Below are 52,585 nucleotides of genomic sequence, written 5' to 3' on the forward strand. Positions count from 1 at the left end.
AATACACAATAAAATACACAAATTCACAATATTTTTGTTTTTATTTTAGATTTATTTTAACCATACCATACAAAACATTAAAACATGATACAATGTTAACAGTATACCACTGCTAAATACTGATAAAGTGCTTTGTTTAGAACCATTTACAAGCCCTTTACACTCAGTTGATCTTTGAATACCACTTTTAAGGTTGAAGATGGTGCCAACTACACAATTGGAACCCCTTGTCTGCTTTAAGTAGATATACCACAGTAGATATGTGCCACACATCAATGCATTATTTAACACAAGGCCACAAAGTCCTGTTTGTAATTACCAGTAAGACTCCCTAATCGGGAGATAAGCGACCGTTGGTCGCTTATCTCCACAAATAGGCCAAAAAAATTTGTTTTACCAATTATCAAGACATACGGGCAGTTATATATTGAAATTCTTTATTTAGGATTAACCCCTTGAGATGAACCATCTCGTTTTCAAGGAGCTCCTTCTACAAAATACACTTTTTTTCACATTTAGACAAGAAGTGTACAGACAATTCGATCAACAAACAAAACAAACAGAACAGTAAACAAAACAGTAAACAAAACAAAACAAAACATACACAACAAACAGCCACAAAAGTACACATATAGCACATATATAATCATTTCGTTATAGATCTATTGTAGTGATGAATGAGCAAAACATGATGATTAGTTAAAACATGAACAGGTGGTCTCAAAGTGAGAGGACAGTGTGGTTTTAAACAGTTTAAAAGATGTTATTGAACGGATATGAACAGGTAGGTTGTTCCAATCTGAAGGAGCTTTGAACATAAATGATTTTTTAGCAACTGATGTTGACACAACCGGAACTTCAAAATAAATCTGTGAACAATGTCTTAGCTGATGTGTGGTAGTCAAACGTTCGAAATATTGTTTTAAGTACTGTGGATAATGAAAGTGATAACATTTAAAAATGAACTGCAGCCAGTGCTGCTGTCTTCTTAATGTGGGAGATGGTATATTGAGAGTTTCATACAGGGTGCAGTGGTGGGTCATATATGGAGAATCAAGAGCAAATCTGCATAAACGGTTATAAACTGAGTTAAGTGGAAGAAGGTTTGTTTTGGGAGCCGTTTGATAGACCACATCAGCATAATCAAGAATTGGAAGTATGAGTTGTTGAACAAGTTTCTTTCTGACTGTATGTGTAAAGCATTTTTTGTTACGGTAGAGGACACCAGTGCTAAAGTTGATTTTCCTAATGATGTGATCGATATGACATTTAAATGATAGACATGAATCAAGCCAGAGTCCAAGATATTTAATTTGATCAACTCTATGCAGTATTGTACCATCAAGACAAGAAATATTGTATGATTGATTTTGAGTTTGTGATTTAATATTCTGAGCCGTCCCAAAGAGCATTGTATTTGTTTTAGTTTTGTTGATTATTAATTTATTATCTGAAAGCCATGATTCAAGAGTATTGAAGTTTAGTTGAAGTGATGACTGAATTTGTAATAAGTTGGTTTTTGATGTGTATATAACTGTGTCGTCTGCATAGAGTTGAACATTACAGTCAGAGAAGATTGAAGGAAGATCATTGATAAAGATGGAGAAGAGAAGTGGACCTAGGGTTGAGCCTTGAGGCACACCACGTTCCTGCACTGCTAAATCTGAAGTACTGCCCTGGATGACAACACATTGTTTTCTATTATGTAAATAGGAGTTGAACCACAGTAGGGCATTACGTGACAGTCCGATAGAATAGAGTTTGTCTAGTAGAAGATAGTGATCAACCAAATCAAATGCTTTGGTAAGGTCTATGAAAATTGCACCTGTGAGTTCGCTATTGCCTGATGAAGAGTAAATATCATTGGTGAGTTTTATTAGAGCAGTAGTTGTAGAATGATTTGAACGAAAACCAGATTGAGAAGGTGATAGAATATTGTGTTTAGAAAGATAATTGGACAGTTGAATATAAATTAATTTTTCAAAAACTTTAGCTATTGAGCAGATAATTGAGATTGGTCTGTAGTTGTTGGGATCCAGTTCATTACCAGCTTTGTGCAGTGGAGTGATACGTGACCACTTCCAGATAGAGGGTATGTCGTGGGTTGAGAGAGATAGATTGAAAAGATCACAGAGAGGGTACATGAGAATGTGTTGAGCAAGTTTAAGGAATTTGCTTTCCACACCATCTAGGCCGGGGCCACTGCTTACTTTAAGGTCTTTGATGGCATTCAGAACCTCAACAGGTGTAATTCTTTTAAAATGAAATGTGCTGTGGCAGGGAGGTGTATTGTTAAACAACATAGGAAGCGGACGTAGTAGGAGTACAGACTGAGGAAAAATGTTGATTGAAAGCTTGAGCTACTAAGAGAGGATTGTGTAGTATTGTGTTGTTGACTTTTAACTTATTATGATGATCAGTTTTTTCGGATGCATTGGTTAATGTTTTTACTTTTTTCCAAAATTGTTTAGGATTGTTAGAATCCTGGGTAAGGGATACGTTGTAATAGTTTGATTTTGAGTTTCTGGTCATGATTTTACTTTTATTTCTAAGCAGTCTGTATTTCTCCCAGTCGGCAGGTTCCCTTGTTCTACGATACACAGCCCATGCCCTATCTCTCTGCTTGAAGGTGCTAATAAGTTCAGATGTTATCCATGGTAGATGGCTACCCTTGACCTTGACAGTTTTGAAGGGGGCATGTTTATCAATAATATTTGTGAGTTCAGAGTGTAAAAATGACCACGCATCATGAACATTAGAAATGATTTGGTACCGGTCCCAATTAACAGAAATAAGATCATTAATGAATGAATCAACATTGATTTTCTTATCTTGCCTAATTCTGATTAATTTTGGGGGGAGTTTGGGTAATTTAATTTTCCAAATGCAAAATACAGCGCAGTGGTCACTGAGGCAGTCAGACATAATCCCTGATTTGATTATTCTGTTTGGATGTGTTACCAGAATCCAATCAAGTAGGGATTGGCTTGTGGGTGTAACCCTAGTGGGTTCATTAATTAGCTGTGTTAGGTTCAGATTTTTAATAATAGTTTTTGCACTATTAGAAGATGTTTCCAACCAGTTTTTGTTAAAGTCACCTAATAGTACAAATTCATTTTTATCTTTAATCGAATTTATGGTGGATACAATACAATTGAAAGATTCAGCAGGAGCTGAAGGGGGTCTATAAATATTTCCAATGGTTATGTATTTACTTTCGTGTAGATTGACTTTAACAAAAATACTTTCAAAATGTAAAGGCTCAACAGCAGGTACAATAAGCTCAGAAGCAAGATTAGATGAGACATAAGTGACTACATAGGTGTCTTCTTATTGAGGTGGGTTTCTGATAATGTAATTATATTAGGTTTGTGTTGTTCCACCCATGTCCGAAGTGAATCCATTTTTGGTCTGAGGCTCCTAACGTTCATATGTATTATTTTAAGTCCTTTCGTACTATCCATTATGACTTTAAGAGAATACCGTTCCTGTCCCAATCACCAGAATAGATCAATAAACAACAGTAAGTTGAGCAAATACATAGATCATACATGTACAGACAGGCCAGGACGAACAGACATGGCACAAACATAGACAACAACATAACAGCAAACAAAAAGCCACCCCTCCCAGTTGACAGTTTGCCATGGTTACTCATTGAAGTTGAATCTCCATATATGGAGATAACCTACGCATCACACTAAGTCTGACCTCACCAGCCCATATTTGGGCATGAGCAACTTATGTCGCCATATATGGAGATATGATGACATCACACAGTCCTCAGCCGATGATGTGGCGTGATGTCATACAATACACAAACGAGCCCTACAGTATAAAGGGGCAATTCTTGCCAGGAAAGAAGCATTTCTTCGACTCAGACCTTATCTTTTTTTTTTAAGGCACAAAGGCCAAATGCCAGGGCAGGAAGGCCATCAAATAAAACAAGATTTTAGTTCATTGAAAGAATTGGTTGAATTTAAGGGTTAGGAATGATAACATAATCTGCAGTGAGATAGATAAATGATGGTATTTACAATCTGATCCATGCTCAGCCCTGCACCAATCAATGCCATTGGATTGGTTTAAAGATGGGGACTCGGGGGAGTTAAGATTTCAGAATCTCAAAAAAAGACACTGGTGTCTACATGACAAGAAAGAGACACTGTCTACTGTCTACATATTAACAAGAAAGAGACAGTGGAGAAAGTGGTACCGTCAGCTAGGGCATTAAGGCCACTGTGGCCTCAGGGCATGCCAGTTTTGGGAGGGGCACAAGGCCAAACTGAGGGGCAACGACGGCCATTGGCCTTTGTGGCCTCCATGAAATTCCTGCCCTGGTGCATACAGTGAATTATTCTGAACCTTTTTTGTTTATATTTTGATTGCATACAGCTCATGAAAATCAAAACATCCACATCTTAAAATATTAGATTACACACGACCACTCAAAAGGATTTATAATACAGAAATGACAAACTTCTGAAAGGTTATGTTAATTTATGTACTTGGTCTGGAATACTTTTGAACAAATGCCTTCATCAATGGGGCGTGGCGTGAAGGTGGTCAGCCTGTGGTACTGAGGTGTTATGATGGTACAAGGTCATCTGTGTGGTTGTGTCTGGTGTGTCTCATCTTCCTCTTGACAACACAACACATTCTCTGTGGGGTTCAGGTCAGGCCAGTTGGCTGGTCAGTTAATTAAGTATTTTTACATTGCAATATTGTTACTTTTACTTATAGGATATATAAAATGTGAGTACTTCTTCCACCAATGGACAGCTCGAAGCATTTCCTGTAGCCTTGATGACCTCGCAGGCAGCATGTAATTTGTATTGCATTTTGTTTTTACTCAATAGGTGTTTGGTCTTTCTAGATTTTTCTTAGATTACTATTTCTATGCATTTGATGTTGATGTATTGATGTAAAAATAACCGTGCTATTGTAAATTGCTCTGGATTAAGAGCGTTTGATAAATGCCTACATTTTAAATTGTAGGATAGGTGGATTGATGAGCTTCACATGACATTTCGGCCAACCACATTAAAAAATAAAATAAATAGGTGATCTCTAGGTCTCCATGATTGGTCAAAGTTCACGTGACAACATAATATCTTACTATAAAATGGGAACGTGGGGGAAAGGCGCAAACCTCTAGTCTAGTATAAATGGTAAGCGGATTCCTCGTGACTCGCGTCATGGCAACCATTCTTGCAATTTCCCAGAATTGCATCTATCTACGGTAGTTACTTGCGCTGCGATCGTCTGGGTATGTATATGTGTGTGTGTGTGCGTGCGTGTGTACAGTATGTATGTCGGTGTCCTCTCTTGTTTAAGACCATAGCCCAATCAGGGACCAGCATCTTTAACAGGCAATGAGGGACCAGTACTCCTGGTGATGCCAGTGGTGATGTCATTGGCATCGCCAGTGGTGATGCCAGTGGTGAGCACACCTCATGACGTCTCTACTTTAATCCCAACAGGGATTTAAACTAGCTGTTGTACCAGGTAATCTTTGTACTAGACGTTAGTCATACATTTTTCTTTTATTTATTTTTTTAAGAGAAAGGTGATGCCAGTGATGAGGGCACCTCATGGTGGGCTCTGCTTGTGCAGAAGTAGTCCATACATGGCCAAAATGGCCTACTTGTGCGCAATGCACAAGTTGGCAGCTCAACAGAGTGCATTTCTAGTTTGTTTTGTTGTTGTCATGGCTTTCAGTTCCCACCTGATGTTGTGTGTGAGTTCTGAATGCTCCTGATCATACTGAATAACTGCTAGCTTGCATAACATCTTGAGACTAGGACTTAAATCTAAGATGAACAGGTGATCAGGTCTGTTGTTTGTTCCAAAGAGTATGATACGATCTCCCACAATGCAACAGCACATAAAACATATCGGAGATGGACCTGTGTTCTTGGTTGTAACCTTCTTCCAGGAGAAGGTCTCTGGGTTGAATTTCCACAGATCATTCCATATTAAAGTATAGAAATCAGTTCTGCCACCAAATATGTACAGCTCTCCATTGTAGGTAAAGGCTGAATGAGCCCAGCGTTCGGCTGGACGAGGCAGCACAGAAGGAGGTCTCAGCCAGCAGTTGGTCTCTGTGTCAAACACTCTGATGCGTTTGTACTCGTAGTAGACACCCTGGTTCCTGTGTCCCCCAAATACAAACATCTTTGTCCCAATGATGGTGGCAGAGTGACCTGATGAAGCAGGAGGTGGAGTGTCTCTGGTGTTAATTAAAGACCAGACCATTGTGGTGGTGTCCAACTTGTACATGTCATTATAGTATCCAGACACCTTATGGTATCCTCCATGGATGTACATGACCTTTCCCAAGACACAAGCTGAGTGTCCGCGCCTCTCCTCTGGAACAGTTCCATAAACCTCGGGCTGGAACCATCTGTGGTTGTCGACATCAAATCCATAAAGAATATTGCAGTACTTCCGTGTGTCATCATTATAACCGCCCCAGATGTAGATGGTATATTCTATCAGCACAGCTGTGTGTTCGTCACGCCTGGAGGGAACCTCAAGGTGACGTTCTCCTCTTCCAGTTGTCTCTGGGGTCAACTTCCTCCAGTGTAAAGACAATGTGTTGAAGACACAAACATGAATCTGATTATCCCTGTTGTTCCTGGGCCCTCCAAATGAGTAGACCTCATCTCCCACAGCAACAGCAGCTTGACTGCCTTTATTAGGTCCTCCGTTCAATTGATGTAACGTCCAATAGAACATTTCTCACAACAGCTCCTCCAGGGCTTAAATGAGATCCTTCGAGTCTTGTTGAGTAACAGAATGGTGTCCTATTGTGTGCTCTACCTAGAGAAATGTCGCAGCTTGTCTCCGTCTGTCTGTCTTTTACAGTCTATGGGTTGGTTCCCTTGTCACTGTGACATCACAGGTGATATCACAAGTGACATCACCTATGTAAAAGTCCATATATGGTTATTCCCCAGAATCAAGTTTTATGCCCAAATATGAAGATCCCTGATGTCATCGAGATATATATATATATATATATATATATATATATATATATATCACTGGCCAGATGGCCAAGACATGGCCCATATATCTGTGTGGCTGGTTCAGATAGGGATCTCCATAAAATATATTGTATGTATATGGATACATATTATTATTAATAAAGGATAACTTTAAATTAAAAGCCCATATATGGTCATTCCAAGAAACAAAATCCCTTTTATGCCCATACAGTATATGGAGATTTCTGATGTCATCAATCCCAGGCCCTAACTGGCACAAGCGCCGGCTTTACTCTGATTTACACCCTACCTTCCCCGGAAACGTTAATATTAAGTCCATATATGTATATGGATATATATTATTAAGTCCATATATGTATATGGATATATATATTAAAGGATAAAATAAATAAAATGTCCATATACAGTATGAGTATTCCCTGATGATTCCCTGTTAGGGTATCCCCTTATGCTCATATATGGAGATCCCCAGGCATCAAACCCAGGCCCTAACTCGCCAAGGCCCTGCTTGGCTTTACTAATTAACATAGGCCTATGTTTTCTGCCCATATATGGAGATCCCTGTCCCAATGTCATCAATATTGAGGACATATCTGGGAATGCCCAAATATATGGTAATGCCCATAGGCATGTTTTGACCTAACATTGTTGACTATCATGCAGGGGTCTCCATATATGGATAACTGGTCCGATATACATCACTGGCTAGATGGCCAAGAATTGGCGTGACCTTACACTAAATGCGAGAAATCTCTGTGAGTATGTGCGCAACGTATCTCGAGAACCACAACAATGCTGCAAATCCTATATTAAAATTGGCTTAAGGGAGGACGCGCGGGCGGACGGACCACATTACGCTCATGTCACCATGACTCAGCCATAATCATAATACAAGGAGTTATCAATGCAGCTACGTCCAAATATGGAGTGTGTTGTCTAATCTCAGTGTGTCGTCATGGCATCAGGCGCAAATAAAGCAACAGCTAAATATATGGACTCAAAAGGGGGAATTCCCATATATGGGCATATACCGATGACATCGGGGATCTCTTTGTATGGGGATTAAAGGGACAATGCCTTACAGACACAGAGATCTCTGACATCAGGGATCTCGATATATGGGCATAAAAGGGAGGGACTGACAGATAGAGATCTCCATCATGGCCTGGGCATGAAAGCAACAAGGACTGACAGATAGAGATCTCTATATATATGAGCATGATATCAATCAGATCGGCAGTGCAGCATAGGTGTGAGAGCTTCGTAAAGGCCTGAACCTCTAGTTATACAAAATACTGTTGTTTACATAATTCAACATCAATTCTAACTTCAACAGCATTGCTTTTTTTTCCTGAAAATATTTGTTTGCTTTTTATGGAGGGGAATCTAGAAAGAAGAATGATGTGATGTGATACTGTACATGAGCAATAATCCTCTTCAACTATACTGTCATTCCAATGAATAATCTATCACTGCCGTCTGAACACGTATCCCCTTGCACTCCCTTATTCCCAGCTTGTCTCAGTACTTGTCACCCATTCAGATGGTTGCTAGTTATGCTAGTTTAATATGTTATCCAGATGTATGTTGGTTACTTGTATGTTTCTTCCATAAACATATCATCGCTGTCAGGTGTAAACCTTGTATGTCCAAAACTGTTACTTTTCAGAAAATGCAAAAAAAAAAAAAAAAGAAAAAAAGAAAAGAACATGTGTATCAATGGATCCAGTGTAGTTATTTAGCTATAAGCTGTGGTTCATATTTTTCATTTGTTCAACATTTAACCATAGACACAAAAAGGAAATTGTCAGTAGGCTACTTACCGATCTATAAGCTCACAGTGCTTCGCATCTTGCCATGTTGTGAGCTTGTAGATCAGCTATTTTTGCAACATTTATGTGACATTGTAATATGACGAACCAACCAGGGCATTGATTTAAAAAGAAACACTCAAAAGTTTAAATGATGGAGATACAAGGTTTCTGCCCGACAGCAATGATCTGCTGTTTATCCACAGATGCTAGGTTTGATGTCTACCTGCTATCCTAGTTAGTTAGCTCTTGAGTCAGATAAACGCCTGAATTGTAAATTCTAGTACTACAGTACTCGCACTACTACTGTATTGTAGTGTAGTAGGTTGTTGTCACGTTTGCTCATTTTTAAGTCACACTACTATTAGTACATAAATGGGCCATACGAGATGTCTGTATTCGAAAAGTGGCTTACCATGCACCAAAGGTTACCATGCATTTTTTAAAAGCTCTATATCTATAGATTATATTTTGGTACGATAACCCTTTCTGAGACACAGCTAAATTGGTGTTATCAGCCGCTAGAGTTGGTGTCCCATTAAAGGAGTAGTTCACCCCCAAAATGAATTTTTTTCTATTGATTAGTCACGCCATGGAGAGTAGAGTTCAATAATATTTTTTGTTTTTTGTCACATTCCTAAAACAAAAATGTGATAACAATAAATGTACCCCCATTGATTCCGGATGGTGACCCGTTTCGAAACGGGTCACCATCCGGAATCAATGGGGGTACATTTACTCAAATAACATTTTTGTCATAGGAATGTGACAAAAAACAAAAAATATTATTGAACTCTACTCTCCATGGCGTGACTAATCAATAGAAGAAAAGTCATTTTGGGGGTGAACTACTCCTTTAACTTAATATACAGGGTGAAAAAAGCAAATAAACCAGTAAGACTCCCTAATCGGGAGATAAGCGACCGTTGGTCGCTTATCTCCACAAATATCACAACCTCCACCTCTCACGTCATACGGGTAGCCATAGTTACACCTGGAATGTTGAATCTCCATATATGGAGATAACCTACGCATCACACAAAGTCTGACCTCACCAGCCCATACTTGGGCATGGACGACTTATATCTCCATATACGGAGATGGCCATATATGGAGATACGATGACATCACAGAGTCCACAGCTGATGATGTGGCGTGATGTCATACAATACACAAACAAGCCCTATATAAAGGGGCAATTCTCACCAGGGAAGAGAGCATTGCCTGGAATGTTGAATCTCCATATATGGAGATAACCTACGCATCACACAAAGTCTGACCTCACCAGCCCATACTTGGGCATGGACGACTTATATCTCCATATACGGAGATGGCCATATATGGAGATACGATGACATCACAGAGTCCACAGCTGATGATGTGGCGTGATGTCATACAATAAACAAACAAGCCCTATATACTGATGCGGAGATATGAGCAGGGCAAAGGTGTGACGTGTGACGTGTGACCGACCGACCGACCGACCGACCGACGGCCGGACGGCCGGTGGAGGTTTTCATAGTAAACTGCTCCCTGACGGTCGCAATGATCTGCTTTAAGTAGCATATGAGGGGTCAAACTAGTTTTTTTTCATGATTCTGAATCCATTGCAAACATTAGTTTTGCACAAAAAACAATCCTTGGTTTAGTGATGAAAAGTGATGAGTCACCACTTTTTACTTTTGTGGGGGCCGTTTTAGCCCAAGGAAAGTTTTTCGTGCAAAACAAATGCTTGAAATGGATTCAGAATCATGAAAAAACCCTAGTTTGACCCCTTATATACTACTTAAAGCAGATACGTCTTTTTGCTTTTCTTTCCTATATAGTAAAGTTAATGGGACACCAACTCTAGCTGCTGATATTTAGCTGTGTCTCAGAAAGGGTTATCATACCAAAATATAATCTACAGATATAGAGCTTTTCAAAAATGCATGGTAACTTTTGCCACCTTTCGGATACCGACATCTCGTATGGCCCATGGACTATATACCAGGAAAGGTTCCACTATCTGGAGGTAAAGTCTTGCCCATGTTGTCTAAGGTTTGAGTTCAAGCACTGGGTGATGCAAAATATAAATGTTAATTCCTACTCACAGGGGTTTTGGAAACCTTTGGAGCATGCTTGAACCTGTCACACACACATTTAGCCAAAATGTCTTTCATGTGTGCACTCAGCACAAACAAGTAACATATTTTGCCCAAAATGTTGGTAAACTTCTGGCAAACTGTTTTCAAGGCACATGAAACTGTACTGTAACTGATATCGGTGCAGATTTATGTAATTAAAAACGTATCTCCTGTGATCCAAGTTTGGGTCCCGACCTACAGTTTTGTGCACGACAGCTCTATTTTCGTTATGTTTCATCTATATTTATCCCATATGGTTTTACATGATTACAGTCATTTACCTTTCCCCCCCTTTTACATATTCCACAATTGAAAATGAGCAGGAAGAAGATACTATGTGGACTAAAGCCCTTTGCACACAGGCACGTTTATCCGCATGGATAAAACGGACAATTTCATTTTTTTTAAAGAAAACAATGATTCTCTACGACCTCATGCACACCGGATCCGAATTAGCCGTGTGACGAGTGGCTGCGGCCGTGCGTTTTTTTCTCGATCGAACCCAGTTCGATTTGTGCGTCTTTGTCGCATGCGGTAAAAACTCATCACTCCTTTTATGACTCCTTTTGGGATCCGCAGCGCCGATTCCACACAGCATTGCACACCAAATCCTATGCATTTTATTCATGCAGCAAACGAAAAAAAACTGTCCTGTATGCAAAGGGCTTTACTCTAGTGTATTCTGAGGTATAGATGCAACTTTGAATTTCTACTCTGGTTTTACACCTATCAAAATGAACAACGATAACCATACACAAAGATGTTTTTTCAGAAATCATTGGATGTTTGGTGTACAGTACCTACCATGTCTTAGATAAATGGACATACTGTATGGAGGGACTGACAGACATGGTACATGGTAATGATTAGTTTGTACTGTAACTGTAATTCCTGAAAAGCTATTGTGGACTGGATGCATCCATTTGTAGGCAACACGCATGTCAGTATTATTTTCCATTATTTATTCTTTTAATTTCAAGTAGATTACAGATTAGATTGGGGAGCCACATGTACCAGTACCCAATTAAATGAAAATGTATGTCAAATATATATTTTTTTAATCTCTGGATGTATTCTTAGAACAAGGAAAGGATATTTGCTTTTTTGGGGAAAAGAAAATCAGACTGCAGGACAAATATGAACTACAATAATACAGAACTTGCGAAGCGGCATTACCTCTGGCAAGGAGGTCTTAGTCCATTTTGTCTGTCTGTTTCTCTGTTCGGATATCTGGAGCAGTAATGAACAAATTTGCACAAACCTTAATTGAAAGGTTGGTCCTAAGTCTGTGCTCTACTGAAAGGCTTCCCAAACTTTTCAGGCGGTGATCCCCCAAAATAATTATATATGAACTGGGGACTGGGAAATTACATTTAGTTTGACTCGGTTCCACAGAAACATATAACCTAAAAATCTGATTACAGTTTGTTTGTGTTGGCCGGCAAGCAGTTGCATGGATTCAGTAGGAGCGAGATCATTTAGCGACCTACAACCGGGTCGCAACGTGGTCGGTAGTTTTCAGCGACCGGGTCGCTAAATCAACCGACCGGGCCGGTAAATCACCGACCGTGCCGCTAAATCGACCGACCGGGTCGCTAAATCTACCGACCGGCCTGCAGTTTTAGGTCGGTAGATTTAGCGACCCGGTTGGTAGATCTAGCGACCCGGTCGGTAGATTTTGCGCCCCCGGCTAGATTTAGCGACCCGGTCAGTGATTTTGCGGCCCCATCGGTGATTTAGCGACCCGGTCGGTAGGTTGCGTCGGCAGGTTAGTTACTGAGGTACGGTTACTGAGGTTAAGTTTAAGGTTAGGGTTAGTAGCCCGATCGGTGGATAAGCGACCCCGGTCGGTGGATTTACCTACCCGGTCGGTGGATTTAGCGTCCCGGTCGGTGGATTTAGCGTCCCGGTCGGTGGATTTAGCGACCCGGTCCGTGGATTTAGCGTCCCGGTCGGTGGATTTAGCGTCCCGGTCGGTGGATTTAGCGACCCGGTCCGTGGATTTAGCGACCCGGTCCGTGGATTTAGCGTCCCGGTCCGTGGATTTAGCGTCCCGGTCGGTCGATTTAACGACCCGGTCGGTCGATTTAGCGACCCGGTCGGTGGATTTTGCGTCCCGGTCGGTGATTTACCGGCCCGGTCGCTGAAAACTACCGACCACGTTGCAACCCGGTTGTAGGTCGCTAAATGATCTCGCCCTCTCTCGATTTTGTAATGTGTACTTAATTATTAGGCTGACAGAAAAAGATACAAAGCAATCAAAACATTGCGTCAGACCAGCAACATTTCTTTTTCTTGACATACAATTATTAGTACATTATTATTATTAGCTACTCGACCAAATAAATATAGAATACTATAATGCCTTTGAAGAACCAAAGAACAATTAAAATAATGGGTTATAACAATTATACATAATGTATCCCATCAACAGGTGAGATCATAACAAATAAATAAAGCTTGAGTTGTACTTGGTTGCACCGAAAATAGCCAAACTACAAGAAGATTAATCTTCTTGTCCAGTGGACAAAAACTGTAACTTTTCAGAATTCTAAATGAACAAAAGTACCAGATTACAAGCTCGGTACTTTTCTGTGACGCTGTAGTATGTGGGCATTCATTTATGAAAGAACACAAGGAGTTAAAAGATGGAGATAAGAAGTTTCTGCAATGATATAAGTACGGTAATAAGGCTCAATTCTTCCAGCAGATGGCCAAGGTTTGAATGTGACACAAGGCTCATTGCTGCCTTTCCTGCCTCTCTCTATCTGTCGCTTTAAAAACAAAGTAGGATCTAAAAAAAATGTAGTCATCACCACAACAGCATGCCTCAAACATCTACAAGCTCACAACATGTCACAGTGTGACGCGTTGTGAGCTTGAAGCCAGGGCTATTTTCGACACTGCCATGCAACCAACTATATAAGTCCTGCCCGACTCCTCTGGAGAACCATTTGAGTAAACGTTAAAATGTTTATCCGGTCTCTATCTCCACAGTCTCAGCCACAGAGCAGAGTCCACCGTCTTCCTGTAGGATCACCACCTCCCCCACTGGCTGCTGCCCGCCACGGACCACAATGCACTGCTCTCCGTCCTCGGACATGACCAATTCCACCATCTCCTCCCCCACCACTCCCTGAAGAGGGCTCTCTGTGGAGGCGGCGATGACCAGAGGGGTGGAGGAGCTGGGTGTGGTGGGGAGATGATGATCCCCGCCGAGGGTCTGGACGTAGACCACCGTGTGCTCCGCGATGACCGCCAGTTCGTCTCTGCCGACCCCGCCCTCGTTCGCCCGCTTCACGCGAAGACTCCTCTTCTCTGTCTTCTGCTCCTGCCCTCTCCTTCCACGTGACTTCTTCTTCTCCGGCGTGATCCCAAGCCTCTCTCCTCCTCCCGCACCTAGCGCTGTCATGATTAGCAAATAATGCGCACAAATATGATAAAATAATTGCGGTCAAAGATTTAATAGTTTTTCTGTCTTCATCATTAATAAAAACAACATTTCCATTTGGCTTTCAGGCCTTCTTGAACAAAATGTTTGCAAGGCAGATATGACAATGTAACTTACATAATGTAATAACTTGATACTTTATATGAATGGTGGAAATAGTCGATACAGGGTTGCCACACATTTTTACCAATTAATTTCCAAAACTTTTCCAAAACTTTTCCAGAACATTTAACCCGATTTCCAGGACTATATAACAATAATTCAGCTCAATAACAAGTCGCTTACCCCTAAGCGCAATGCCCAAAGACAGGCAGTGTATGCCAGTGGTTCTCAACCTTTTCAGGCTGTGACCCCCGAAATAATCATATTTTAACTGGGGACCCGGCACCCTGACGAGCACTATGAGTTGAGGAATTTTGTATGACACGTTTCTATTGTGAAAATAGCAGATCTACATGCTCACAACGCCTCGCAACGCGAGGCGTTGTGAGCATGTAGATCGGATACAAATAGCCGATCTGTCTAGTAGATCGGCTACATGTAGATCGGCTATTTTCACAATTTCTGCCTCTAATATTTGACAATTTGGCATTGTTTAATTTGCCATTTCAGAGGTATTAACCAAATCAATAACCAAAGACAATGCATAGTTATTTTTTCCAGGACCTTCCAGGACCCTTGATCACTTCCAAAACTTTTCCAGTACTGGAAAAATATTTTTCTAATTTCAAAATATTTCCAGGAATTTCATGACCGTGGGAACCCTGTCGATAGCTTGTAGATTGACTATTTATGATATATGAAAATGTTTCAACATGGAAATGATTATGATAATTATGCAAAAGTAATTGTGATTTATCAAAAAATATTTGATTATGTAATAACTGTGACAGGCCTACCCGCTCCCGTTTCTTCCTCTTCTCCTTCCTCCTTCACCACCGCCGGCTGTTGTGGAGTTGGATTCCTTCTAGGTCTGCCTCTCACCGGCCTGGAGTGATTGTTCTCCAGGGCTGCCAAGGCCTCCAGGACCTCGCTGCTCCTCACCTCTCCCCTCTCCTTTCCCTTCTCCTCCTCCCCCTCCTCCTCCTCCTCCTCCTCAGTCCCTCCTTCCTCTCTCCTGTGCTGAGCCTGGTGTCTCAACAGGCTCTGTCTCAGGGTGTAGGAGGCCCCGCAGTGGCAGCGGTGTGGTTTCTCCACCAGGTGAGAAGACTTCATGTGTCTCCTCAGCTTGGTGGCCAGGATGTAGCCTGCAGAGAAAAGAAAAAACAACCATCGAGGGATTTGGAGTGAGGATGACGGACCGAATAGTGCAGTGGTTCCCAAACCTTTTAGCTCAAGACCCAAAAGAGAAATTAGACATCTGCTCAGGACCCAAACTAGTGAAAATAGCATCTCTACAACCTCACAATGCATCACGCCGCTTGTAGGTCAGCTATTTTTTTATCTCTTCATGGAAATTATTTGATATTTCTATTTTATGAAATAGTTTTGGAAAATGTGAAATAATATTATAATATTAATAATTCTCTTCTGGGGGCCCCCTGGCACAAAACATTTTCAGATGGGGGGTCCGTGGCCAAGAAGATATGAATTTGGGGGTCCGTTTGAGAACCAGAGGCTAAAACTCTTCCATTTACTTCCAACTTGCTCACCTTTCCCACAGACGGTGCAGCGGTGTGGCCTGTCGTCACTGTGCAGTCTCTCGTGGGCCCTCAGGGTGTGCGGGTCTCTCAGTGCTTTCCCACAGTAGCTGCAGAGGAACACCTCCCCTGTGTGGGAGAGCAGGTGTCTGCGAAGCTCGGGCTTCTGGGAGAAATTCTGGTCGCAATGGGTGCAAGGGTAGGGTTTCTCCCCACTGTGAATTCTAAGATGGCCCTGTAGGTTGCCTGAGGGATATAGACAAGACAGATATTTAATACATTAAAAAAGACAGATAGATATTATATATATATATATTTTTTTTTTTTCAGGATTCAAATTCAAAAGTAACAAAAGTAGCAGATCTACAAGCTCAAAACGCGTCACAACGCTACACGTTTCGCGCTTGTGGATCTGCTACGTTTGATGCTATTTTGTGACGCTGTAGTATGATCAAGTAGGGCGTTCATTTACAAAAAAAACCACAAAAGGTATGGAGAAAAGAGGTTTCTGCCCGACAGCGACGATATGTTGGCAGAAACTCACAATGTAAGCTAAGGTGTATTCAAAGGTGTGCCATCTAAGTTATCCTGAGAAATTTCATTGGTATGGAATATTACACTTTTTTTTTAGGTATACACTAAACAGGAAGAGAGAGAGAGGCGGGGAGTGACATGCAGCACAGGCAGTCGGGAACCGGACTCGAATCTGCGAGGCGCTGTCAGGCATCAGTCTACAGTATGCGGTATGCGCCTGGACCGCTAAGCCAGTGGATGCCCCGAATATTACACCTTTAAAGATGGGGTGCCATGACTTATTCCCCACCTAAATCATGATGATCAGGTATTATGATTATAAAAAGTGTACAGAAAGTGTTAAAATTATGTTTTTATTCATTAAGTATGCCTGGTTGTCAGGTGGGTGGTGACCCAGCTGAAGTTAGCCACACCCACAGTGTTTGTTGGGTGTATGGTAAAAGGGGAGGGGAAGAGTTTATGGTGTCATTACATCTGTGTTTTTCGACTGGGCCTTTTGACTCAGCGGCTTTCAGCTTTCAGGAAGTAACCAAAAATACACAGGGAAGACAAATTTCCACATTATAACCCCACCTGGAGGTCTACTCGATTAACTCCGTAGACACATACAAAACAGAAAAAGTACAAAACTACGGCACCACCTCTTTAAGGATTGGTCAGGCTGATAACACTGGTAGTACCTCTCTGCCTGAAGGCTTTGCCACAGTGTTGACAGATGTGGGGTTTTTCTCCTGTATGGAGCTTCATGTGGTTCCGTAGAGACCCAGAGTTAGCCAGCAGCTTGGAACATACTGGACACTGCAACTATAGGAGACAACACAAATACTGGACACTGCAACTATAGGAGACAACACAAATACTGGACACTGCAACTATAGGAGACAACACAAATACTGGACACTGCAACTATAGAACACAACACAACATACTGGACACTGCAACTATAGAACACAACACAACATACTGGACACTGCAACTATAGGAGACAACACAACATACTGGACACTGCAACTATAGAACACAACACAACATATTGGACACTGCAACTATAGGAGACAACACAACATACTGGACACTGCAACTCTAGAACACAACACAACATACTGGACACTGCAACTATAGAACACAACAACAACATACTGGACACTGCAACTATAGAACACGCACAACACAACATACTGGACACTGCAACTATAGAACACAACTCAAGACAAGACTCTGGACACTGCAACTATTGGAGACAACACAAGACAAGACAAGACAAGACAAGACAGACATCATGAGGTGTGTTTGTACTAAGGCTGGGCGATATTAGGAAAACCTTTGATATTCCATAATGTTGTTGAATACCTCAATATCGATATTACTCACGATATTAGTAAAAAACAATTGCATTATATCGTTTTTAATGTCTTTCTGCTTTAGGACCACTGCCTGCGTAAACCAGATAATGAATAGCATATCCATGCATGCACACTGCACAGTACACATAGAACAAAGAAATGAAATGCCTTATTTAAATTTTCCAACAATGGTTTTATTGAAATAACCACACCTGGTTACAGATGGACTGCTTTTTTGCATGTGCTACGTGCATGCATAGTGTGTCTGTTAATTAATTTGACATATAGACCAATACCTCATTTCAAGCCGTCTTCGTCGGTATGTATACCTTGCATGTTGATACCTCGATATAGGCATATTTTCGATATATTGCCCAGCCTTAGTTTGTACACTCTCACGGTTAAAGAGTGGTCCATCCCGAGGGTCCATTGCCCAAACAAACAAAGAAACAAACAATATTCTGAAAAGCTATTTAAGGCAGGTTGAAGGGGGATCTAAATTAAATGCATTTACTGTAGTTAACTAAAGGAAAATGTTAGAAGATCAATAATAATCAATAAAAAGAGAATGCAATAATAGATGACTTTACCACTTTTAACCTGGCATTCTTATTCTGGGAAAACATTTCAAAGGCAAATCCCCATTTATGGGAGTACCTGGCCTAGACTCCATATTTGGGCATACCTGATCTCCATATCTACAGTAGGTGTAAAAGGGACACAGACAGACAAATACAAAAATCTCCTTATATGGGCATAAAAGGGACACAAACAAACAAATACAGAAATCTCCATATATAGGCATAAAAGGGACACAGACAGAGAGACAGTTTCAAACCGGGTTTCAAACATACAACAGGTACACTGACAACGGGTATGGATGGGCATGCATTTACAGGCAAGATCTACAAGCTTGCAGATGTGCTACTTTATCAATGATACAACTATATACTTCATTAATTGGGTTCCCCCCAGGGGTCTATCTATACTAGGCGGCCTAGGCCTTTTTATGTGCCACATTTTCAGCCCAGAATAGGAAGATGCTAGTGTCCATGTGGTTACGCGGGTTAAGAGACATTTCTTGTGAGTGAACAGCAGGTTTCTCCCACCTTGGGGAGTTGTGTGTGTGCCTCCTTCTTGCAGTGGTTGAGGCGGTGGATGCGCAGGGAGGGCCGCCGTGCGAAGGCCTTGCCACACAGCTCACACACGTAGGGCTTTTCTCCTGTGTGCAGTACCATGTGCTCCTTCAGGTCCCTCTTCAGGCCATAGCTCTTCTCACAGAACGCCCAGGGACAGGAGAAAGGACGCTCCCCACGGTGGCTCAGCTGGTAACATTAGTATTGGTAATATTATAATAACATCTTCTCACAGCAGTGGTTCTCAACCTTTTCAGGCCACGACCCACAAAATAATCATATTCTAACTGGGGACCCCCCACCCTGTCGAGCACTAAGTGCTGAGGCATTACATTTTGTATAACATGGTTCCATTGTGAACATAGCAGATCTACATGCTCACAACGCCTGAGCATGTAGATCGGCCATATTCACAATTTCTGCCCCTAATATTTGACAATTCAAGTCCTTAAATTGTCACTTTAGAAATGTGCATATGCCCTCTATACACAAAACAATGTTGCACATCAAGTTAATCATCTGGAGACCCCCCAAAATACCGTAATTTGGGCACACTCAGGGGGGCCCCCGACCCACAGGTTGAGAACCACTGTCTCACAGAACGCCCAGGGACAGGAGAAAGGCCGCTCCCCACGGTGGCTCAGCTGGTAACATTAGTATTGTTATTATTATCATCAGTGGTTCTCAACCTTTTCAGGCCGTGACCCCCCGGCCCTAACATAATCATAATTTGAACTGATCCCCCACCCTGACAAGGAGTTGAGGCATTCAGTTTTGTTTGACTCGGTTCCACGGATAAATATTGTGAAACTATTTTTACAATTGTAATAACCTACTCTGCAATGCAGATTGGACAACATTAAATTGTATTCATTCATTCAAAGAAAGTTTGTTTCCTGTTCTTCGTAGTGTCCATGGACACAAAGAAAATCCAATAAAAAAATAATAATAATAAAAATAAATTAGCAGTCAAATTTGGAATTGGGATATGTATGTATATATATATATATATATATATATATATATATATATATATATATATATATATATATATATATATATATATATATAATTCCTGGAATGTGTGTGTGGTGTGTGCTAGATTATCAACTAGTTTAATATACAGTAAGGTAAGAAAGCAAGCTATGGTTGCGTCCAAAATCTCTATGCTATTTTTCATACTATAATATACTTTTGAGTGTATACACAATAGTACAGTATTTTTCATTTCAATATAGACATAAATGAGAATGCATGCTATGTTAGGAAAGTGCCCCATCTTGTGACAAAGCAGAGGTACTACATGTTCCCATTTCATCAGTTAAATGCTGTTTACTGGACAAGTCATCAGTTTCAACAACTACTAGATTCTATTTGTCATTAATAAAAGTGATATTTGGCATTGTGACAGAGGTTTGGTCACTGTTCCCATGATGTAAATTCTGCCATGTTGTCGTTGTCCCAGGCCAGCTACTGCTCTGCATAGTGGGACATTCAAAGCAGCTGCATACTGTCATATTTCCAGAATTTAGAATCCAATTCATGTACTAATGAATATTAGGTATAGGTACTAAGCTTTCGGACATACTTGTTGTTGGCATGGAATTTGAGACACAGCCTATCATTCAATCAAGGAAGCAAACAAGCAAGCAATTACCTGGTGGGCTTTATAGTTTTCGGCAGAGCTGTAGTTTTTTCCACAGTACTCACAGCTGTAGGGCTTCCTGTCTGTGTGGGTGAACTGGTGTTTCTTTAAATGGCACAACTGGTAGAAGCTTTTACCACAGTCGGAGCACTGGTACCGTCGCTCCCGGGCAACCGCCTCAGGTGCCTCCGATTGCCCAGCAACACCTTCCCTAGAATCACACGTTTGCTTGGAAATTGCGTCCCCGGTAACAGGCTCAGCGGCCTCCGCCAGGCTGTTGGCGTTTTGTCCGTTTGTCTGCCCCGTCTGTCTGTGTGTCAGCGGCGAGGAGGGGTGAGTGCGCTGTTTTGTTTTGGGGGAGAGCTGGCCAGTCAGGTGATGTCTACGGGGTTTCGCCGCCAGACGGGAACTATGTCTGACGGGAGGAGGACAGTCGGTGCTGGAGCCCTCGAGGTCAGTCTGTCTACAGTTTGGACTGACTGTCTGTCTGTCTGCTGTAGGATGGTCTGTCTGCCTGTCTGCTGTAGGATGGTCTGTCTGCCTGTCTGCTGTAGGACGGTCTGTCTGCCTGTCTGCTGTAGGACGGTCTGTCTGCCTGTCTGCTGTAGGACGGTCTGTCTGCCTGTCTGCGGCGACGCTCTGTGGGTCAGTTACTACACACTCCGTCTGTACTCCTGGCGTCTGTGACTGTGCGTCTGAGCTTTTTAATCCGTCACAGAGCATGGCAGATGAAGTGTCAGCGATGCTTCTGTTCAGTGCCGTGTGCGTTTCAGTAGTTGTGTTTCCCTGTAGGCTGTGCGTATGTGGCTCTATTGTTGGGCCATCCGTGTGTGTTCCTGAGCCCCGCCGCCTCCTCGTCCTGCACACGGACAGCTGACTCCTCTTGATGATGCGTTTCCTGGAGTCCCTCTTCGCCTCCGTCTTAACCACCTGCACCGTCTCCTTCTCCGCTTCCTCCTCCTCCTCCTCCTCCTGTTCAGCTTGTGTGTCGGTGAAAACCACCTCTGGACGGCTGCGCTGTTCTGAAGGGCTTGTCTCGCAACCTGGAGGGAGGCAACAGGCAATCACACATTAGTAAATTAGTCAATAGTCAACCAACAAACTTAAAGGTACTGTAGGTAGGAAGGTACTTTATTCATCCCAGAGGAGAAATTAAGGTGTTACAGCAGCTCTCATAGACACATCAATAAAACACATTATAATAAAATAAAAATAAATAAAAAAACATCTAAAATAGGCATCTAAGCATAGTCAACCTACAATATTAAACAAGAATGAGTTGGATATAAACATATCCAATTTGACTGTGTATGTGTTGTGCATGACACAGATTACATGTGTTTAAGACTTTGTATGATTGTACAGTGTTGGCAGCGGCGCCATTTGTTAAAAGGTTAAAGCTCTACATTCTGATGGTAATACTAATCAATCACTGCTATAGAGCATTTGTTCAGTAACAGGCTATGATAGATATAGACCTGTCTCTCCTGCAGGTAATCAGGAGAGACTACCATTTTTAATTGTTTTAGTGTTCCAGTTCCAATTTTGTCTGCTCATTTCTTTGTCATCACTTCCACTTTTACTGTGAGTTTTCTATCCTGATCTGATTTCCCCCCCTGTTTAAGAAAGAGCTGGAGAGGAATATAGAGCTATTTAACACATAATTTTACCAAAGACAAACGCTTACCTTACATTTAAGCATCATGTTCCTGAAACTTACGTAAATGCTTGAATTATTCTGTGTGACATTTGGCTGAACCTATAACCATCAGTTAGTTGAGTTGTTGACAGAGAGACCCTCTTCTAGGCAGCTCACAATAACTCTTAATAACTTAATTACTATACATAGACTATATATACTTAAGTCATTTATCATGCACCTTTGTCTTGTCCAGTCCCAGTGTGGTGTGGTTCAGGTTCCCCTCTAGGCTCACCATACAACAGCAACTCTGTTCCTGAGTGGATGTCTTGAGACACATGAAGACTCACATCCTCACAGCCAGCCTCACACACCTCTCCTCCACACACACACTGCACTGACACATTCTGCTGCTCTTTACTCTGCACATGGCAGGCAAAGCTGGACACACACACACACACACACACACACACACACACACACACACACACACACACACACACACACACACACACACACACACACACACACACACACACACACACACACACACACACACACACACACACACACACACACACACAGAGAGAGAGAGAGAGAGAGAGATACAGGGGGATATTTATTTATTTTATGAAGCTGGGGATTTCATCTGTGTACTATTAACTTTGCCTCTGGTGTGCATGTGAACTCACCTGATCCAAATGGGTTTGTTCAGTAGAGCTTCTGTATCAGGCTTCATCTCCATCACTGCCTACAGAACATCACTTTATCTTACACTGCCATTGCTTTTTCTAAGTTTTTATGTTCCACAACAACAATAACAAACAATAACAATAATAACCAGCAGGGGTTGACACCAAAGGTCATGCCCACTTGCCCGTGAATTGTCCATTATAAAGTGATAGGTAAGATTTGTATTGCCGTTCAATTCAACTTTTTTTCCTTTACTTTCTGGGGCTGTGCAACAAAGATGTCACACCTAAATGTTTATCCAAATACCTACATAGCTATGATTGAATCTGACTATAGGTTCACACTTTATATTTTATATTTTTAAGTGTAGCAACAGTGAAAACAGCACATTATAGATAAACAGTGCTCTTATTTTACATTCACCAGTTGTTTAGACAGATATCTCGTGTCGTGTTTATAGATGGTTTATTGTAGATCGTCTATTTTCACAATTTCTGCCTCTAAAATTTGACAATTCAAATTGTCACGTTAGAAATGTGCAGTTAAACTTTATGCTGGTTTGTTTACTGTTGAGTGAGAAAACAATGTTGCACATTAAGTTAATCATCTGGGGACCCCCCAAAATAATTTGGGGTCCCCCCTGGGTCCCGACCCACAGGTTGAGAACCACTGTTCTATATTATATAAGTGTGTAATTCTGTTTACCTGTTCAGTCTCCATGCCGTACGTCTGACATTTTCTGGACCCCAGTGCAGAGGGCATGATGAGGTCACCATGGGGGTCAGCGCGGTCCAGCCAGACCCGCTCCCGGTCCGTCTCCCTCCCTAGGAGCACGCCGGGCCGCAGGGAGCGGCCCACCCACCACAGCCCCAGCCTGCCCTCACAGCATCTGGACGGACCCACAGCACAGCCCGCAGGGAGCAGGGTGGACAGCAGGGAGATGAGAGGAGACAGACTGGGAGCTGGTGGAAGGTCGGCCATGATGACCCTGTGGTGTAAAGAGGAACACAGAAGGATTCAGGAAAAAAGGAGGAGGAATCTGACAGAGAAAATCATATAACACAAGAGTTCCAAACTTTTCAGGGTCTTCTTCTAGATTGCTAATATAACCTTTTTCTAGGGTGTGGGAGAAGGGACAGACTGAGGTGGATGAACGATTACTCTGTAGAAACAGATAGTTAGATCAGATGAGATATGGACCTTGACAACAGAACCATGCCAATGGTGGCATCACCCTGTACCAAAAGAGGCTGCTGAGATCATATCGCAGCTGAGCTGACTATATTATGTTCATATTCATTGTAATTGGATGAATCACTGGAAGAACAGGCAGAGGTAACAGGCGGGGTGGGTGAGACATAGAATTGATGATTGCTTGACACAATTAACGCATTTTCTTTACCAGCATTTGCTTGGACTCATTCTGGACTCATTCTGGTCTTGATGACAAAAACATTCTTGTGTTTAAAGCTGAGCCAGCTTGTGACTGGTGTTAATGTTGTTGTGACCCCCTGTATTTAACCCAGGGAAAACACTTTCTGGCCAACAATCATCATCCCCACACATCTTGATCCTAGGCTAGCATAAACTAGCACTAGCTTGACATGAGAGAAAAGATTACATAATTAACTGGTAATTGATGTTAATAACAACTAACAAATAGATGGTTATCGCCGACTATGATAGTATGTGTTGCTGTGTTTATTGACAGTAGCATTGATTGAACATAGATGTTTTCCAAGCAGCAGACTAGCTAACTAACGCAACGAAGTGCCTGTGAGTCATACAAGGGTATATTTATATTATTAAAATTAACAGTGTACTGACTTGGAGCGTGCTTATAATGTTGTGGATAGTTTGCTACAGTTTATTCCACTGTAAACTCTGCGAAAGCCATCCTTCTCCAGCGAAAAACAACATAACAGGAAATAGTCCTCCGCTCCGGGTCCGCTGAAGGAATGGTCCGACAAGGAACATGGATTTTAATGTATGTTGTTCCTTTTCACGCACATTACGCAAAGGTCAGAGTCAGCGTTAATCAGATCAGCTCACTGACATGGATGTGAATTTGTGTGTTTGTGTTTTTTTCAAGAAATCTCTGAAAAGGCTTTAGTTTATTTTTTTTAAAGTTTCCCAGGACCATGCATGACAAAATGTGGGTTGCTCCAAACTGTCTGTAGACTAGCTCTGGTCCATAGCGTTAGTGGAGTTCTCCCTAACTCCATGGACCAGAGCTATCTGTAGACTAGAGGTACAATATTGGTTTTATTGCCACGAATGCAGTGTATGGAGAAATTAGAGGTTGCAGTAGCTGTAGTTGTAGTAATGTAGCCTATAAATATTAGTCACTGATGTGATGGCTAGTCCTTGATCACTCAGGAGTCTTGTGTGTGTTTGAAATTATTTTTCAGAGTAGGCTCTACTGATATTACTGAGAAGCAGTCCTCCGTGGCCTTCCTGTGATCCTGGCAGTTCTTCAACACGTGCTTTGTAAGTTGTCTTGACTAATTCTACACCACAGGATGGAATCGATGGATGTTTTATGAATGTATGCAATATTGTAGGCTATTGCTATTACAGTAATCTGAGTTCCCAGAAGTTCTTACAGTAGCAACTACTGGAAAATGCTGGTATAGCCTTTTTTTTAGGCTACATTTGACTTGAGGATGCTCTTTTATTCTCTCTTTGCTCTTTTGCCCTTTGCACTCTCTTTCTTTTCCCTAAATCTTTCTACGTCATTATTCATTATTATTATTGTCTCCACCAGCCGAAGGCATGGGGGAGAGTATGTTTTCCCCTCCGTCCGTCCGTCCGTCCGTCCGTCCGTCCGTGTGTCCGTGCGTCCGTCCGTGCGTCCTCGCAGTTTGTGTGCAGCTAATCTCAGTCGCCGTTGGCCCGGTCGCTGCCAAAGTGAGCACACACATTCCCTGGATGCCAATCTAGAACCTCTGCCCTAAATTTTTCAAATGGGCCTTTTCTAGCGCCACCTAGTGGCCGATGTTCGCAAAACACATTTCTGTGCACTACTGCAGATTTTGTCCAAAAATCCTACAAATCGGTAGGCAGTATCTCAACAGTCATGTGATCGACACGGATCTGTCCGATTTTGCATATTCCATCCTGATTGGCTAAGATTGGCTTCCAAAGTTTGTAGGATTGAGCCGTTTTGGACAAAATGCCTCAAATCACAAACGCAAAGTGCAATTATCATGAAATCGCGCACACACGTTCCCACTAGGCCGAGGAAGAAATACCACTTAAATCTTTTTTAATCAGCCTCATGGTGGCGCTATAACAGGCCGATTTGTGGTTTTACCTATAACTCCACCGATCAGTTTCAAACTTTGTAAGCGCACTCCCTAGAGGCTAAGGATAAACCTTTACCCTGCATTTTTCACATCAGCCTTTTATAGCGCCACCTTTGGGCCGACTTATGTAAAACACATTTTTGGATATTACTCCTTGAGATTTTATCCAAAAATCACGCAAATCGGTACACAGTATCTCTATAGTCATGTGATCAAGTCCGATCCGTCTGTATTTCATATTCCATCCTGATTGGCTAATATTGGCTTCCAAAGCTTGTAGGATTGCTCCGTTTTTGAACAAAATGCCTCAAATCATCAACGCAGCTTGCGATTACCGTGAAATTTGCCACACATATTCCCACTAGGTCAAGGGACAAATGCTACCTTTTTCACATTGGCCTGCTATAGCGCCACCAGCAGGTAGACTTTAGCAAAACTCATTTTTGGAACACAATGCTTCAAATCATGCATGCAGCATCAGATTGCCATGAAAGATCTAAGGTGAAGAACATATGCCACCCTTTTTACATTGGCCTATTATACAGTAGCACCACCAGGACGCACGGCCTGGTGGAGACCTGTGCTCGGAAGAGCACTGCTTCTAGTTACTATATATTTTTTGTTGTATTTATTCTGCTGTTACCGCTGCATTGTCTGAAAGAAGCCAAACCAACCTGTACAAATGTGTCCTGTACAAAAGATGTAACAATAAAGTACAACCTTGAACCTTGAACCTTGCTAAATGAGTGTGTTATGGGAATAATATATTGTCCATTTGGAAGATGAACTTGTGATATACAGGGAAACTTGTGATATACATGAAATGATAGGCAGCATACGACTGCCTACAAGTTAAATATGTCCATAACCCACCCAGTGTACTCCAGACAAGTTAAAATGCAGCCATGTTCTAACTAAAGGGACAGTGTCTGCCATACATGTGTATGTGTATCTGTGTATGAGTGTCACCAAAATTGGCATACATTAAAGCAAATATGTCATCCATACCTTGTCCATATTTGAAGTCAGAAATCGAATAGGGAAATGAAAAAAATCCAAAAGATATGCATATATGTCTATCATTATTAAAAGTAGACCAACCAATAAAAATGTCATGTACCAAAGACTAGTCTGTTCACTTTGCCATCTGATGTCACCAGCCACTAACAGCCGCAGGTAACTAGCAATTCAAATGGGCAGTGCACGAAGAGAAGGATGCACACCATGGATTAACTGTGTACATTTAATGCAATACATTTAAATTGATATTTCATTCAGTGTATGGTAACAAGAGCTGCAAGAGACAGGACATTTTGTTCTGTTCAAGGGTTCAAGGGGGGTACTTTATTGTTACATATTTTGTACATACATAAGATTAAAACATATTTTGGTTTGGCTTTCTTCAGACAATGCAGCGCTATATATAATAACAACAGCAGAAAATAAAAATATATAGCTGCAATCAGCGTCAGCGATAACGGGTCCAAGCTATAGACTACTAAGGCATACAGAAAAAAGCTATAAGCAATTAGCCTAGTAAACTGACTCCTCCTGCCTTCTTCTGATTATGCACTATAAGCCAGAATACATAGAAGACTGAACTTAATTAGAGAAAGAAGACCTCGCCCCCCACTTTCACCAACTTCACTCACACCCACCCACTTCCAGCCACTTTCACCCCCCCACCCACTTTCACCCACCTCCACTCACTTTCCCCTACCTCCAGTCCTCCACCCACTTTCACCCACCCATAATAGTGCAAGAAAGGGATGGGGTTCGTTCATGTGCCTGATTGTGCGTGAAAAGACGTTTTTTTGCAGTCTGTTGCTAGTAGCTTTGAGACTGTGTAGTCGTTTTCCATGCAGCAACATCTTAAACAGACTGTGGTTGGGGTGGTTTCGATCTTTGATGACTGCATTGTTCACTTTAATAGCAGTAGGAATGTGTTAATCCCGGATTTTTTGTGGTGCGGCCGGGTGCCTTTTCATGTACTGTATCTGTGCTCCTTGGACCACAGGTATCCACCAGGTCAGGGCCACTCCTGCAAACTTTACATGTCATCATAGCCAATGGATGAAATATGAAACATATGACACTGACACGTTTGTCTTGATGATATGACTATAGACTATATATAGTGTACCGACCGATTTGTGTGATGTTTGGATAAAATCTGTAGGAAAAAAAAGTAGTTGCAAAAATTGGCCTCCTTGTGGCATTAAAACAGGCAAGGTGTGTGTGAACTTTCACGACAAGCGGACGATGTTCATGATTTGAGGCATTTTGTTCAAAACAAGCCACTCCTGCAAACTTAAGATACCTCCTGGTGGCGCTATAACAGGCTGATGTGAAAAATGTGGGGCAGAGGTTCTGCTCTGGTATCAATCAAGTGTGTGTGCACAGTTTCATGTCGATCGGGCCAACAGTGCCAGAGATTAGCTGCTCACTGACGGATACGGACGGACGGACAGGGGTCAAAACATAGTTTTGGCCACGCTTTCGGCCTGGCGGAGAGAATTATGGTTCCATGACTTTCTGTCATTCGTAGCCTCTCCCAGTCTCCCTGCAGAACTCCACAACACTGTTTTTGACGGCTGTGGAACTAAACAGCAGTTTAGCACATGGCTCTTACATGCTTCGTAAATTAATCTTCAGTTGGGAACGGTTGAGAAGAGTTGGTTGCCAGTACATACCTCAACTCATCTACTAGTGTTACATTAAACTCCTTTCCCATTCAGTAATGTGAAAGCAATTTTTATTTTGTATTTTTTATTTAAAAGTAGTGTTGTATCACAGTCTGCCTGGTCATGGCAAGGCATCACTCATCAAATCAGCTGGGCTCTTTTCTAAAAGAGCTAAAAGAGCTGGTTAATGAATAGGGCTTATGTGATTGAATAACGGAATAGCATGTCTTAGGCCTACTCTATAATAGCAAAATTTGGTTTGAGAACAGTGGTTCTTAAAGTGGGGTCCATGCAGGGACCCTTAGAGTTCCTTGAGTGGATTCCAAATTCAAAATGGACCTTTACAGGTCTGTTACTCGGAGAGTTATGGCTGGTCCTCCTTGTGACTAAAATGTTTTATTATAATTTATTAGGTAGCCGAAGAGAGAAAGGACTGAGGCCTGGGGAAGGGAGGTGAAACGGTGCGGACCGTTTGAAAGGAAATGGTCAGTTTGAATGAGGGAGGGTGTGGTAGAGAGCTGTTAAAAGAACTCCTTTCAGTCACAGGGCAGAGCTGACGGCATCTGCAACCCACCCTGTTGGGCAAATAGAAATTTACCGTAATGTTATTATTCTTATGACTCAATGCTACAAACTATTTACACCGGCTGCAGCCTCAGAAACATTGAGCTCACTTTAGAGTGGGAAGGTGAAAGACACATTTGTTGCCTTCACCTGGAAGGTTTGGGTGGTGGCCCTCTGGGAATGAATGTGGGTGGGGTGATTGATCTGTGTCTATGTTTTGTTAGTTAAATAATTTGATCTAACCACTTAACACATTAAGACCTGAGGCCAATTCTAAAAATGCTGTTTTCTGAAAAACATCTCAACATATTTTGTTACAGGCAATCACAAGCAAATATTTGAGTTAAAATATTCTCTTTAAAAAGTACATGTATTCAAAGATTTGCACAAATGTTCACGATAAACAAATAGCAGCTCTACAAGCTCATAGCACAGTGCAAAGTGAGCTTGTAGATCTGCTATTTTTGAATAGCTCAAATATAAAATGACACAGATGCTTTCCTGGTTTTAATGGGTCCATTATAGTCCAAAAAGTCCAATACGGACATACATCCATATGACAAATAGCGAAGACAGCCGATCTGCTATTTTTGTTATTTTGACACATTTCTCCAATACTGACTTGCCCAAAATAGGGTTGAAGGAGTTGAAAGCGATTCAACAGGTTCACAGGCCCATGTTATTCCTGATTTATTTTGGCTGCATGTCATGTTGTGCACCGAAAATAACCGATCTACAAGCTAGTGATTGTAGATATAGACTATGTACACAACACTGGTAGGCAACTACTGTAAGTATAAATCACCCTTTAGATTCAAAGTACTGTAGATTCTAATAAAATAGCTAAGATAAATAGATAAACACATTGCCCATAGACGGAAATAATTTAAGTATTTTTATTTGGCATTCAGTGATATGTTTATAGAATTCAGTCACAAACATGAGGCACATTTGGGTATACTATGCAGAGCTTCATCACACGCAAGTTTGGTGTTGTGAAGTATAACAGAAAACTCAAGACAAGACAAAATAAATATACCTTTATATGGGAGGACAAATATTGCTGTTTCAGTCAGTAATTGTGGACCTGCCCCCAGCATAGACACACCAATGAAAAGAAACTGTGTGTTATCGCTGCAAATGTTTGTCACTGCATTGTCTGTTGAACTCCTCTGGTCTGCACACGTATTGTCCTAGGCTTACAGTAGTTGCATTTAAATATTCTAGTTAATTGTCAGACTTTGTAGTTCTGTTTTCCTGTAGTACATACATAATACAGCAGGTGGCATTATTTATTGTACTAGTTAAAGGGGAACTAGGCAAGTCTGTGTGTGTGTGTGTGTGTGTGTGTGTGTGTGTGTGTGTGTGTGTGTGTGTGTGTGTGTGTGTGTGTGTGTGTGTGTGTGTGTGTGTGTGTGTGTGTGTGTGTGTGTGTATACAAATACATTCCCCCCTCCCCTCTCTGACAGGCATAAACAGATGCTTTCATTGATTAGAGAGATCACTATCGAGCATTTGACACTTTTATGGCCCAATCGATTACCTCAGTGCACAACCCATTTAAAGTTCTCAGGGAGCAATTAAGAGCTCTGGCCGAGCTCCCCCCTCCCCTCACAGACTTTCATGTCCCTATATAATACAAGAGATGAATGTCAACATAAACAGTGGAACAGAACCAAAATACAGCCAGAGGGATGTGTCTTTCTGCAAGGAAACACCCCAGCACAATAATATAGTGACTGATGAAGGGAAATGACTGCTAAAAAAAATTATATACATATATATTAAGACTAGTCTTCAAGTTACCTAGTTTCCCTTTAAGAAGGCACAGCCTCCCTCATGTACAACAACGAGGCAAAGGAAATGCAAAAAAAAAAAGAAAAAAAATGTCAGAAAACAAACAGAGGCAACTCAATGAGTGCAAGAATGCTTAGGGAGATATTTTAGTTTTTCTGAGGTTACACACATTAAATAGTTAACACAATTACCGGTAGTTGATGAACCATAAGTTATTCTACACGTGTTCCACAGAAACACTATGCACTGCACAGCTTTGTGGTAGATTTTGACAACTCTACTGGACGCAATGATAACAACAAAAGGCTTAAACCATCCGACATGACAAACTGTAGTGTTAATAGCAACTGAACGTTTTTTTGCCCAAATTCATAAATACAGTAATTGACCCAACAGCGTTCTTGTAGATTTGACTGTATCTACAATTCAGCATCATTCCTTATCTTACAAACCCAATAAAAAAAAAAAAAAAAAAAAAAACCTACGTGTTTATCTATGGTTGGCTCAGTACAGTGCAGGATAATGCCTTCCCAGTGTGTCAAGCATAAATACCATCACTGTGTTTAATCAATAAATACATGAACGATGAGCATTCAAATTAAGCATTGTAACTAATTTAGAGCAGAGGCTATAATAGCAGACTATACTCTGCAACATCTAACAATTAAATAGTTTATCTCACTACTGGTTTGATGGTTGATTCCACACACCAAAAGAGCTTGTTGCTACTGTAGTCTTGCTTTGGTTAGTCTGGGTTTTGGTCTGGCTACCTCTGACCAGTTAAAGATATCCAACAGCCCTATACAAAACTATATATTTCATATCAAGTCTGTAGTAACTCATAATTGATTATTGGACATGCATTGCATAGAATCAAAACTGTTATATTGCATTTACTGGTTTATTTCTTTCACAGCTGAACATTAGGAAGAGAGAATCCTGCTTAGCCTTCACCATTATCCATATTCAACAGAAATTACAGACATTAAAGACGTGGCTATAAATACATACCCTGAACGGTCTAGTACCTTACTGGATACACCAGCTTTAGTCTTGGCACATGGTAAAGCAGGCACGCGCAGAGTGGGGAGGTTGTTTTTCTTATGGCCTGCCCAACATCTGTGACCCATATCAAGACAAACATTTGACAAAATAATTATAATTTCACATTCAATTTTATAATAACAAATTAAATGAGCTGGCTGCCATCAGTCAGTTTTAGTTTCACCTAATGCAGAGCTGTCAAGTTCCCTCCCACCTTGTTAACCTTGCAGCTTCAAACAACTTTATTTGAGACAGCCAGCAAGCATGTTAAGTTCCCTGTTCTACATTTCTTGTGTGAAATGGCATGAGGGACCCCCACAAAAAGACCACCCCAAAAATCGCCAAGCGCTATGCACACGCAGAAATGCCCTTTTGTGAGGTTTGAGCACCTTCCCACTCAGCACTGTTAAAGCACTCCCTTTAAATGCAACCCATGTGTATGTGGAATATTTATTTATAGATATGTCTGTGGCAAGGATCTAACCAGATGAGAGTGAAGATAGATGAGATGAATGTGTTTCAGCCCTCTGTGTTTAACTCCTCAAGGTTCATGACGTAGGTCAAAAAATATCCCAGCAATGACTCTAACAATCAACTAAACATTACGACAAAACATGACAAAGATAATACACTCTTGAGCAAATAGGAAATAATCATTTATTACTGCAATGATGGCGTGCTGTTCCTTCTGGTTCCGGTTGCTTTTGTCTTTTCTTCATGTGAGCTTGTCAATCTTTGAAACCTCCAATGTAAAATAAAAAATATATAAAATAGATTTTGTGTGCTGCATTGCAAATGTTCTTTTTAAATAACTATAAGTTTGCTTTTTCGCTGCTTAGTGGAGCTTGTAGCTGTTTGTGTTTGATTCTGTTTTACTTCTGGTCGCCGTCCGCTGGATTCTGTTGCTGGATGTGACTGCAGAGGGCAAAAGATTGTGAGCATCAATAAATATAAAGACTATCTACTCTACCTCTACTTTTAATTAACCCTATCATTCCCATTCTGGGTGTGTCATAATTAGCAGACAGTGGTCGAAAACAGGTAAACGTTTGGCAAAAACAGATAATGTACCAACTCACAACGCATCGACTATTTTAACAATTTCTTTCTTCATTTCTTTCCTCTTTTTCTTTTATTAAAGATTTGCTTTTGGGCTTTTATGCCTTTATTGCATAGGACAGTAGACTGACAGGAAATGGGGGGAGAGTCGGGGAGTGACATGCGGCAAAGGTCGTCCGGATCGTGAATCGAACCGGCGACGCCGCCAGGCATCAATGCCCATGTGGCAATGCCCATGTGGTATGCGCCTGGACCAGTAGGCCAGCGGGCGCCCCCTTTTTTCCTCTTTTTCATAATAATAAAAAAGGAATAGTTGACGAGGTTTCCACCTGACCGCAACAATGTTATACTTTCCGGGTAAATACCTCGCAAATGCAGAAATGTAAAGTGTTACCCATATGGCCTTTGTCAATATACTATAAAAGTAATAAAACTGACTCCTGTCTCTGCAGTATGTACTACTTACATTTGGTACATTCCACCTGGGGCTTTTCCCACTGTCCATCTGGTTTGCAGCGTATGACTGGTAGGTGGCGCTGTCTAAAGCCAGGGTTACACTGGTACCGGATGACAGAATGGACCGGGTAATGCCACTTCCTGCCTCCATACATGGCTGCATTCTCCAACACAGGCGGGCCACCGCACGAGACTGAGGGCAGGTGAGAACACAATTGAGATGTACAGTAGGCCTAATCAAACTAATGTACTACTAGTAAGACACCTCGGGGCGACATGCGAGGTCATCTGGCCAGTGATGTATATCGGATCAGTTACCCATATATGGAGACCCCTGCATGATAGTCAACAATGTTATGTCAAGACATTATATGGGCATTACCAAATATGGGCATTCCCAGATATGGGATCTCCATATATGGGCATAAAACGTATGTTAATTAGTAAAGCCAAGCAGGGCCTTGGTAAGTTAGGGGCCTGGGTTTGATGCCTGGGGATCTCCATGTATGGGCATAAGGATGTACCCTAACAGGGCATCATCTGGGAATGCCCATATACTGTATATGGACATTTTATTTATTTTATCCTTAATATTAACGTTTTCGGGGAAGGTAGGATGTAAATCAGAGTAAAGCAGGCTCTTGGGCCAGTTAGGTCCTGGGATTGATGACATTAGAAATCTCCATATATGTGCATAAAAGGGATTTTGTCTCTGGGGATGACCATATATGGATTTATTTTATTTTATCCTTTATTAATAATAATATGTATCCATATACATACAATATATGTTATGCCCATACATGGAGATCCCTATCTGAAACAGCCACAAAGATATGGGCCATGCCTTTGAGTCTTCATATACAACCAATCTGGGAACCCAGGTCAAAGAAAGGGCGACGCCCACTCGGTCTGTCTCTCGCGTAGCGACTCTGAGGCTGTCTCGAGAGATTATATACAACTGACTGTCAGATCTCAGTGACCTGGTGCTGGGAGATTTGTGTTAACGTTCCACAATATAGGGAGGTGTAAGACCGTTATGGCCTTTGAACACAAACAAGATAATCTTGAACGTCACTCCAAGCTTCACTGGGAGCCAGTGGAGAGAGACATGAACCGGTGGAAGTTGGGGATTTCCGCTTTAAAGTTTAGAATTTGTAATGGGGTCAAGCACTACCAGAACATTCCACCCCTGCCTGGCCGTGTGTGTGTGTGTGTGCGTGTGCGTGTGCGTGTGCGTGTGTGTGTGCGTGTGTGTGTGTGTGTGTGTGTGTGTGTGTGTGTGTGTGTGTGTGTGTATATATACCTGGTCCTTTCTTGCAGGTGAACGGCAGGTGATAGTTGCAAGGCACGTCGTTCCACTGGCCATTCTCATGCCAGATCATCACAGCACAATCCTCTCCTGAGTTGAAGTAGTTATCTGGCTGGTTGGGACGCCAGTTCACAAATTGCTGAGGGAGAAAGAGGCTTATCGTTGTCATTTTTTACCACGGGTAACGAAAGTGGTGCCAAGCTTCTAAATCATCTCAAAGATAATTAATAGGCTTATACGATTGAATATCTGTAATTAATGTAGTAGTTCACATACCATGGAACAACATACGTATAGCATATTATAGTTCATAAGTACTGTAGAGCTATCGTGCTAATCTGCCTTACCAGTGGTGTGCCATCTGTCCAGCGGAAATCATTCTCTACTGTCTTATCATTCAGTCCAATCCACTGGTAGTCCTGTGCATTTGCTTAAGGAAGAAATAAAGAAGTGAAAAGACTGTCTCCTCTTTTTCTCTCTCTCGCTCTCTCTCTCTCTCTCTCTCTCTCTCTCTCTCTCTCTCTCTCTCTCTCTCTCTCTCATCACTGTCAGGTTGAAACCTTGTATGTCCAAAACCAATTGCAGAAAAGAGAAAAAGAATAGGAACCTTCGTTCAAAATGGATCCACAGAGAGACTTGACCACTTTCAACCAGGTTTCCAGCTGTTTTGGGCATGTCGGTTATTTTAAAAAGAGTTCAAAGGTTTTCAGAAAGATTTAAAATATCTAAAAGCTCATAGATCTGCTTATAGATTGGCTGTTGTCGGTACTTTTATCTAACCCTGTCATACAACAAAGTTTAAAATAGGGCATCCATTTCTGGGGGGGGGTATAGAACATTTTATATGGAGAGATACCACGTTTCTGCCTGACAGCGACAAACAACAACATACAACAAACATGCAGTTTTTCTTTTTTTTCCTCACAGTTGACAAAGTGTTGCTCCTCTGGGGTGACGATGCTGACCAGATGGGCGTTCAGGTCCCTGCAGTGCTGCTCTGCCTCCAGCCAGGTCTCCCTCTGGGTCATGTGCAGGTAGCAGTTCCCCTGAAACTTAATCCAACCCCCCTCACACTGCTGCTCGTCTGCAGCCCGCACACATTTGTGAGAAAGATGGCCCAGATTTACCACAGAAAAGACAAGACAAAACAAAACAAACAAAAAAGCGAGTGCAAAGATATTGTCAGTTCCATTGATAGGTGGGATCAGCTATGATTAGGCCTATAATCCAGGGGTCTTCAACATTTTCAGGCCAAGGACCCCTTAGCTGAGAGAGAGATGAAGCAGGGAGCCCCACAACCTTTTTCATAGATTCCATATAGTTTCGTTGTTTGACAGCACGATCGACCATCAGTGTATTTTGGATTTATGTCAATTTGTGTTTTCAGATATTTAACCACTTGAACCGCCAATACTTAATAAACTTCACTCTGTACTTAGTCTGATCTTTCTCTCCTCTACACCAAAGCTCTTTGCCAAAAATAGCCGATCTACAAGCTCACAACGCCTCATGCTGCAAGGCATTGTGAGCTTGTAGATCGGCTATTTTTGACAAAAGTTCTCGGAATAAGGACACTAGGGTTCAAGTGGTTAATATAAAAAAATAAGAAAAAAGGTTTCTATCACATAACGATTTGGAGGACCCCCTGTAGTAACTCTGAGGACTCCCTAGGGGTCCCAGACCCCTGTTGAAGACCCCTGCTCTAATCTTTTCAATCCGCAATTACTTAAACACCCTCTTAATGGCATTAACATGACATCCTTGTGTCCCTATTCTGGGGGCAAACATTAAGGCAAAAGTAACAGATCTACAAGTTCACTCCTTGCGTTGTGAGCTTGTAGATCTGCTATTTTCCGGACAAAGACATTTAGTGTAGAGTGAAAATAGGAAGGGAACCTATTGTTGAGCCCTGGGAGACTCCAGTCAACTAAGTATTATAGGTGTTTTTTTTATGAGATATTGGTTGTGTAACTGCCTCTGACACTCACCTGATAATGTTTGACTTTCACTAGAGAGTGAAATGCAGATAGAGATGGGTTGTATGTATGACCAAAGCACTGTATCCTTTTGGTGAAAAGCCTTTATTCTCCTTTAAGATGATCTCACATGGATCATTCTGTTTGCTACGGTATGTACAGTACACAGTACAGTATTAGTGCTGAAGCTGTTTTTATGCTGCTGATACAGTGTTTGATATTGTTTACAACCCATAGTTGTTCTTTTGGCTAATTTGAGGTTCTTCTTTTTTTCTACTTGAAGAAACGTATATAGTCTAATATGAAGAAAGTAAAACAAATAATATAATACTTCACCTTTGTTGGGGTACACCGTTCTCAAGAGTAACGTGATTAGTTTATAATAATGTGGAGTTGTACAACAACTCTTCACTCCACTGTAATGTTGAAAGGTTTTTTTTTACTTGCACAGACAAAACTGACATCATAAACAAGTATTATCACAAAGCCACACAGCTTATTGTCTCTGTCGGGTGGAAACCTCATTTGTCCAAAACCAAAACTGTGACTTTTCAGGATGCAAATTCAAAAGTAGCAGATCTACAAACTCAAAACTTCGTGCCACGTTTCGAACTTGTGGATCTGCTACTTTCGCTGCTTTTTTTTGTGACACACACAAAAAGATAAAATATGTTGATAGGAGGTTTCTGCCCGACAGAAACATTATGCTATGTGCAACTGATGACTTGTTTAACAGTTGTTTTGTAGTTGTTGTTTTTGAGAGCTTGTTTGTTAGTGCTTATAAGCTGAAGCCGATCTCGTACCGATCTCACAGCGATCCCCTCCATAGCTCGGCAGGCATAAGCATTTGTAAGAGTCGCCGCTTTCCACACAGGTGGCTCCATTGGCACAAGGGTTGGAATGGCACACGTCTAACTCTGCAAAAAAGGGGTGGGTTGAGACTGTTGTCTCAGCGGAGGGGTGGGGCAGCAGGGGAGGTAGCTGGGCAGCATACTGTACCTGTACTGTTGATGATTTGAATACATAGGACCACAATGGAAACAAGCCCCCAGGAGTTTTTTTGTGTTATCCTTTTAGCCTTAATGTCTTATTGTACCACGTGCTGTTTACATTTCTGACTAATAAAGTATTCAATCAATCAAACCTCAGAACTGATGGAATCATGGTGACCAGGGCTGCTGCTGCAATGTTTGATCCTCACTAGGCTTACTGCAATCTATCACTCATCACACTGCACTATAATACAATACTATCATCTGTTTCTGTTTGTCTAGAGATGATAGTATTGGGCAGTGAATACTCTGCCATCGCCCAGCATTGGTATAGGGAACTCTGTTAAGCTGGGCACGCAAGCTCAAATCATAACACAATATGGAGTGCCTAATATCCACTTCCTATAAATGTATTGTTTGAGGTGGGTCAGCAAAATCACACCATTATTTATAATTGTCTTTGCCATTGCTGAAGTAAGTAAAAAATAAGATGATATTTGCAATAAGTTTAGAGTTTGATCCACAACAATTTGCAGCAGAATGTCAGTATTCAGATTCCATTCAGAGGAGAGTGCCCACAGGAAGAATGCCCAGGCTGTGGCAGGCATGCAGCTTAAGAGCACAGCAGACCAAAAACAACATATTCTGGAGACAGTTGTGATAATTGTGATATAGAGGTCCTAAAATGTCAGAGCAAGGCCCACACCATAACACTCAGCTTGGCTTAAGGACAAACAATTACCCAACAGACAGAATGAATAAGTGACAGGAAGCAACACACAAAACAAAACCGTGGTACAAAACACATGAAGACAGAAGAGAAAGGCAAAATAAATATTAGCAAGTCTGCAATATACAAAAAAGGAAAATATAATTTTCAAAGCACATCTCTAAAAGTAACTAAATGCAAGCTAGTTAACCTTACAGAATACAGACTATCGAGTCAACATGATGACAAATTAGCAAAAAGTGTTCTGTTACTGAATATTTATCAGGAAAGAATGAATTCAGTGGAGTTCAGACATGGAGATCAGAAAGGTTAAGATGAAGATTCCCTATTATCAGAGTGAAAATACAAATATGGCTTTGGGACTCACCATACTGGCACGTCTCTCCTCCTAATCCAGGAGGGCAATGACACAGACCAACTCCTCCCTCGACAGTGCATGAACCAACCCCGCATGGGTTAGGCTTACATGGGTTAGTGCCATCTATGGGTGCAAACAGGTGAAAAGTGAATGGTCAAACTCGTTGAATGCTTACTATATATCGTCCCTGACGGATGGAAACCTGGATTCAAAATCTAAAAAAGCACAAGTAGCAGATCTACAAGCTCGAAAGCGGCGCAAAGCTACTTTAAATTTTTTGTGTGACGCTGTAGTATGATAAAATCGCAAAAAGGTTAGAATGTGGAGGTTTCTGCCTGACAGCAACGATATAAAACATTGTCACATGGAACGGGTAGGAATACTTACCTTCCTCTGAAGCTGGCACCTCGGCAGTACCTGGCGTCGGTAGAGAGATTGCCGACGGCGTGGTAACAGCGTTCAGTGCTGCCGGGGCTGAGCCTGAGGTCCCATATGATCTGCTCGTAGTGTCCGTCATCTCAGCCAAAGCTACGTCTTGCCCTGTTGTGCTCGCGGTCAGCTCCATCTTGTCCGGTGAAGAGGACTGGGTAGTGAAGGGGAGATCTCCGGAGTGAGCCCCAGATGAGACCCCGCTACCTGCGGGTGCCTCACCACTGCCTGAGATGAAGGGCTCACCTAAGGTGCTTCCGTCTCCACTGTACTCCACTGAGCCCTGGCCAAGCTCCATGGAGACGGAAGTTGTCGTGGGCGTCACTGTCATGATGACCCCTCCGCTAAAGAATGTAACGCTGCCCTGATCTCCACTGGTAGAGGACTCAGATCCAGAGATTCCAGATCCGAGCCCAGAGGGATAGAATATGTTTCCAGATCCAGACACCGGCTCGTCGCTTCCCTGCCCGGAACCGTAGAGCAAAAACCCAGAGGCCTCCTGCTCTCCTGAAGATGGCTCTGTGAGGTCAGTGAGCCTTGGCACAATAAAAGTCACACCTGAGAAGAAACCAGAGCCACTCCCAGAGCCTGAGCCACTTGGGTCACCATGGATCATCCCTGATGCAGAACCTTCTCCAGAACCGCTAAGTTCCAGAAGGCCTCCCGCCTGCTCTTGCTCTTTGTGGCTAGGGGAGGAGGAGGACGTTACCTCCACCAGTTTGCCGTCTATCAAGAGGATCTGTCTGTCAGTACTGCCTAACTCTCCTGACTGCTCACTGGAACTTCCTGATCCTGAGGGATGGAACTGCTCACTTTCCCCAGAGCTGCTAGAGCCATCTGAGGAAGAGCTGCTAGAGACATCTGAGGAAGAGCCACTCTCTTCAGACCTGAAACCAGATCCACTTGCAGATCCCGACAAATCCCCACTACCACTGAACATCCCAGAGCCCATTCCAGAGGTGAAGGTGAAAACTCCAGCGCTTCCTTCTCCAGCTTCTTGGGGTTTTCCTGAACCGGATTCCTCTCCAGACAGAATGCTGTGACTTCCAGAGAAAACTACAGTGATCCCAGAGCCCTCTCCACTTAACCCTGATCCAGACAGTTCATCACCGCTGACCGTTGTCGCTCCACTGGGCAGCTCAGCACTCCCACTGCCAAACAGGTCTCCTGACGCAGACAGGTCTCCTGACGCAGACAGGTCTCCAGACCCAGACAGGTCTCCAGACACAGACAGGTCTCCAGACCCAGACAGGTCTCCAGACCCAGACAGGTCTCCAGACCCAGACAGGTCCCCAGAGCCTGGTAGGGACCCAGACCCAGAAATGTCCCCAGATCCAGGCTGGTGTCCAGACCCAGACTGGGCACCAGATCCAGACAGGTCTCCAGAGTGGTCCGCAGAGGTCCAAGACCCGGAAATGAAGTCAGCTGAACCCGAACCAGAGCCTGAGGTCTCCACAGCTATGGGAGAAACAATTATGGGCGGAACTATAGAGACATACAAAGAGATGAACATGGAAGAACATTTAAACAGAGGTGAAAGGGAAAGAGAGACATGAAAAAACAAAACAAAGATAAGTAAGCCACCAATGGAATATGAACTTCATGATCTTTTGTTGAAATATTAACATTAATCATTAGAAGAATATGGCTTACCAGGCCTTAACAGATCAGTTATTGATGTTAGGTTAACCAAAGCCTCCTGGATTTCTGTGATGTTCAATCCAATATATTCAATATCCTCTGCAAGAACAAGTACACTTACTACTTGCACCTCATGTAAGTAGAAGATGATACAGCAATGATTCCTTTTAAGCAGGGTAACACATAACAATGCAATGCTTACTTTTGATACAATAGGCATCATATCTGGCGTACAGGTCCGGATGCCCAGTCTGGTTAGAATGGGCATACACTGTGTATATTCCTGCCTTCCCTGCCCCACACTTTGCTCTGGGTTTTTTGATAGGATAACGGACACTACGATCCAAGAGCCACCCAGCACGGCACTTATCAAAGCCCAGTTTCCAGGCGGCGTAGAGCTCCCCGGTGGAGGCCAGGGTAGCGTTCTGATCCTGACAATGGGAATGAGCCTCATCATAGGTGAAGCCTTCACTTGAGCCAACGTGGAAAACGTCACCTAAGGATTAGATGGAAGAGAGTTGTCACTTGTCAGCATTGTTAATTGATTGATTGAATACTTTATTAACAGTTTGCAAAAGGTACAGAGGTACAGTTACCTGTATACAATAAAGCTAAGGATAACACAAAAAGCCCAGAGGGCTTGTTTCCATTGTGGTCCTGTGTATTCAATTCATCAAGACATATAAAGACATACATACATACAAGAAATCATCAATAAGAGGAGCAAAAGTATATTTACAGAAAAACTATTGGGGTAATTCTATTGACAAGCTAGAAAACTTGTATAGGTCCAATTGCAAATTGCAGACAGGTGCTCTTTTATTGCGGTTTTGAAGGAGGGTATAAGGAAGGAGTCACACTTTATGGTGGCTATTGGTAGGGTATTCCACATTTTGGTGGCCTAACAGTAGAATGAATTCAGGTAGCCTGAAGGTAGCATCTACTTTAACAATACATTTTAAATGAAATAATTTGAAAATACAACTAACTTTAATTATACAAAAAGAACACTACTTTGGCAGGCCTGAAGTGGGCTATTATGTAAAAGTGGCTTGAGCAAGTCTTGCAAGGCTGTTGCCTCCATCAATGTGTGATTAACGTACATTGTTAAACTCTTTAGAGGTTACCGCAAAGATACCCGCAATTATTGTTATGGTGCAATTTACTATGAGTAAATTCTTACTTGCCTACAGGTATGCGTCAGACTGAAAGCATACTAGGCTAATAGTAGAAATATTAGGAAATACTATAAAAATGCAGACAATTTACTTGAGGTGAATGCTCTCACCTCTGAGCCCGTCAACATAGCAGTAGACATCATAGCGCTCCTCTGCTGGCCTCAAGCCATAGGACCTGACTCCAGGCCGATCTCCCAGGTCTCCAGCACACTTCTCTCGAGGATTAACAATAGGATACCTGAGCAAGGACAAATAATTATTAAAAAAACAATAGAATATTTTTAAATAAATATTTTTCAAGCATCCGTGCAGTAGGGCATTCACGAATAGTGATTTTTAGTAATTATTCGACCTCAAAGTATTTGAATTGTCGAATATTCGACAGGACTGGCCAAACTGTCAAATATTAAGTAAGCAAGAGGCGTTGTGAGCATGTAGATCGGCCATTTTCACAATATTTATCTGCGGAACCGAGTCACATTAAATGTAATACCTACAATTCCAAGTGCTTGTCAGGGGGGGACCCCAGTTCAAATATGTCTATTTTGGGGGTCACAGCCTAAAAAGGTTTGAGAACCCCTGGTATAGAGCATTAACAAATTCATCCACCAGGGGCATTGACAACTCATTCTTATGACTTCCTATCTAGCCAAGTTTTATAAACTAAGAAAATAAGCGAATATTCGACTTCGGTGAACAACGTCGAATAGCGACTTTGAGATTCGAATATTCTAATATTTGGTGAATGCCCTACCGTGCAGTAGTGCAGTTCATCACAGAACCACTATCTGACTTTCATTAGGCTACGGACCAAGGGTCTGAGGCCAAATACATATCAATTTGGGGGTCCTTGACAAAAAACAGTTTGAGAACCACTGATTTAAACAACTCCTCTGATCCAGCCTTACCTGACAGTTTGGTCCATTATCCACCCTGCATCACACCGGTGGAACCCAGCTTCATATGCTGCCTGCAGTTGCTCTGGGGAAGCCATGGCGGCCCCTATGCTGTGGCATGCTAGTTGGGCTTCAATGAAGGTGAATGCATAGCGACCAGAGCCTGCACGGTAATGGAACACTGCACCTACAGTATATGGAAATGAGAAAGATTGTCTGGTTTCTGTTGGTAATCTTTTTCTTTCTTCTCTGTTATAGTAATACTGATGGTCAATGAACATGCTAAGCATGGTAATTCAAAATAATAATTAAGAACTAGGGGGGGGGGGGAAGCAGTTTCTGGGAACTGTGTGGACATACAGTTTAGTAGGATTAGCTTTTGAGTAGTAAAAGCATAAATACTGTACATACAGTAGATTAGAAATGGAAGTTGAGCGGAAGTTGTTGCAAAGTAGGCTATAAAACATTTGAACAGTATGTCATTTTACATTGAAGAGATAACATTTGCACAGTATATAATTTTACATTGAACATCTACAGTACACCAAATATCCCACTTGAACTAGGGTTCAAGATTAAAGGGTGAACGGAGTTCCTACTCCTACCTATCATGTATGTTAGTGTCACAAAGAAAGGTTATGTTAGAGTCACAAACAAGTGGGAATAATAATAATAATAAAGATGGAAAATGTGAGAGCTCACTTCCAGCCAGCCTACTAATTCAATATTTCAATGATCCTGATAATTCATAGAATATTGTCCATTAGGCCTACTGACCTGTTGGAGAAATCACAAACATTTTGTTTCGTCCTCTGCCTAAGTCTGTTCTGGCAGTGACTCCCTCTATCACCTCGGTAATGATCTCTGTGACACTTGGAGGTTGAGGCAAGGGCAGCTCCGTAGGGCTCTGTGTGTAGGTGATGTCCACACCAGTGGGTCGCTGAGTGAACAGTTCTCCAGCCACCTCACTCTCTGTGGTTGTCTTCCAGAAAAAGACCCCTGGAGTCTTTGTGACTGTGGAAACGCTTAGTACGCCACCTTCTGTTTCTATCCCTGAGCCGTCTTCACCGGGAGAGGGCTCGGCCAGCTCTGGGTAAGACACGGGAAGACAGGCAAAGTAAAAGTTAACTTTACGGACAACTTTGTTTTTTTTACAACAAGGGTTCATATTTTAGATTGCAATTAGAGAAAAGAAAAGATGAGTGTTAAAATGTTTTCATTTACTGTTTTCTATTGTTTTAGCGATTTTAGTATTTTGATTTCAGTGGGTGGGGCCATGCGTACAACTGGCCAAATATGTATTTTTAGACACAATAAGCCGGCAATTTCTTTGTTACTATTTACACCAGCCCCCATATGTCACATCTACCCTTGAAAGATTCCGGTGCATCTTGGGAATGGGCTTCTAAAAAGACATTATTTAGCCACTTGCATGACACTCATCTTTTCTTTTCTCTTATGACTAACTAAAATATGAACCCTTGTTGTAAAAAAAACAAAGTTGTCCTTTAAGGGCCTTCTATACAAAGCACTAGAATTATAACTATTAAGATATTGTTTTAACATTACACTATATAGCACTATACACTATACAGTAACATAGATCTAAGACCGTTACTCTGCACACGACTTTGGATTAGAGTCTGTTCCTTTATTTTATAATACAGTATCTTCAGGAATGGTCAAAATGTCCAGCATCTCTTTAATGGAAATGTTCAGATACTTGGTTGCTATACCGTGCAGTGCATCGAAAATAGTAGATTTACAAGCTTAAAATGCTTTGCAGCGTGACGCATTGTGAGCTTGTAGATACTATTTTCGGTCATCCAGGCACAACTAAGCAGTGGTGGAAAAAGTACTCAAATCCTTTACTTAAGTAATCAAAATTGCAATGTAAAATGACTGTTACAAGTAAAAGTCTGGTAATCAAAATGTGCAGTACTTTGAGTGAAAGTACAAAGGTATTGGCATCAAAATATACTTTTGATACTTAGGTAAATATTTTTGATTTAAGTATCAAGAGTAAAAGCACTCAGTATGCACAATGTCCGGTTTCACAAGTTATCATATATGTCTTAAAAAAACGTTTTGAAAATGTATAGCAGATCTACAGCACACAACACTTGTAGATCGTCTATTTTATTAATATTTGCCTCTGAGATGTAGTCGGGTAGAAGTAAAAGTATAGAAAATTGGAAATACTCCAGTATAGTAAAAGTGCCTCAAAGTTACAGTAAATGTACTTAGTTACTTTCCACCACTGCAACTAAGTCTAACTCAGGCTTAAGGACCTACCTGTGTAGCAGAAGGCGTCATAGCGAGACTCAGGAAGCGGGTATCCTGTTTGGTTGGTATGGCGGTAAACAGTGCGTACCCCCAGCAGCCCCCCTCCACACTGCGGCCGACGGATATTGATGGGGTAGCGGACACTCCCGTCTCCCAGCCAGCCTGCATTGCACACATCCATACCACTCTGCCAGGCCAGGTAGAGCTGGCCCGTAGTGGCCAACTGGGCTCCCTGCTTGGAGCAATCTTCCACAGCTTCAGCATAGGTGAACTTGGTAGCAGACGCACTGTAGAAAACCCTGCCTACACATTGTGAGAAGGTTAGAATAAATCCTGTGACAATGTGAGTGCTTTCACAAATGGGAGAGGTTTCACGGAGTTGTCTTTACCCGTCATCTTCTCAGCGAAACAGTACACGTCGAAAGTCTCGTTTTCTTCTCTCACGCCGTATGTCCTGACCCCAGGGAGATCGTCTTTGTCGCCAAAGCAGTTCTCACGTGGATCGTGGATTGGATACCTTGGATTCATAGTATTTAAAATTGAGTATCTGTAATTGTTAAAACCAGGCTGGACCTTACGGGGTGCAGCGTAACTACGTACGTCAACCCAAGCATCTCTGTTCTGGGTAATAGTGGGTAGGCCGATGTCATAATAGTCAAACATTCTATGAAAATAGCACAGCTATTACTCACAAATCACAATGCATCTCAAAGGATTTGGTGTAGAGGGAAAAGAATTGAGTACAGACCCCTGGGGGACCCTGGTCAATGAAGTACTTAGTATATAGTTGTCAGGCATAAGCCTCTTCTCTCCAGTGCAGATGTAATACCAGGTCAGGTGTGACTAATAATGAACATGACTTTGCTGTTTGAGGGCTTAAGAAACCTTGACCCAGACATGTCGCAGGCTGCAATAAAAAAATATTAAAGTTGATGCGTGTGCTGGCCAATCTTTCTTTAGTAACTGCAATCTGCTAACCATAGCAATTTAGACACAGAAATGTGACAAAGAGCGGCTGTGTCCCAAAGACCAGACTGATGCAATGGAAAGAAATGCAACAAAAAAACTAAGCTGTGCTACAGAAAGTATTTCTATTTATTCATGGAATAATAAGGAAAGCAGGGAATAAGAGTGCTACTTTTGAGTGTCCAGGAGTGTTTTACGACTTAAAGCTGCACTATGTAACTTTCCTCTTCTACCCCGGATTTGAACACTGTTTCCTGCGCAAGTGCTGGCATGTTTACCATTGAGCTAACAGAGCCTGCCTGCTAGCTCAGGGGATTGAATCTTGACCATCGGGTCAAAATTTTAGTCAGATCCTATGTCTAGGTGAGACATGACCTTTGACACGATTTAAATATCTCAATAGCAGAGCAGGGAGACAAAATACAACCACCCCAATTGCATAGTATGAGTCACACTAACAGACTCCCTTTTATGCCCATATATGCAGTTCCCTGATGTCATCAATATTATGCCCATATCTCACAGGACTTCATATGGGAATGCCCACATATGGAGGCCACATCGGCCACATATCACACTAACAGAATCCATATATGGCAAAGACAGATGGCCAAGACAGCCCATATCTGTGTGACTGGTTCTACAGACAGGGATCTCCATGTATGGGCATAAAAGGGTATGATGTCAGATGTCATATACATCATAGGACTTTTACATAACGAATAACTGAGTAAGCATGTTTGGGCTCTCACAGCATATCTCCATATAGAGTACATGGATCTCCATATATGGGTACCTGGGTTCTCCATATATGGGTAACTGGTCCGATATACATCACTGGTCAGGGCGAGGTTGCATGTCGCCATGAGGCGTCTTACTAGTATTGTATTAACATACTCTATACCCTACAGATTGGACAAAATTACATTTTATTAATTAAAAATAAGTTACATTGTGCCACTTTAAAGTGCTTATAGCCTTATTGGTTATTATCATACTGTATCATACCTTATCCCTGGAAAGGACCACAGGATAGTTCTTCAGAAAAACTGACCTTACTGTTTGATCTGACAGCCAACCAGCATCACACTGGTGGAATCCGTCTTCAAAGGCAGCTTGGAGCTGTTCTGGTGTAGCAACCACAGCACTGTTCTGGAGGCATGCTGCCTTGGCTTTCTCAAAGGTCAAGCTGTAGCGGGAGCTGATGGCCCGATAGTGGAACACAATGCCTGAAAATATTAATAAATTAGCCACTTTAACCTCATTGTGTACCTACAGTAGCCTACTTCAGTTGACCGGTGTCCAGAGGGATGCGGTCTATACTTACTATACCACATCTCCTTGGCAGAAATAAACAATCTACAAGCTCACAGTGTTCAGAAATGTTCTGAATGCTAACATGCTGTGAGCTTGTCGACAAGCTATTTTTGATAGCCCAAAGTATAAATTAGGGTTAAAGTTGTTAAACTGATGCTTTATTAAGTAATTTTCCATCGTGGAACCCCCAAAAAGACCCCTGGGGGTCCCCGGACCCCACCTTGAGAAACACTGCTCTACTATGCAGATTGGTTGAATCACACATTATTTATAAAATAAATAAGTCTTATATTTTAGCGTGAAACTGAATAGATATACCTTGAACCTGCACAAGGACATTGTCTTGGCTGTCCTCGATGCCATGTTGGACCTCACAGCGGTAGTGTCCAGTGTCATTGGAGCGGAGCTCCGTTATCTTGATGCTAGCATCAGTTGCTGTGACGGGGTAGCCCACCATGTGCACCCTGTCCAGGTAGTTCTCATCCACACGCACACGTCCCTCCAGGGCCACAAGGACGGTTCTGACTTTGTCCTTGGTAATGTGGCTCCATTTGATGCGGTGGGCGAGAGGAGGAATGGTGGGTGCTCCTGGGTCGGGCACGGTGTGATCCTGTAGGTTGCGAGCATAATTGTCACATTCTTGCCAACTCGATTCAAGCAATTTTAAACATCAACAGAAAGTGACAAAAACTCATATCAAACCACTACAGAAAATATACTGCTGGAAACATGCTGGATTTGCAAGCAGAACAGGATATTGTAGCAAAAGGATACTGTTGCACAAGAATACATATATAGGATAACGTCCCAGGCAATTTGACTGGCCTCGATTCTTAGCCCATGTTATTGTTTACATTTATGGTTGTGAGACACATACTGTATAATAATGGCCTACTGACTTAGCAAGAGATCATATGTGATATATTGTTCTGTCCTAGTGCAAAACTGTGGTCAAGATTAAAAATGTGGATTAATGTGTTATGTAATCTTTTGTTATTATAAGATTATTGTCTCCGCCAGGCCGAAGGTATGGGGAGACTATGTTTTGCACCCTGTCCATCCGTCCGTCTGTCCGTGCGTGCGTCCGTCCGTCCGTCCGTGCGTCCGTCCGTCCGTCCGTCCGTCTGTCTGTTACCAGCTACCGGTAATCTCCGGCACCGTTGCCCCATTCGCTGTGCACACACACTCCCTGGATGCCAATTCAGAACCTCTGCCCCACATTTTTCACGTGGGCCTGTTCTAGCGCCATCATGAGGACGATTTTTGCAGTCCTAAGGATTTTGTCCATAAATTGTGTAAATCGGTACACAATATCTCTATAGTCATGTTATCAATACCTGTCCGGTATTTCATACTCCATCCTAATTGGCTAACATTGGCTTCCAAAGTTTGCAGGATTGGTCCGTTTTGAACAAATCATGTTGAGATACGTTAGATTTTGCACACACATTCCCACTAGGTCGAGGAACAAATGCCACCCTTTTCACATTACCCTGTTATAGCGCCACCAGCAGGTCGACTTTTGTAAAACAATTTTTTGGAACAAAATGCCTCGAATCAAGAATTCAGCATCCGATTGCCGTTAAAGGCATAAGAAGACATGGCACCCTTTTCACATTGGTCTATTATAGCGCGATTTTCCACACGATTTTTGTAACCCATTTTTCACCCAGTGCCAATTGCCTAAACTGTAATCCTTGGCGCTACTCTCCCTCTGCCAACCTGGGGAGAGCCCCAAAATGAGCCAAGGCTTTCTTCAATGCATGAGAAGTGAGCAAGCCGCTTCTCATCACCTGCTGACAGGGGGGGCGTTCATCCGGTAGGACGTAGCGCATGGAAGGAACACGTTATTCCAACCAGTTCCTTTCCACTCCATCAGGCGCCCCGGCTGGCCAGGGGGAAACAGTATAGATACCAGGATTACTGCTTATTTTTGTGAGGGTACCTAGCCTAGGGGAATGGGGAGAACATGCAAAGTCCTATAGAAAGGCTCTTTCGCCAACCCCATCTAGGGTATGGGCACTGATGACGCGGAGGAGAGAACACACCCACAGTGTCCCCAGCGGGAATCGTGAGACGTCAGCACTACCGACTGTGTCAGTGTTGTAAATGAAAGAATTGACAAAAGTCTCTGTCGTATCCAAAAACCCACCGATCCTTATTATATTGACTTGTAGACGTACCTGGAAATAGCATGGTAACACCAAGGTACCTCCCAGTAAGGGGCGCTGGGGTTGGTCCAGAGGAATGCTCACACTTAGCACATCTTCAGGGTCTGGAAAACATATATTTTCTTTTAATATGTAACAGCAAAACAGTTATATTGCTTGCTATATTAATGTATTACTACTATATGCGAATACATATATATATATATATATATATATATATATATATATATTATTTTTTTTATTCAGAAATATACGCTCACAACACACTGCCGCGTGTTGTGAGCTTAACAATTTTCCCTATTTAAAAAAAAAAATAAGGCTTAAATGGTTAAATGCTTCTTCATGCTTAGTTTTGGCCACAACAATGTACACACTTACCCACACTTACCAAAAAAGGCTTGATCCTCATACATATAATCAAATGTGGCTGAGATGACATGCAGGCCCATACACAGCCATACAAAGCTCTTGCTCATGTTTTACCTGAAAGTAAAAAAAAAATGAATAATTATAATTATAAATTGAATTAATTGATTAATTAATAAAAAATCCTCTTCTACTAATTGAACATTTTGATGACGTGCATTGGAAAATCCTCAGCGTTGATTATCTCGAGGTTAAATTAACACGGAGGATATTTTCTGTATAACATCAGTATAATTACTGTAAATTTGAGACATTTGTAATTAGATGAACTATTAATTCCATAGGTGTCAGTGTCTAGTCTACACAGAACATATTACATAGTGTACACATAACCGACATTGTGTTGAATTTGTTTTGTTTGACACTTCACTTAGTAACACAGTAAGTAGACAGTTATGACTTTGTGCACATGCAGGCCTAGATGATTATTCGTATTCCATGAGCTGTAACAGACTTTCTCACAGGGAACAAAGACTTCCAGTTATTTCAAAAGGGATTTTTTTTTTCCATTATTCCATTTACATGTCTGAGTAACAAGTTCCCACTCCTCCCTACTCCTCCCGTAAACTCTCTGTGGGTGCGTGTGAGCGTGCACGCGTGCATGCACATGCACATGTGTGTGTGCCGCGTGCAGGGGCGTCACACCAAATTCTGGGCCCTGGGTACAAGGATTCACTGTGGGGCCCCCATGAATGTTAACTATTGAAAAATAGCAGATATACAAGCTCACAGCGCGGCACCGAGTGCCGCGCTGCGAGCTTGTAGATCTGCTATTTTTGAAAAATCGTGAAAACGTGTGCCAAGAAACCTATCTTTCCATGTCAGTGATGCTCAAACTTTTTCATGTGAAGGATCCCCCATCTCAAAATATTTAGTTCCAGGGACCCCCCAGAAGCAAATTTTGAGTTACAAATGTTCACTTAAAAAATACATATATTAAAAGATTTGCGCACAGTTTCAGGACTTTTCAAAAATAGCAGATCTACAAGCTCGCAGCGCGGCACTCGGTGCCGCGCTGTGAGCTTGTATATTTGCTATTTTTCAATAGCTAAAGTTACTAGGGCCCCTCCACCTTGGGCCCTGGTAACTCAGTCCCACTTTCCTACCCCTGGTGACGCCCCTGGCCGCGTGCGTCCATGTCAACAAACACCTGCATTAGAGGAGGTATGTCCACCATGGTAGAGCATACTGTAACAGTACAACCTGACCTACATGTAATCTGCAGATACCTCTGTAGACCAGAGCTCTGCATCCTTTTGGGCATGAAATGATTTTATTTTCTTGATAGTCAGCGTGCCATATCAACATTACATTTAATTATGACACCACATCAAAATAAAATGAAAATACTGTTTCTTATTGTCCATAAATGTAACTTTCTTTTTTTTTTCGCTTTGGAAAATGTTCATTAGAGTTCAGAGAACTCATGTTGAATTATTTGCAGGATGTAATGTATTTTTATACAGACGTGAGGGAACTTAATTTTTGTTGTTGTAATATTTAATTTTAAACAAAAAAAAGCCTCTCTATCACAGTTAAGCCATTGTGCCAGTGATCACCCTCCCCCGTGCCAATGTTGGCACCCGTGCCTAAGGTTGCCTACCCCTGCTTTAGACATACTGTAGAGCTGTGGTTGGTTGTCAAACATTCTTTAGTGGTGTACTCCCACTAAAAGTACCCCCTTCACCAGCACAAAACATTCTTCCTGATACTGATTAATTTTGTTTCTGTCTTAGCTTTTTTTCCCACACTTTGCTATTTTTCTTTCCTTTTCTTAACCCATTTAAGACCTGAGGCCGATTCTACAAATGCCTTCCAAACCAGTAGTTGTGGTACTTTTTCATGCCAAGGACCCCCAAATTGATATATATTTAACAGATTTTTTATATTTTTTATGTGGGATAACGGTTCATAACTAATGTCAGACAAAATAATCAACCAGAAACTTTCTATACCCCTGGGAG

At 41.9% G+C, this 52,585-nt stretch overlaps 2 protein-coding genes across 2 annotated transcripts; both read right to left on the minus strand.

The window, feature by feature from the left end:
* Positions 1–11,967: 11,967 nt before the first annotated feature.
* Positions 11,968–24,973, minus strand: znf408 (zinc finger protein 408). Its single transcript, XM_080730143.1, has 10 exons — positions 24,859–24,973; positions 23,737–24,019; positions 23,031–23,089; positions 22,580–22,779; positions 20,712–21,742; positions 19,028–19,243; positions 17,256–17,379; positions 16,054–16,287; positions 15,301–15,648; positions 11,968–14,355 (listed from the first exon to the last, which is right to left on the minus strand). The coding sequence occupies exons 2-10, from the start codon at positions 24,010–24,012 to the stop codon at positions 13,925–13,927; spliced, it is 2,919 nt and encodes a 972-aa protein (XP_080586269.1). The 5' UTR covers positions 24,013–24,019; positions 24,859–24,973; the 3' UTR covers positions 11,968–13,924.
* Positions 24,974–29,563: 4,590 nt separating this feature from the next.
* Positions 29,564–50,671, minus strand: LOC308288673 (aggrecan core protein-like; the record flags this gene model as incomplete). The annotated part of the gene is made up of 19 exons (XM_080730144.1): positions 29,564–29,598; positions 33,954–34,136; positions 35,250–35,394; positions 35,603–35,685; positions 36,181–36,339; positions 38,035–38,148; positions 39,321–39,434; positions 39,699–41,225; positions 41,394–41,480; positions 41,584–41,877; positions 42,670–42,797; positions 43,468–43,642; positions 44,233–44,544; positions 45,751–46,044; positions 46,131–46,258; positions 47,762–47,936; positions 48,343–48,634; positions 50,208–50,299; positions 50,584–50,671. The coding sequence occupies 19 exons, from the start codon at positions 50,669–50,671 to the stop codon at positions 29,564–29,566; spliced, it is 4,425 nt and encodes a 1,474-aa protein (XP_080586270.1).
* Positions 50,672–52,585: the final 1,914 nt, after the last annotated feature.

The sequence above is a fragment of the Nannobrachium achirus genome (assembly GCF_963921795.1).
Source record: "Nannobrachium achirus genome assembly, chromosome: 7".
Lineage (NCBI taxonomy): Eukaryota > Metazoa > Chordata > Actinopteri > Myctophiformes > Myctophidae > Nannobrachium > Nannobrachium achirus.

Coding starts and splice junctions, on each gene's coding strand:
- znf408 (XM_080730143.1), bottom strand. CDS start 24,012: ATGGCCGACCTTCCACCAGCTCCCAGTCTGTCTCCTCTCATCTCCCTG. Junction 23,090..23,736: donor ACGGCATGGAGACTGAACAG/GTAAACAGAATT, acceptor GATGTTCTGTAG/GCAGTGATGGAGATGAAGCC. Junction 14,356..15,300: donor AGAGGAAGAAACGGGAGCGG/GTAGGCCTGTCA, acceptor TAATCATGACAG/CGCTAGGTGCGGGAGGAGGA.